This window comes from Nicotiana sylvestris, chromosome 2 (genome assembly GCF_000393655.2).
Source record: "Nicotiana sylvestris chromosome 2, ASM39365v2, whole genome shotgun sequence".
In the NCBI taxonomy this organism is placed as follows: domain Eukaryota; kingdom Viridiplantae; phylum Streptophyta; class Magnoliopsida; order Solanales; family Solanaceae; genus Nicotiana; species Nicotiana sylvestris.
The window spans coordinates 138,454,166-138,526,254 of NC_091058.1; the positions used below are offsets into that span (position 1 = coordinate 138,454,166).

General features: G+C 38.2%; 6 protein-coding genes across 6 annotated transcripts; 4 read left to right on the forward strand and 2 right to left on the reverse strand.

Moving 5' to 3' along the window:
- The first annotated feature begins 15,210 nt into the window (after positions 1 to 15,210).
- LOC138885672 (uncharacterized) lies at positions 15,211 to 15,678 on the forward strand. The gene has a single exon (XM_070166646.1). The coding sequence runs from the start codon at positions 15,211 to 15,213 to the stop codon at positions 15,676 to 15,678; it is 468 nt and encodes a 155-aa protein (XP_070022747.1).
- Positions 15,679 to 17,445: 1,767 nt separating this feature from the next.
- LOC104229448 (patatin-like protein 2) lies at positions 17,446 to 20,356 on the reverse strand. Its single transcript, XM_009782100.2, has 6 exons — positions 20,130 to 20,356; positions 19,738 to 19,919; positions 19,370 to 19,550; positions 19,118 to 19,279; positions 17,899 to 18,201; positions 17,446 to 17,799 (listed from the first exon to the last, which is right to left on the reverse strand). The coding sequence occupies exons 1-6, from the start codon at positions 20,307 to 20,309 to the stop codon at positions 17,566 to 17,568; spliced, it is 1,242 nt and encodes a 413-aa protein (XP_009780402.1). The 5' UTR covers positions 20,310 to 20,356; the 3' UTR covers positions 17,446 to 17,565.
- Positions 20,357 to 26,571: 6,215 nt separating this feature from the next.
- Positions 26,572 to 27,459, forward strand: LOC138885673 (uncharacterized). Its single transcript, XM_070166648.1, has one exon. The coding sequence runs from the start codon at positions 26,572 to 26,574 to the stop codon at positions 27,457 to 27,459; it is 888 nt and encodes a 295-aa protein (XP_070022749.1).
- Positions 27,460 to 30,902: 3,443 nt separating this feature from the next.
- LOC138885674 (secreted RxLR effector protein 161-like) lies at positions 30,903 to 31,568 on the forward strand. The gene has a single exon (XM_070166649.1). It carries the CDS (start codon positions 30,903 to 30,905, stop codon positions 31,566 to 31,568), a length of 666 nt encoding a protein of 221 aa, XP_070022750.1.
- Positions 31,569 to 42,914: 11,346 nt separating this feature from the next.
- LOC138885675 (protein pxr1-like) lies at positions 42,915 to 43,472 on the forward strand. Its single transcript, XM_070166651.1, has one exon. It carries the CDS (start codon positions 42,915 to 42,917, stop codon positions 43,470 to 43,472), a length of 558 nt encoding a protein of 185 aa, XP_070022752.1.
- A 14,645-nt stretch (positions 43,473 to 58,117) lies between these two features.
- Positions 58,118 to 61,142, reverse strand: LOC104229449 (patatin-like protein 2). The gene is made up of 6 exons (XM_009782101.2): positions 60,905 to 61,142; positions 60,248 to 60,429; positions 59,966 to 60,149; positions 59,517 to 59,678; positions 59,119 to 59,421; positions 58,118 to 58,583 (listed from the first exon to the last, which is right to left on the reverse strand). Exons 1-6 carry the CDS (start codon positions 61,079 to 61,081, stop codon positions 58,308 to 58,310), a joined length of 1,284 nt encoding a protein of 427 aa, XP_009780403.1. The 5' UTR covers positions 61,082 to 61,142; the 3' UTR covers positions 58,118 to 58,307.
- Positions 61,143 to 72,089: the final 10,947 nt, after the last annotated feature.

The following is a 72,089-nucleotide window of genomic DNA, read 5'->3' on the forward strand; positions in this document are numbered from 1 at the left end:
ATTGTGTTCTTTCTTTTACGTTTCCGCTAACAATTACTATTTGGTATGGCTTGATCGACTGTTGGTGTTCACATATGCCAACTGAGGGAAAAGAAGATCACGTATGCCAACTAAAGAAGTCTTTGGATGGTTTGAAGCAATCCCCTAGATAGTGGTACAAGAGGTTTGATGCATTCATGACTACACATGAATTCCCAAGGAGTGCATTTGATAGGGATAAATGCTTTGAAGAAACTGTTGAGTAAGGAATTTGACATGAAGAATTTAGGAGCTACAAAGAAAACCCTTGGTATGGAGATTTCAAGAGAAGACGGTGTTGTACATATTTCTCAGAAGAGGTATATTGAAAGGGTTCTCGAGAGATTAAATATGCATACGTGCAAGCCTATAAGTATACCATTAGCTCCTTATTTTAAACTTTCAGAGTTACAAATGCCTCATTTCGAGGATGAGGTGGAGCATATGTCAAATATTCCTTATGCTAGTGCAGTCGGTAGCATTATGTATGCTATGGTATGCACACGTTTGCGGAAACCTTTGTGGTACAGAAGAATTATAGAAGTATTCCTCGCGGAATGATCGACTGTATGTGGATCGTCGTTGGTATTCATACCACGCTATGGTATTCTCCTAGTTGATCGACTGTTGGTGTTCAAAATTTTCTTTGTGGAATAGAAGAATTATAGAAGTATTTCTCACGGGATGATCGTGTATGAGAGATGTGTTAGACATTCAGACGGTGGAGTTGGGATCGGATATGGTGATTCATGTGTTCTATGGATTTGTAGACTAGGAGCTCTCAGGAGCAGATTGTTGCATGGTTGTGGACTGTGAAGTGTGGCCAAAGCTATCCAGCTGATAGTATGTGTTATGATTCAGTCATTGTAGACTTTCGGAGGATTATTTATCTATTTATGGATGACTAGAGTTGATTTGGGGGTCAATTGGTTGACACCGAACTGCTATTGTTGAGAGATATGCTATTCGGTTATTATTAATCTTGTTCGTGTTCTGAAATGACCTATGAGTTACTCTTCTATGCTACGAGGAGTTGTGAATCATTGGTTATAAGCACATATGGTACGGTTCTATTTGGGTTTATAGCAGAAATTTGAGCAAGATGAGCATTCGGGTATTGTGTGATTAATCGTGCATTGGCTGTGTTCTTTTCGGATAGTGGCATTATGTTATTTTCCCTCTGTGGTTATTGTAATGTACTTTGGATAATTGATGTCAAATTTTGTGTGGTAATTGATTTTGAGCAAGGCGGCTCGAGAAATATAAAATGGACCGACATTGGGATAGGGTCACACATTACAGTGGAGTTATATTGAGGTATAACCCTTTGTGTTAGATTCATGTGTTTTGGTTTTTGCGGTGTGTGATAGGCTTTGTAGCAGTACTCGTTGAGCTTGCGGGATGGTTCCCTCGTTTGAGTCATTTTCATGTTTTGAGTATATTTGGACTATTACTTATTGGTGCACGGATTGCACGGGTTGTGGCTTCAAATTGTATTGATGTGTCAGGTCACTAGAGTGGTCGTGTTGGATGAGATATGGTCATTAGATATAGAATGAATACTATTGGAATTGATTACAATATGGTTGGAAGGATATTATTGCTGATCGGCTTAGAAATTTGCTACAGTTCCTATCAAAGGAGAGGGAATTCCACAACTTGTTGATCTGGTGAATGGTTATGAGTTTTTGTATGTTTCTTTCATCATTGGCAGTATATGAATGTGCTAAAACGAGGCTTTGTTTGATAAAAGGTTTATTACTGACATTAGGTTATTTTGAGCAGCTACTGTGATTAGAAATTATCGCTATAAGTATTTGAGTTTTGAGGTATATTATATGATTACGTCTTGAGTTACGGGTATGGCTTGATACAGCTTGTTCAAAATTATACAGTGTGTAGATGCGAGACTCTGATCTTATAGAAAGTTCTGAATGTTAGAAATTGGATTCTAAGGCTTATGGGCTAGGTTGGGTTAAGGAATTTCAATCATGCTATGTTATCAGACCTATATGGGATAAAGTGACGTCGGATCACCCTCGAATATGTGCATGGTAAGGTTATACAGCGATTTTTTGGCTTTTGGAACAACTCTGGGCATGTTCGAGGATGAACATATATTTAAATGGGGGAGGATGTAACGACCCGACCGGTTGTTTTGTGCATTTGCACTTCGCTCAGTAGTTTGGGGGAACGAGTAGCTCTGTATGATGTATTAGGACTTGTGTGTAAAATTTGGGTTCATTCCGAGTTGATTTGATATGTTTCGGCATAAGTTTTTGGAAGTTGAAAGTTCGGAAGTTCATTAAGTTTGATTTGAGGTGCATTTCGTCGTTTTGATATTGTTAACGACTCACAAATCTTCCCAGCACAAACTGGGTTAGGAAATTTTGTTTGTTTTGTTTGTTTTGGTTGTCAGGGACCCGCCTGTAGAACGGAGGTTGTTGTATGTCGAAGATAGAAGAAATCAGGTGTCCACCTGGAGAACAAGGACAAAGAAAAGAAGAAATCAGGCGTCCACCTGGAGAACAATGATAAAGAAAGGAAGTAATCAGGCGACCACCTGGAGAACAAGGACAAAGGAAGGAAGAAATCAGGCGTCCACCTGGAGAACAAGGATAAATAAAAGAAATAGAAATCAGGCGCCCACCTGGAGAATAAGGGAATACAATTGAAGTATTGAAGTCAAAGGCCCGCTCATATGACAAAGGAGCACCCTTAGAATCAATAAAGCAGAAGGCTACAACAGAAGTCCCCAACATTCAACCAAGTTAGAAATAGTAGAAGCTCGCCTCAAGAATGCGAGTCAACAGTCTGGGATGATCAACAAAAGCTGGTCACAAAAACAAAAACAAGAGGAGAAAAGAAAGAAAAGAACCCAAAATACGGAAGTGGAGAACAAATGTGGTCTGCTCAAGAACTAGCACCTACAACTAGCAAGTATCAAGGTTCAAATCCAAAGTCTGTATGAAGCACCATTCGAGACTCAAGATCAAGTTTCAGAAGACTTATAGATAGGAATCCTTGTAACTAGCAGCTGATAGGTTTAGTTAGTCTTTTGCAGTTTTCATTTTGATGTAATGACAGGACCACGGACCGGAACCTCAACGGAATGGCACCTCGATTGGCTCTTCACCTCGGTACACTTAACCATCTCTCATTTCTGAACTACACGTGGCCTGATTCCTGTATAACCAAGGATATGTAGGCAGCTCAGATACCAGGGCTCGGTCACATTCCCTTCCTTTCCTTAGTGTAGTCCCTCCAAGTAATGGTCGGGTCAAAAACATGTCTAGTCGTTCTTTGCCGGAAAACTCTTCGTGTTTCCAGTCAAAGAGGGGCAGCTGTAGACACCAGATTTTTGACCCTCCCCGAGAATTTTCACATTTTTAGCTTGAATATGTGAAATTAGATCTAATATAGACATTTTAACTATTTTTACCATATTTCGTTACAAAAAGAAAAATTACAAAAATATATATATAAACTTTTAGTTTATGTATTTCTCATAAACTTGAAAAATACAAAAATTGCACTTTATTTTTGTACTTTATATAATTTCGAAAATAACCAAAAAATATAGTTCTATTAATGTTTTGTAGTCATTTTAATTGTTGAAAAAAATAAAAAAATATTACTTTATATTTTATCTTTATATAAAAAATAAAAATTACAAAAAAATAGTTTTATTAATATTTTGTAGCTATTTTAATCTTGAAAAATATTAAAAAAGATATAGTTTTGTCTTAAATATTAGTCTTATTTTAGTAGCTATTTTGCTTACATAGGATTAGTCAAACAATGTCGTGTTCTTATTCTCGGGTCCGGGCAAAATAATAATATTTGGGTTTAAACTTACCCGCTTTTAGGCCTAATTTTCGGACCTAGCCCATAATAATCCAAGTCCACCACACGTGGGGAACACGGACGGAACACCGTACACAGGGAACCCCACCACGCGTGGGGGACACAAGTCTCGAACCCCACCACGCGTGGGGCTCATTTTCCTTGGCAAGGTATACTAAATACACGGACAAACACTGTTGGAAGGGGGACTTTTTTTTGGAAAATTTTGGGGGGAGGACACTGTTCCTTCATCTTCTTCCTTTTGTTTGGAAGAAAAAACCTAAAAACCTACTGTCCAAACACCTTCCCCATCATCCTCCCATCGTGGAACCTCCACTCCCTCACGTCGGACCCCAGCTCCTCGACCCTACGCCCAAACACCACGTCCAAACACCTACTCAAACCACCAGTCGCACCCCCGTCGCAACCAGCTCCCCCCAATGCCTGAACCTAACCAAACCCTACCCCAAAACCACCTGCCGAGCCAAAAATCCAGCAACCCTCGTCGTCACCCCCCTCGTCGGAACGTAGGCAGCTGTTACTGTGTTCTTCTACTCCGTCACTGCCCACACGACCACTCCTCCATTGAAGCCGACGACCACAGCTGTTGTTGCTGCGTCGTCAATGACCACGTCCGCCATTGCCGCCCGCTGCAAGCTCCAGCTCCACCCAAACTGAGCTGCTGCTGCATTCGTCCAAAACCACCTAACGCCCAAACACCACAGTTCCGACAACCACCCAACCCAGCTCCTTACATCGCGTCGTCACTATCCCTCGACCCCTTGTGCTTCATCTTTTCGCACCGATCTGCTGCGTCGAGAAAAGTCAGTAGCAGCGAACATGGCAGGTTGTTAGCACTTTCGGGCCGAGCTTTCAGTTTCCTGTGAGGTCGTTTTGTTCGTCGAGATCCGGTACGTCGAGGTTGGTCGTTGAGCTTTTAGTTTCAGTTTCAGTTTCTGTTTGTTCAGGTTAGTAAACCTCAAGTATTAGATAAGGAAATGTTACGTTAAATGTTCGGAGATGCAATATAGAAATTCGTATGATAATTCTCTGCTTATGTTTTCACCGTATGCATTTTGTTCATTTTGCGTTGTGTTATTCTTGTTTATTTGATGTCATTTAATTAAGTTGGGCTAGTTGTTCTATGACACAAGTTTGACGTTAATTTGTTCGTGGTCCTTTGCTTAGTTCGTTCGGAAAAAATTAGCATTAGTACTTGTTGTTACCACTTCCGAAACACCCATTCACTAGACTCATTTTATTAAATTTTGACAAGTTATGAGATTTTAGTTGTAAAGAAGCCGTAAGGTTTAGTATTGTTAAAGGCGTAAAAATGGCATCCTTTTAAAAATATAAAAATAAAAATAAATAATAATAAAAAATAAAATGAGACGAGCCTCGCCAAATAAAAGGGACAAATTGCGGGGCCCTCACAAAATATATGTATTAAATACTTAGATTCCAGGACGGGCCGTTTAGCAAATTTCACGGCCCCACCTAAAATAATAATGCGCTAGTTGCTTTAGGCGCGCCTTTAATAATGTTATCTCCCTAAACTCGGGTGCACATTTATGTGACCCAAATCCAAATCTCAACGGAGTCGAAATATGTCTCTAGTCACGGGCACATTGATTGTGACGTGGCCCGAGATGCATGTCCATGACGTTGCAAATTCCTTTTAAAAAATAAGAATGAGATGAGCCTCGCCGAATAAAAACACAAATTGCGGGGCCCTCAGTAAATACTTGTTTAAAATTACTTAGAATTCAGGAGGGTCGTTTAGCAAATTTTACGGCCTTCCCCAAAACAACCATACGTTAGTTGCTTTAGGCGCGTCTTAAATAATTTATTTTTCTTAATTCGGGTGCACATTTATGTGACCCAAATCCAAATCTCAACCGAGTCGAGATATATCAATAACCACGGGTGCATTGATGTAACGTGGTTCGAGATATGTTTTCACGACGTTGCAAGTCCTATAAAAATAACAGTGAATGATAAAAGCGGTTAAAAGATAAAATTGGCACATAAGTTCACATTTGTATAAAATCAGATAATCAAGCCGAATATAACAGTTGAGCGACCGTGCTAGAACCACGGAACTCGGGAATGCCTAACACCTTCTCCCGGGTTAACAGAATTCCTTATCTAGATTTCTGGTACGCAGACTGTAATATGGAGTCATTCTTTTCCTCGATTCGGGATTAAAATTGGTGACTTGGGACACCCTAAATCTCCCAAGTGGCGACTCTGAAATAAATAAACCAATCCCGTTTTGATTGTCCTTTAATTGGAAAGAACTCCCTTGTACCCTCGCGGGTGCGGAAAAAGGAGGTGTGATACTAGTTAATATATGGTTTTAAGTCAGTTAATCCATATACCGTTTAACTTTATTCTCTTTCTCTCTAAAAAACATTTCTCTCAAAACCGGCTATTTCTTTTCCCTTGACCTTGCACGTACAACTCACGCTCCACTAGATAGAGCTGCCTGGAGGCTTCCCACCGGCGCGTACGACAACACAATCGCCCCCAACAGGCGAATCGACCATCAGAGAGGATCCTAAACAAGGAAAACCAACATATGCAAACACCATCACTGCCCCATCTACATCCTCTTAGATCCCCCATCCAAATCCCAATCGACAAGATAAAGAAATATTTATAGCAAGACACACGACTCAAAATGGAATGCCGACAGTGATATTCAAAGCAAAAGACTACTATGGCATAATGGTGGATTCATGTAAGTACACAATTTTGGAAATATTTCTTCGACCCCGTCCCCAAATTGACCGAATTAGGTCAAGATTTAAGGAAATTGTTCCATTAAAAGGGACGGCCGGAATTGGGGTGTATGACAATCACAACATCTTCATCTACCTTTTCAATGAGGATGACTGGAAGTCTGTTTGGTTTAGAAGAGTAATTTAAATCGACAAAATGCAAATGTGGCTACAAAAGTGGTCACCGAACTTCAAACCAGAGGAGGATCTACCAGTCACTCTGGCTTGTGTTCTTCTGCCGGCTCTCCTCTTCCATATGCATGACTGGCATTATATAAAATAGCTATTGAGCTCTGTAGGTATGCCCCTTGCTCTATATGTTGCTACTATCGGTAGAACTAGGCCTAGTATGGCCAAAATTAGAGTGGAGGTGGACCTGTTGAAGCCATTGCCACAAAGTATTTTAGTGGGACAGGAATACGACGAATCTTCGTTAAAAGGGTATACTCAAAAATTAGAATATGAAGCGTCCGAAATATTGCAAACACTGTCGGATATTGGTCCACTACATAGTCAATTGCAGGGCGCTAGAAAAGAAAATGGCCAATCAAGTTAAGGAGGAGGGAAATGAAGATGAGACCACAAATGAGGACGATGCTCAATCTATGAACAAGACGACGAATAATAACAATGTTGATAAGGAAGACAAAATTTAAGTTGATTCTCAGACTATGGACACTGGTCAAATGCAGTAGGAGGATGAGGTTGACAACTCTAAGACCATTATTGATAAGGAGGAAAGAAGCACGAAAAAAAGAACTAAGAAGAAGAAAACCAAGAAGATGCCAAAGAAGAAAAGCAAAGTAAGGTTCAAACCTGCCCAAAATAGTAACAAAAAGAATGTTGTCTCTTCATCGACGAGCAAACAAAATGACTAATCCATTGTGGAGATTAGGGACAACTTACAGAACCAAGATGGCTATGCTGTGCAAAATGATGAAAAATAGTCCAATTCTGATGAAATATTGACGACAGAAGGGCAAGAGAAGGAGGAAGCGCCTAACATACATATGCAGGATGACAACAGGGAGCTGAAAATAAGAAGAACAGAGAGGAGGAAGAAAAAAAGGCAGAAGAGAAGGACTACCACAACTGCAGTGATTCCAACACTTCTACCGTTCCAACTAAAATAAGAAATTTACCTAGTATAAATTTGGTTGTTGACTTGAATTGTAAAGAGAGGAATTAAGAGACATCATAAAGAAGTGTCAACAAAATCAATAAGAACATCACAAGAGAAAGCGACACAAAAAATGAAGACTTATAGGGAGTCCTTGAAAGTCAAGATGATGGAAACCAATACATTGTTAAAAGAGGGAGAATCAAAACTAGAAAAAGTAACAAAAAAGTCAAAGAAATAGAACACACCCTTCACAAAGAAAGAAACAAAGAGAGGATAATGCCCCGGAAATTTCTTATGATTAGTGTAATTTTTTGGAACATAAGGGGAGTACGGTCCAAAAAAGCCATTCACAGTCTTAAGAGGTTAATTGACATCAACAACACTCACTTCGTGGCTATCTTTGAACCTTTTATTTCCAAAGAAAAGGTGAATGGTTACAGGAGATTCTTAGGTTTTCAACATTGCCATTCGAATGGTTGTCACAACCCAACCTTCCCTCCGTTTGGGTATCGTGATGGCACCTAGTCTTAGGGACTAGGAAAGCCTAACTCATACTGAAATACAACAATAATAAATGAAATTTAATAGTCTTGAAGCATAAATCTCTACAAAACTTATAATTTCCAAAACCCGATAGTACAAGTCATAAGCTCTACAGAGTTAGCTACCACTTCTAAATATAACTGTTCAGAAAAGAGTGAAAACAGTTGAATACAAGTAAGAAGGTGACTCCGAAGCCTGCGAACACAACATCAGGTTTACCTTGAATCTCCTCAGCAATGATCCGCACAACTACTAATGATCGATACATGGATCTGTACAACAAAAATATGCAGAAGAGTAGCATGAGCACACCACATCGGTGCCCAGTAAGTATCAAGACTAACCTTGGTGGAGTAGTAAGGAGGAATAGTTAAGACACCTACTGGTCCAATAAAATATACAAATATAGGAACAACGAAACATGATGTATATATAAAGACTACATGAAATGGCTAACAATACTACAATCACAATAAGGGAAGAAAACAACAAGTAACAACGGAAATACCAAAATAATAACATAGAAAAGTGAGCAAAAACACAAACCCAAATCGTAAATTCACAATATAGTAAAGGTAAGCAATAACTCAGATCCTACGATAGTGTTCACATCAGGTCTTATCCAAAAAATTTCATGAAGTACCGAATCTCGGACAAATTATAGCTCACGAGTCCCCGTACCTGAAATCTAACACCTGGCATCCTATGCGCCCATCACACCTCATGGTCATGCTGACAACTCACTTCCTAACTAGAGCCACTCTCACATATATAACAAGTAAACAAGGGTGTGCATCTATACTCAGCAAAATCAGGAGGACTTCACATCCAATAGGAGTGTTCAACAATGTGTATGTTTGTGCATGTACTTTAACATAGTTCCTACCAGCTAGTAAGCATAAGGAAAAGAACGGACAACACGTAAGATGTTTCCTCACAACTTCCATGAGATAAAGCTCATACAGGTAAGCGTACCATAACACAATATCAAACAACAAGAATGCCCCTAGGCCATCACAAATCATCACAATCAATCCCTGACATAGCCCACCTTGTGTCGCCACGTGTGCTAATAATAACATAATAAGTGCCCGCCTTGTTTCGCCACAAGTGCATCATAATGTTCCCGCCTTGTCTCGCCACATGCGCAACCAACATATAAGCATATATATATACATACCTCGCCTTGTCACGCCGCATGTGCAATATATCAATAGTATCAATAGCACGGCAGAAACCTCGTGCACCCCCATAACAACAACCGCACAACAGAAACCTCGTGCATCACAATATCAACAACCGCACGGCAGAAACCTCGTGCACCACCACAAAAAGTACAACAGCAACAATGACAATATATACAAGAACACGACAGGTAAATCAACTCAAGAACTTTCGATCACAAGGAGACGTTAAAACTAGCTCACAAGGAATAACCATAATAGAGAATACTAAGCGTAATGAGAACATCTCAGCAAGGGAGAAAATAATATGAAGCAACGATCCCACAATATGTAATTCAATAACAAGGAAGATAAAACGAATCAAATAATTCCAAATAAGGAAATGTCAACAAAATATAGGATATCTAAACTTCTTTTAAGGTTGGGCAATTTACGAAGAATATACAAAAATTTCAATTAAGGATGAGTAGCGAGAAGATAATCATAACCTCAATTAAGATGAAACAATTACAGAGGAGATAATAATGATTTCCAATAAATACGAGCAGTTATGAAAGATAGCATGACAATAGAAGAGGTAAAAATCTTCAGTTAAGCAAAATAAGAGTCAAATAGGCAATAAGAATGAATCATAAGCAATTAATTCCAATTAGAGCATGTAGAGGTGAAACTAGTAAGTGGAAACTCAAGCATATCAAGTACACATTCATACACAGTGAATATAAGGATCTAAGAACCCTAAAGGGCCAATTTTTCCACAAAAAGTTCGAGCACACACACGTCACCTCGCGTACATGAACTACAATCAACATAGTAGACTCAAATCCCAAGGGAAAGTCCCCCACACAAGGTAAGACAAGATATTTACCTCAAAGACGACAAACTGATACTCTAAAATGCACTTCTCGGGTGAAAAGTCCTCCGGACGACTCAAATCTAACAAATTTAACTTCAAAGCACAAATAAAACACATAAGAAACTATTCCGAATTATAAAGTTTCAATCTTTAACAAAATCCAAAAATTGGTCGTAAAGTCGACCCCCCGAACCCACACCTCGGAACCCACAAATTTTACAAAAATCGAATACACATTCCGATACGAGTTCAACCATACAAAATATATCAAATTCCGATACCATTTGGTCCCTCAAATCATGATTTTTTATTTTAGGAATTTTCTTCAAAAATCAACATTTTTTCCAACCCAAAATACAAATTAAATGATGAAAATGAAAATAAAATCATGGAATATGTTATATTCTAGATGAAGAACACTTACCCAATCGAGTTGTATGAAAAATCCTCAAAGAATCGCTCAAAACCAAGCTCCACAAGTCAAGATATGAATAAAATGGTCTAACCCTCGATTTGGGAATATATTCTGCCTGCCTAGGGGTTGTTCTTCGCGTTCGCGGCTCTTTTTTCGCTTTCACGATGAGTAAATTCCTCGTCGGTGATTTCCAAACTCATTCCAGACAGCATTTAGTATAATGGCCATAACTTGTTTCACACAACTCCAAATGATAAATGGTTTGATGTTATGAAAACTAGACACCAAGGGATATAGTTTCATAGGTTTTTCATTTCCTGAGTCATTATATATTGCGAGATATAAGCTTCCAAAGTCAACACTGTGCAATAGAAATTTTCGAACTCTCCCCGGACAGCCTGTAGTGTAACTACTATAACTTTTTGTACACAAATCTAAATGTCAATTAATTTATATTTCTGAAAACTAGACACAAAAGGATACAACTTTAATTTTTGGATCATCTCCAAATTCCTTATATATTGTGATATATGAACCGCTGAAGTTAAACCTGTGTAATCGAGATTTCCTTCTTCGCGAACGCGAAGAACAAACTTCCAGAAGCTAAATTCTTCTTTGCGAACGCGATGAACAACACCAGATATCAGATAATCAGCATCCAAAGTAGCCCAAAATTATCCAAAACACACCCGAGACTTCCGGGACCCCCTTTAAACACACAAACAAATCATATAACCTAATACAGACTCACTCGAGGTCTCAAATCATATCAAACAACGCCGAAACGACAAATCACACTATGAATCGAACTATGAACTTCCAAATCTTTCAACTTCAAAAACTTGTGACGAAACCTATCAAATCAACTCGGAATGACGCTAAATTTTGCAGACAAGTCCAAAATAACATAACAAAGATGCTCCAACTCTCAGAATCATATTCGGATCCCAATATCACAAAAGTCAACTATGGATTAAACTTCTACACTTTCCAAACTTCAACTTTTCTAACTTTCGTTGAAACGCCTCAAATTACCCTACAACCTCCAAATTCGAATTCGGACAAATGCTTAAGTCCAATATCATCATACGAAGCTATTGATATCACCCAAAACCTATTCCGGGGCTGTTTACTCAAAAGTCCAATTCCAGTCAAATTCTCACCGTTTAAACTTCCAAAACTAGATTCCTTCTTCCAATTTGACTCTGAATCATCCGTTAACTGAATTCAACCATGCACGCAAGTCGATACTTATATTATGAAGCTGTTCCAGACCTTACGCCATCGAATAGAGCTTAATTTCTCAAAACGACCGGCCGGATCATTACAATGGTAATGGACAAATTTGGTGTTTCTGGAACTCTTTCAACAACAAGAAGATTTTTTTGAAAGTGATCAACATATTACCATAAAGTTGGAGAAGGCTATTAGTAATACGAACATTCTTATTATGGCTGTTTGTGCTAAGTATAACTAAGATGATAGAAAACTACTCTGGTTATCATTGAAAGATGATAGTAATCTAGTGGATGCTCCTGGTGTATCAGGGGAGACTTTAATGTAATCTTTGGTCCAAACGAAAAATTAGGGAGCAAACCTCATAGAATGTACAAAAGCATTAATTTTCAGAATTGTATAGATAGTTGTGGCATTACAGATATTGGCTACTCTAGACCTAAGTTTACTTGATGCAATAACAGGAGACCTAGGAAGAGAATTTGGAAGATATTGGATAGAGTCTTCGTGAATGATCTATGGGATATCACTTTCAAAGATGTTCAATTAGACACATGTCTAGGACTGGTTCTGACCATAGACCTTTACTCATGAAAAATCTCTATGCGAACTACAACTACATTAAATATTTTAGATTCCTCAATTGTTGGTTAAATCTGCCTAGTGTTTATAATTTTGTTAATAAAGTTGGAATTCTAAGGTTTCAGGTAATCCCATGTGGATTTTGCAATCAAAGGTGAAGGCTCTCAGTATGAAATTAACACAATGGTCCAGGGAAGACATTGGCATATTAATGAGGCAGTTAACAACTGGGAAGTGAAACTTCAATATTTAGAGGATAAGGATATTGAAAACAATATAGAAGAGAGTAGAGAAGAAATGAACAGAGCCCATGCCGAAAACATTAGATAGTTAAGCGTCCAAGACTCTCTTCTCAAGCAGAAGTCTATAATAAAATGATTTGAAGATGGTGACAAGAATACCAAGTATTTCCACTACATTCTCAGGGAAAAAAGGAGGAAGCAACGGATAAATAGAATTAGAAATCATACCCTAGAAATCATAATGGTATGATTTCTCTAACAAAATCATCTCTAAAAAATTTTCAATAAGGCTTAATCCTTTGTTGCATAAATTAGTTTTCCCTAATCAAAGTAGCTTTGTGAAAGATAGACTAATTTATGAAAATATTCTTTTAGCTCAAGAGATTATTCATAATATCTCTGACAAGAATAAAGGAGGTAATGTTGTCATTAAGCTTGATATGGATAAGGCATATGATAGAATGTCATGGCACTTTCTCTACTCTGTGTTAAGCAAATTTGGCTTCTCCAATGATTGGATAGACATGGTTCAAAATCTGATTTAAAATGTGTGGTACTCCATCATTATTAATGGATCTAGACATGGTTTTTTCTCATCTTCTCAAGATCTTAAACAAGGAGACCCCCTATCCCCTTCTCTTTTTATTATAGTTGTTGAAGTTCTTTCCAGGTCTCTTAACAACTTGTACAATCACCCTAATTTTACTCCCTTTGCTATGTATAATAAGGTTCCAAAAGTTAACCATAAGCCTATGCAGATGATATTGTAATTTTCTGTAATGGTAACTCTAAGTCTATTAAGCTTCTTATGAAACAAATTGGTAATTATGAGGATAGCTTTGGTCAATTGGTTAATAGAGGCAAAAGCTTTTTTTTACTGCTCATAAGACTTCTGCAAACAGGACTAATAGAATTAAGAAGTGCTCTGATTTTACGGATAAGAATTTTCCTCTTAATTATCTTGGTTGTCTTCTTTACGTGGGTAGAAAAAGATCTGAATACTTTGACATCTTGCTTTGTAAAATTGTGAAAAGGCTTAATTAACGGTTGGTAGGGCAAACTATTGTCATATGGTGGTAAGACTGTTATGATCAAAAGTGTCCATCAATCTTTGCCTATTTACACTATACCTTCTATGCCCCCCAAGCCCCCAAAGCTACTTTTAAACTAATTGAAACATATTTTGCTAACTTTTTCTGGGGTAACTCAAGTGAGCACAAGAGGTACCATTGAATCTCCTAGAACAACCTCTCTGTCCCTAGGGATGAGGGGGCATTAGTGTTCGAAAAAAGGAAGATATCAGTGATATGCTGGATATGAAGAGATGCTGGAGGATTAGGTCCACATCATCTCTCTGGACAAAATATATTAGGCATAAATACTGTATTAGATCTCACTTAATTTGGGAACTCTCATGCATGGAAACATATTCTTAAAGTTAGAAGCAGTGCAGAGAAACACATAGTTTGGAAAATAAACTTAGGATCAAGTAGTTTTTGGTGGGACAATTGGACCTTAAAAGGTCATCTCACAGTTTTAGTTAATACAACTAGAAAGAACTACAAAACTCTGGTATGTGAATTCATCACTGGAGGAAGGTGGGATGTTAATAAGCTGGAAAATGTCCTTCCAGAGCACCTGGTTGACCATATACTTAGCATAAATATTGAAACCCAAGACAAAAAGGATAAGATTTATTGGGATCTTATAGATAATGTCATGTACTCCAACAAGACAGCTTGGAATCTGGTAAGGCAATCTAGACCTAAGCAACACCACATTGGTAAGATTTGGAATTCATGTGTACCTCTTAATATGTCTTTTCTGGTATGGAGGTTTTGGAAAGGGAAACTCCCTTTTGATGAAGTTAATTCTAGGTTTGGGAGACAAATTATTTCTAGGTGTAATTGCTGCAAGAACCCCTCTTATAAAAACATGCACCATGTATTTGTAGAAGGACAGACATCCAGTTATGTTTGGAAACTTTTTGGCTCTCAACTTGGTATTAGCTATCATCCCCACCCTATTAGAAATATGTTACATACCTGGTGGCATACAAAAGCTTTTAATGATGTAAATAAACTGGTTTTAACTATTACTCCTATTATTATATGTTGGGTACTGTGGAAGGAAACTTGTGCTTGCAGGTATGGAGATCAGAAGAAATTCAACCTGTACAAATTGCAACAACAAATTGGTTGGAATGTGGAAGGTGCCATCAACAAGTCCTATCCAAATTGCAACCTCAGGCAGCCTTGGAATAATTTATGTGACAATTTACTGAAGATGCAACCCAAATAAAGTTGCATTCTAGTCCAATTGCAAAAACCAGAATTGGGTTCTCTCAAATTAAACACTGATGGAAGCTTCAACATAAGGGATATGAGTGTTGGAGTGGGAGGAGCTCTTAGAAGGGACAATGGTGATATTATAACGGCTTTCTCCTTTCTGTACAGCTGTAACAACCACAACCCTGCGGAAGCTTATGCTGCGTTTTTTGGTATTACCTGGTGTATTCAAAATGGGCACACATCGTTCACTTTAGAGATGGATTCTCTATTGGTCATTGATATGTTAAAAGGGGAGAAAGAAACGAACTACATAATGGCTAATATCACTGAGGGGATAACACAAATGAGGAGCACAACAAACATTAACATCAACCATTGTTACAGAGAAGCAAACCAGTTAGCGGACCGCTTAGCAAAACTGGCGAACAAGGCTCAAAATGGAGCTTTTTTCTTCTCCAGCCAACAACTACCCAAGGCAGCGAAGGGACCATTTCTTTTGGATAAAAGTCAAGTTCCTAGTATAAGAATCAAGTATGATAAAGCTAATTTTTTTTTGTAAGCTAGGATGTTTTTGCTTTGGGTAGTGGCAGGTGAACTGTATTTATCATCACCTAGCTATATTTTTGAAGGGTAACCTTTACCCTCGTGTTGTAATATTGAAAACCATCTTTTGATTAATACAACACTCCTATCCAATGGGAAAGTTTATAAAAAAAAGTTCATTTTTAGTTGTTCAAAAAAAAGTTCATTTTTAGTTGTTCAAAAAAAAAAGTATATGGTTTTAAGTTTTTTTTTTTAACAAATTTGAAGTTTGTAAAGAAAAAAAATAAAAAATAATTGTAAGGAAAATAAAGAAGTGGGGAGTGAAAAGGGCAGATTAAAAGGAGACATGAACATAATGTGCCTTATGTGTAAGAAAATACTATATGATGTGTTGGCATGCCACATTTCATTTTATAAATCATGTCTTCCAAATTTTTCTCTGTGCTTATGCTCTCTTTTTCTAACTGCTTTGTATGCATCTACATTTTCTATTAAACAAAAAGGCATTGCGTAAATTTAATTGCACGTCGATTTTCATTCTTTCGCACGCTTTCAAAAATGTAAGTAAGTAAATATAAGGATTGAAATTGATCTATTTTGATATCCATGATCAAGTTATTAACTCCCGGAATCATGTTTTATTGTTTTAACTTTATATTTCTTTCTTTTTATCTAGAAGTGTTTGTTTTTGCAATTTTAATTTCTTAGATACATATTGTTAGATCCATTTTAACGATGAAAAGTAACATATTTTTTAATTGCAGAAACACTCCTGAACCAAAGGAAAAGAAGATTGCCAAACACTAGCGATAAAAGACTAGGAAGGAAGGAGTTGCGGAAATTGCCAAATACTAGCGATACAAGACAAGAAAGGAAGGAGCAGCAAAAAATAAGTGATGTGACAGCGGATTGATGGAAGATATTAGAGAAAGGACCAAAATCAGAGGAAGTTAAGATTGCTTTAAATCTGCATTAAAGATTTATCTATCCTTGGAAGATTGTCAACTCCTGAAATCAAGGGATCTATTTCTGGTTACCTGAATTAAAGGAAGATCTGCGTAGCGAAGGAAAACTTTAACAAGATCATGAGCCAAGACAAATCAACGGAAGCTCCACACTTATTCTTTACTATTCGTTCCAAGGATCAATTCTCTTGGTTATGTAATCTCTCCAGATTCACAACAATCAAGAATTAAAGAAGAATTCATGAAGCATATATATGTGTGTGTTGGTCTAGAAAAAGGACATACTTTGATCAAACGAACTTCGCGCTCCTTGTTCTACTCTAAACAAGCATTATAATCTGAATTTAGTTTACCGTGTAACTAGTAGAGAGAAGAAAGAGAGAAAAATATTGGTAAGGCATTGCATCATCAATACGACGAGTGTACTTAGTATCTAAAGTGAGTTGGTATTCGCAACAACATCAACATATATGTACGAAGGTTTATCAGGAGCTTTGAAGAGATAACACCCTTGCAACACAAGGGGGCTAGAGTAGGATTTACATTAAATCTGAACCAGTATAAAATATTCTGTGTCATTTAATTTTGCACTTTACTTTTAGTCTTTACGTTTTATCTCGGTTATTCAGGCAGTCCACTAATTGACAAACTAGTCTAGTACTTAGTTATAAAAAGAAAGATCGACAATTCATGCCTCTTCTACTTTCACATATTACTACTATTATCTTTTCTAAAATTTAAAAGTCTATAGATCAAGATATATGGGAGTGTTCTTTAAGAGAACAAATTCTCAGTTACTAGTTGATTTAGATGATAACAAAATCCAAGAAGTATTTTGCATCTCCAATAGCTAAAGAACTGAAGTTCAAAGTGAAACATAATATAAATGAAAATAAACTTAATAACTTTTCATGAAGTTTAGCTTTAGGTCACCAATTTTAATAAGCACCCTCTAATCGTCGGAGCTTCCTTTCCTCTGAAAGCAACTTAGCAAATCGAATAAGAGCTTGTTCATTGGTGCCTTCCCCATGAACTGCTTCAAAGCGGCCCGTCTCCAAGTTGACCCTTGACACTGGCTTCTTCAGTAGATCTTTACCAACCTGCACTAGCGTCTGCATATTTTTTATGGTCGAAATATCCGTTGATGCTGCCTCTCCGGTCAAAGTATCGTTCTGTACAAATTTATTATGTCATCATCATGAAAACCGCATATATATGTGTGTGTGTTAATTAGAGGAATGTTTATATAAAACTTCAAGTTGATATCAAACCTGAATTCTGAGGTAGTTCTTCTCGTTGTGAAGGGACTGAAACATGGTTGAAACATGTATATCTACAACATCTGTACTTGCATCACTGTAAATATCTAGCAATGGGGTGGCACCATTGTTGTACATCCAACCAAGTACGCCCCATCTTGAAGCCGAGCGGGCATTATACTTTTCTTTATTCGTGCCTGTACCCGTGCCTAGTGACAAAACCAACATTTTATTGTAGTCCACGGTTTTCATATCCTCATACTGCATTTTTCTCGTCTTGATTTCTCTTGAAACGTGAGTAATTGCCATCAGAGTCTGCCAATAGATTTAATGAAAAGTATTGTTCAAATATCTGAATTCATACAAAGACCATATCTATTCCCATACTTCAAAAAAGAATGACATTACATTTCAAAAAGAACGATAGGGTGACAATTTGAGCTCAAACCCATCTAACCCGCCCAACCTGTCTAGAGATTAATGAGTTGGGTACGTTACAAACATTTTAGCTCATGGGTCAATTTGGCTGAGCCCAAGTTAACCCATTATATTTTATAGCCCATTCTAACCCATTAAGCAGCCCAAATATAACCCATGAAACTCACCCAAAACAAAAGGTATCTCCCAACTTATATAGAAATTTATTTAGTTGCCCTAATTTTACTTTTTTTTTGTATTTTTAATTTTATATTCTTTTGTTTGTCTGCACCATCCACCCACCCTGCCTCCTCAAAAAAAATTACTTTTTTTTTGTATTTCAAAAAGAAAAATCTTTTTTTTTTTTAATTTTTAATTTTCTATTTTCTGTTTTTTTCGTTTTTTTTTTCTGCATCACCCATCCGTCCCACCTCCACCCCCAATTTTTTTTCGACTTACACATTTTAAGGTAAAAGGTTTTTTTATGCAAGATGAGCATCGTTCAAAACATGGGTCAAGTTGGACGGGTTGGGTTATGACCCATTGTTTAGCCCATCTTAGCCCAAGTACACTTTGGGCTGGGTTGAGCAATGACCCATTTATTGACCTAACTCATCTTGACCCGCCCAAATTCAGCCCAACCCGCCCATTTGTCACCCTAGCACCTTTTAAATTTGGAAACAATTTAACTTTAGCTTCTCATTTTACTTTTAGCGATAAGAATTATAACCACACGAATATTATGACATACACCCTAACAAAGGGAAGAAAAGATCTTTAGTTTTATATTATGTCATTTGAAATGGCTACTTACTGGATTATTTGCAGCTACACCTCCATCAATAAGATCAAATGTACGTACTTTCCCTTGGGCATCCTTGGTCTCAAAATAATATGGAGGGAAATAGGTGGGTGCTGCAGAGGTACCAAGACAGACGTCTGATAGTAGAGCATCCTTAGACACAGTTGTTCTTGCCTGCACCCAAATATGATATCAGCCATCATTGAAGATAGAGTTATAGTAAGACATAAATGAAGTTTGTTAGGTGTAGAGGATTGTACGTACATCAGAAGTTGTGAAGATAATGGGTTGAAGGTGCTTGATATCAAAAGTTGGGATAACTGTATGAGTTAACGTTTGCTTCATCGTAAGATTGCCTAATTTCGACCTAACCAGTGATCTCAGGTATCTGCCATCGTACTTTGGCCCCCCAAATATATTAAAGATCTTCTTCACATTGTTGCGGCTGCATCAAATATAAATGTTTTCCATCAGTAAAGTGTTCACTGAGACATATCAATCTACAATTAAGAACCTTAAGGCTGGTTGAAACCATCAATTTTAAATACTCGACTCGCCTATCAGTATTCAACACTTAAACTATGAAAATTAAGAAACACTAGCTAGATATATATTGTCAATATTGTTCTAACCTGCTCGCAGGAAAGATTTTAGGGCCGTGCTCAAAGAAGAAACTGGTAATGTCATTTGCTGCATATAAAGGGCGATTATCCTTGTTTGGAGCTGTGAGCATTGTGGTCACTAGTCCACCTGTACTTGTTCCGGCTACCACATCGAAATAGTCTGCAACTCTTGCGTTGGGTCCATCAAGTTCCTATTATATATAGCCAGAAAGGTTTTGAGCTAGGATGATAGCATGCGCGCAATATATGAGTAGTTAATTATGGTACTGGGCGAAATATAAATTTATGCGTGAAAACTCACTTGTTAGATATATATGAACCCATAATTAAAAAATATAGAGCTTTAATACTAAATCCGCCTTGAGTATACCTAATAAAGTGGTTGATCTATGAGTACTAACCTGAAGTTTAGATTCAAGGAAAGCAAGAACAGTGCCAGGAATAATGCCTCTGATGCCACCTCCATCTATGCTTAAAACTGTCACCCTCGTCTTTCCTTTTGTAGCTGCAGATGCTACAGGAGTTTGCAAGGCTAGAAAGGTCACTATCAGAGCTAGTGCAGCTACAAAAGTCTTAATCATATTGTATCAAATGCTACTTTAATTTAGACTTTAATGTTTCTGATAGTTGCAAAGAGTAGTGAGGCAAGAAATTAAAGCTACTAATGGCATATTTATAACTGGATTTAAGTTTTATGAACAAGAATATTTACACTTAGAGTTAAGTCACTTAATTCCATGTGTCAATTAATTTTTTAATAAAATTAATTGATAGTCTAAAAATAAAGAAACAAAGCTTCAACTCTTTTTCGGATTTTGAATGGTATAGAATTTAAATTCTTTTTTCTTTACGTTCGAGGTATTTCACATGTGATTTGATCCCCTTTTTCCGTCGTCGTTGACTCTACAAATTTAAATATGCTTGTACTCCGTCAAGGCTCCACATGACAAAAAAAAATAAAAAATTGTAGAGCCTGATCCCATTTTGTGGGGAATTTATAAGTGATTACGAGGAAGCTTGCATTTATTTATGTCAGTATTTAAATATTGGTCTCGATCACTTCTTTAGCAATTCCTATGATTAAAATTTTACGACTTCTAATCGTCAAGCAAATGATTTAAATTGACTTATACTTTAAGGAGATCAATAAAGAAAATAAATAATTTATTTCCCAATCACGTTTACAAGAATTATTAATGTACTAATACTATCTTTCCTCCGGAAAGAAGAGATCGTGCAGCACATTGAAAAACACGATTGCTGTTGTTTACTGAAACAAAGTACAACTTGGTGAAAAAAGTATTCTCAATCTTTCTTGAAAACTAGGTTATTTTTTAAAATACATTCATTTATTAGATGTGCAAAAAATAAAAATTTAACACCAAAGGATATAGTAGGATGAATGAGATATGATCACTGTACTTTTATCGGTGTTCAGGTTCAAACCTCTTAGAACCTAATTTTTTTTTTTTGGTACAGAGCATTTTCACCTTAAATGAGCTATATGTTTCATCGAATCCTAATTACTCGTGTCAGCAAATTTCGAAGACCAAATTAATGATTAAACCATGGCTCTTCAAGTGGGAAGACTTACCTATCTCAAAATTTACATCAAATTATACAAGTTTGTTATAGTTAAACAGTGATAAATTAATACGAGAAAACATAGTTATTCAATCATGATTTATTGATAAACATGCATGTAAAAGAGGTATGTTTAATATTCATAATTGGTTGGGTGCAAACATAGCGAGAGAAAATTTAATCTTACAAATAATATGATCCTTAAAGACCGGAAACATCAATAAACCGAGGAAATCTCCGGGAAATTGGATTTCGATAGCTCCAAGAGTCCAACTAAAAGAAGGAAGAAAGAGGGGCAATAAATTGGATTAGTGTTGAAACTCCGATCAAGTACAATAGAATCCCTGCTAGGATCGGAATTAAACTGGACATGTGTCGAGCTTGAAAATAAAAACCTTTAATGCCAGATGTATACGGTCAAAATCGGGCTTGCCCTTCTTGTGCAACTGATCGAGGGAGGAGCATAATAAGTCAAGGATCGGCTTCGATTTATATCAAACTGTGGTGCAGGGTTAGGTTGTCAAGCTCGAGACCACGAGACCGAGATCGACCAAAACCGAGACCGAATGAGATCGAGATCTATCAAGATCGGAACCAAATAAGATAGAGATCGAGGGAAGCTTATTGGGTCGAATAACGAAAAGACGAAATATCCGTAATCGGGAGAGGATTACGGCACAAATCTCGGCACATATCAAGAAGAGGCCGATTAATCAGTCAATCATGGGATCTTACTATATTTAGAATTGTACCAAGAATAAGATTCTCTTATTATATAAAAGGGGTCTAAACATTTGTAAATGGAGGAGATGAACATTTCAAAAAGCTATATATTCACTTTCTCTTAAGCTCTCAATATTTCTGTTACTTTTTTCTTGTATAAACTGAATCATCACTTAGTTCTAGGGAGATCAAATTCGAGGGCCAATGCTACTTGATTCATTTGGTTTGTTTTAATTTCTATTTACTGTCAATTTCAATATCAATTTATGTTATTATATTAATTTGTGCTAAGCAAATCATGTGTCCTTAAAACTATGGTATAAATTCAATTGTTATCCGTTTTTAGGGTAAATAGTTTGGCGCCCACCATGAGACTAAGGATATTAGTGATTTCCTGGTACAAATTTTCGTAACATACATTATTTTACACTTGTTCTTTGAAGTGTCTTTGATTACAGGATTAAGAAATGTCAAACTCTCAGTCAGCACATCAACACATCGATAATGATCTCAGCCACCACGACGAGAATGAGAACATTGCACCAGGAAATATTGTACCCCCAACTGGCCTCGATGGAGTTCCGGATGTAGATCTGATCGACGTCAGTTCGCATGTAGCCATCAATGAAAAATTGACCATCAATCTAGAAAGCAGCGTCCGTGGGGGTACCCGATCAACTACTCAGAATGCACATAACGGTGAAGATAGCAGGATCAGCCTGCGATTAATCTTCGAAATGTTGCAGGCCCAACAGGTAGAAATATAGCTCAGTTCCAAAATCAAAACCAAATGCAAAGCAGGGTCAAACTCTAGCCATCCCAAGAAGTTATTCAAAAGGTCGAATCGGCTTCGAGAGAATCGAACGAGAAGGAATCGGAAACCAATCTTGCTATTATAAAAATGCTCGAATAATTGATAAAGCGGATCGAGACAGGGGAAAAGAAGATCGAGAAAAATGATAAGAAGGTGGAAACCTATAACTTCAGGGTCGACCAAATCCCGGGGGCACCACCGATATTGAAATGACTAGATTCTAAAAATGTTTATACACAAACCTTTCCCCCCAAGTACGGCTCCGAAGCCAATCCCCAACAAGTTTCGTATGCCCGATATTCCTAAGTATAACGGGATGATTGATTCAAATGAACACGTCACCTCTTACACGTGCGCCGTCAAGGGGAAACAACTTGAAAGATGACGAAATTGAATCTGTATTGCTGAAGAAATTCGGGGAGACTCTATCGAAGGGTTCCATGATATGGTATCATAATTTACCGCCTAATTCTATTGACTCATTTGCTATGCTTGCAGATTCTTTTGTAAAGGCACATGCTGGAGCCATTAAGGTCGCAACAAAAAAGTCAGACCTTTTTAAGGTAAGGTAGAAGGACAACGAAATACTCAAGGAATTCGTATCTCGGTTCCAAACGGAGAGAATGGATTTGCCACCGGTCATTGATGATTGGGCTGTTCAAGCTTTAACTCAATGTCTCAACATTCAAAGTTCCATAGCTTCACAGCAGTTGAAGCAAAATTTGATCGAGTATCCAACTGTCACTTGGGACAATGTACATAATCGATATCAGTCGAAGATCAGGGTCGAGGATGATCAACTGGGGACTCTTTTTGGGTCCCTTTATCCTAACTGGCCCATGGATAGAATCAAAAGGGATATCGACCGAGAGCCAAGGTCAAATAGAGATCGATATCAACCGTACAATGGAGACCGCAGAGGTAGCGTGTCTGGACGAAACTTTGCACGGAATGAGAGGAAAAATAATCAAGGTCAAAGTTCACGGGGACTCATGAGCAAGGGTGGTTTCGACAGGGATGTCGGGCCTAAAGAAGCGCCATGATTGTCGGAATATAACTTCAATATAGATGCATCCACCATCGTATCAGCCATCGGACGTATCAAGGATACTAGATGGCCTCAACCTTTGTATACCCATCTGGCCCAAAGAAATTCTAACCAAATATGCAAAAATCATGGAACCCATGGCCATAAAATAGAAGATTGCAGACAACTAAGGGAAGAAATAGCCTGATTGTTCAACGAGGGGCATATTCGGGAATTCTTAAGCGATCGGGCCAAGAATCACTTCAAAAATAGAGATTCCAATAGACAGAACGAGCAGGAAGAACCACTACACGTGATTCATATGATCGTTGGATGGGTCAATACGCCTTAAGGACCAGTATTAAAATGCACCAAGGTGTCAATCACAGGGGAGAAGCAAATTCAGGATTACGTATCGGAAGGAACTTTTTCTTTCAATGATGAGGATGCAGAAGGCATCGAACAACCCCACAACAATGCACTGGTAATATTTGTACTTATGAATAAATCTTAAGTTAAATGTGTTTTGATTGATCCAGGTAGCTCGGCCAACATAATTCGATCAAGGGTCATAGAGCAGCTCCACCTTCAGGATCAGGTTGTACCCTCGACCCGAGTTCTAAACGGCTTTAATATGGCATGTGAAACAACCAAAGGCAAAATAACTTTGCTAGTAAATGTGGTTGGGACCATCCAAGAAATGAAGTTCCATGTGATCGAGGGCGATATGAGGTATAATGCCCTTATTTGGGAGATCGTAGATCTATAACATGAGGGCAGTGCCCTCGACCCTTCACCAGGTTCTAAAGTACCAACGCTAGAGGGAGTCAAAACAGTTTACGGAGAGCAACACGCCGCCAAGGAAATGTTTGACATCGACAAAGTGGTAACGATATCGGTGCTCTCATCAACAAAAGGGTCAAGTTCGAAGGGAAAACATGTTGTTAAATTGCAACCACAGACATCGATCTAGACCCAACTAGAAAAGCATGGGACTTGCGAGGATGATGACTATATGGTACCTCGATCCTTGATAATCCTCGATGATTTTAACGACACAAAATCAATGTTGAAGAGCTGGAACAAATCATATTAATCAAGAATCTGCCCGATCGAAAGGTATACTTGGGCACAGGGTTAACTCCCGAGCTCAAGAAAAAACTTATTCAATTTATTATAGCTAATATGCATTGTTTTTCTTGGCCCCATCTTGATATGACAGGGATCCCGCTGGAGATCACTACTCATAAACTAAGCTTGGACCCGAAGTTCTGCCCGCGAAATAAAAAAGAAGGCCTCAGTTCGAGGTCAAACACACTTTCATCAAAGACGAGGTAACCAAACTTCTCAAAATAGGATCCATCCTGGAAGTAAAATATCCTGAATGGTTAGCGAATATAGTAGTAGTCCCTAAAAAGGGAAACAAGCTTAGGATGTTTGTAGACAACAAAGACCTAAATAAATCATGCCCCAAGGATTTTTTTTTTCCTTTGCCTAACATTGATAGCATAATTGATGCCACGACCGGCCACGGGATCCTCAATTTTCTCAATGCCTATTCTGAGTACAACCAAATACTGATAGGTTTTCAATATCTTTGCCTTATGTTTTGATGATCTAACAAACTTACTATCAAAGACCAGATAGGGAACCTGAAACATTTGGGCTACACTGCAAGTTAACGAATTCTAGCTAAATGTGAACTGCTATAGCTTAAGGAGATAGAGAACCAAACAAGGAGCTGATACCCTTGTGGTTCCCTCATAGCAGTACGAAGTCAATTGGACACAACTGGAAGCGACGTGACTGCCTGCACTGTTTCCAGTGACCACTTATCTTTTGACCAACTAAAGTTCTTACATAATTCAAGTGATGTCATCAAGGTGTATCAACAAGGAGTTTATATCAAAACATCTCTTGAACACTTATGATACTCATTCAAGCCTTTTGCAAAACTGTGAAATTAATTCTTACGAGCCTGAAGAACAAAGTTAAATGCTACTACGGACTAGTTCCTAAAGTTAGTATTTTGTTGTCCTTAGTTGAGTTGTAACTTTGTGATTGTTCTTATTGTATCTCCTAAATTGCTTAGCCAGAAGTGTTGATTAGGAACCCTCTTGTAAAATCCGTAAACTCTCTGAGTTTATGTTGTGACTAGGTTTAGTCATAAGTTAAAGTCTTTGTAACTAGAGAGTGACAAAGTGGCTTGTGGTAAGAGTATCACAAGTTAGTTGAGTTGAATTCTTTGTAATGGAGTCATTATAAAGTGGCTTGTAATATGTGTTTACAAGTTAGTGAAGTTGAAAGCCTACAGGTGTAGGTCATGGTTTTTGTCCCCTTGAGTTGGGATTTTTCCACGTAAAAATCCCGTGTCTTATTTACTTACTATTTTATTAGCATTCTCAGTACAACCTCATAGAGTACCAGGTACTCTACTGTTTTGTGGACTCATATAAACTAACAATTGGTGCTGAAGAAGTGCTAAGCCGGGACTTGGTATCATTGAAAATGATAACATCTTACCATGCTTCGAGATCGTGCCCATCACTCTCCTACTTTCTCTTTGATAACGATGTTCTAATATTATATAATAGCCATAAACGAAATCTTAAGAAGCAGAAAATCTTTCTGGAAAGAAGTAAGAAGCTATCAGAGTAGGTTCCTCCGATCAGGCTAACACCTAGGAAGGATCCTTATGGCTGCTCCACCAAAATTTGAAGATGGTCAATCTATATACAGACCACCCAAGTTCAATGGACAATACTATGGGTGGTGGAAGACAAGAATTCATGATTTTATCATGGATGAGGATTCTGAGTTATGGGATGTCATATGTAATGGTCCTTATGTTCCAACAAAGGTACTGGAAGAACTTCCATTCTCAATGCCAAAAACCAGTAAAGAATACATCGATGCAGACAGGAAAGCAGTAGGGAAGAATTTTCGTACCAAGAAAATTCTGGTATGTAGAATAGGACCTGAAGAATATAATAGAATCTCCGCTTGTGACACTGCTAAGGAGATATGTGAAGCTTTGCAAATAGCTCATGAGGGAACCACCCAAGTAAAACAATCTAAAATCGATATGCTCACTACCGAGTATGAACTCTTCAGGATGAAGGACGATGAATCTATTCAAGATATGCACACAAGATTCACTTCTATCATAAATGAGTTACACTCACTTGGTAAAACAATTCCTAGGAACAATCTAGTAAGGAAAATCCTCAGTATTCTGCCTAGCCCTTGGGAAAGCAAGGTGAATGCTATTACTGAATCAAAGGAATTGCAGAAGCTGACCATAGAAAAGCTTGTTGGAAATCTGAAGACCTACGAGATGAAGAGGAAGATAGATAGTGAAAGAAGAGAACCAAAGAAAGAAAAGAACCTGGTACTCAAAGCTGATAGCAATGACTTAAGTGAGGAATACAGTGACATGACTTACTTAACCAAAAGATTTCAGAAGATGGTCAGAAGAAATGGAGAAATGCTAAAAAAGGGCAGCTCTAGCAAACCAAAAAACTATGATCTCTATCATACGTATGGAAAGCCTGGACACTTATCAAAGATTGTACTATCTTGAAGCAAGAATTCTCCAAGTACAACCCTGAGAAAGCAGCTAAGAGTAACCCGGTTCCTCTCAAGGACTTCAAAAGAAAGAGATCTGCAGACAATGTGGTGAAACATGCTCTTGCAGCATGGAGGATTCCTCTAGTGAGTTTGAAGACGAAATTAATGCTGGCGATAGTTCCATGATGGTAGTTGAAAGCGAGGAAAATGAATATGACTCAACGTTTTCTTTGATGGCCCAATCAGATGATGATAAAGACAATGACAACAAAGAGGTAACTTTTAGGGATGTTCAGAGAAATCTAAAATCCTACACTCCTAAAAAACTTATGTCTTTAGCTAATGTATTGATTGATGCTTATCATAACCTTGTAGAGGATAAGGATGATTTGATCTTAGAACTAAGGGAAACTGATAAAACCAGAGTGATCTGGTAGCGTGTGTAGTGGATCTAAAGGAGACCATTTGTGAGTTAAAGAGAGAAAAAGATGTCTTGACCAAAAGGATTGCCAACTTAGAGCATGGAAGAGATGACTTAGCGGTAGTAGTTGTTGACCATAAGGAAACTATTGAGAACTTCAGTGAAAAAAGGAGGCCCTAGCAAGAAGAGTGACTGAAATTGAGGAAGAAAGAGATGATCTCTTGGTAGAAATTGCAGACCTGAGGAAAATGATGAAGGGACTAAGAACTAAGTCTAAACCTGGAAATACTGGAAAATGAAAAGTGATAGCCAGTGAGAAACACCAAAAACAAGGATTTGTTTTGAAATTGATAAAAACAAGCACCTCCAAACTGAACAGGAAAGAGTAAAAAATGATCTTGAAAAGTCCCTAAAGTGGACCTGGTCCTCCGAAGCTATCACTACCATGAACACTAATATTGGTGGAAACAAGCAGGGAATAGGGTTCCTAATGGAGAAACCCCTTACAACCCACTTAGCAAATGTGTGAATGTACCCAAAAACTGGCTGAGTACCCATTATGGGAACAATGGACAATTCATGGAAAATTGTCAAACCAGGGTCCAGTTCTCTCAGAAAACAGAATGGTTGCTGAAAATGTAACTACTAAAAAGGGACCAGGTTCCACTCACAAAAAAACATATTACCTGCATGGACTAAGAGAGCTCTTATTCATCCTCTTGCCTACTACAAGGGACCCAAACTTGCTTGGGTTCCTAAAACTAACTCTTAATCTTCTTGCGCAGGGAACAGTGAAAGGAAGAGGTCAGTAATGGTTCATGGATAGTGGGTGTTCAAAGCACATGACTGGGAACACCATGGACTTTCTTTCACTAAAAACCCTGGAAGGAGGGAGTGTATCCCTTGGCAATGAGAAAAAGGGGTACATTCTTGGAGTTGGAAAAGTCGGGAAGTCACTCACTCATTCTATTGAAAATATGTACTATGTCATTGGTCTTAAGTACAGTCTCTTGAGTGTCTCTTAGATCTGTGATAAAGGAAACAAGGTGGAATTCTTGTCCAAGATATGTACAGTTATTGATCTGTTAACTGGTGAAGTGATACTTGTGGCCAAGAGTTACAAGAACATCTATATTGCTGATTTCGAGTCCTTACAAAGTGGTGATCTGAGTTGTCTAAAAGCTAGTGATGATGATGATGAACTCTGGCACAGAATATTGGGGCACGCAAGCTTCTTTCTTCTGAACAAACTAATTCAGAAGGACCTGGTCCATAGTCTACCCATGTCAAAGTTCAAGGTACAAAACGTTTGTGATGCATGTGCTAGAGGAAAACATGTGAAGTCCTTTTTTAAGTCTAAAAGGGATGTGAGCACCTCAAAGCCACTCGAGCTTCTTCATATGAACCTATGTGGTCTTATGAGAGTGCAAAACATTGGAGGAAAAAGATACATTTTTGTGATAGTGTATGACTACTCCATATTCACATAGACTTTGTTTCTTAGAACTAAAGATGAAACCTTTGAGGTGTTTGTGGCTTTTATGAAGAAAATCCAGGTGAAGATGGAGTCTAGAGTCGCATGCATTAGATCAGATCATGGAACAGAATTTGACAATGCCATATTTGATGATTTCTATAATGAAAATGGCATCACTCACAACTTCTCAGCTCCTAGAACACCCCCAGAAAAATGGAGTAGTGGAAAGGAAGAACAGAACTCTTGAAGAAATGGCAAGAACAATGTTAATCGATAGTGAACTTGCAAAGAACTTTTGGGCTGAAGCGGTCAACACTGCCTGCTACTTGGTGAACAGGTGCATGATCAGATCACTCCTGAACAAAACCCTATATGAGTTTCTGAATGGAAGGAAACCCAAGCAGACTCACCTAAGAACATTTGGGTGCAAATATTATGTTCTCAACAATGGAAAGGATCAGCTTGGTAAATTTGATACCAAGAGTGATGAAGGAATATTTCTGGGCTACTCGTTTCAAAGCAAAGCATATAAGATATACAATAAGCGGACTCAATGTATTGAGAAAAGTGTTCATATTATTTTTTATGAGTCTTATCCATCATGAGAGAAGAGTGCTGAAGAAGATCAAGATGGAGAATCCTTACAAGTCCATGGTCAAGTCATTGACATGACAAATGGAAAGGAAGATATGATAAGCCAAGCAAAAGAGCCGAGTGAAGACAATACTGCATCATCTTCAATGGAACCAGGTACTTCAATTACAACCACTAAAGCTGAAGAAAGAGTGCTTGACACAGTTCAGGGTACTCCACTAGAACCTGAGAGAAGAACACAGGAAAACCAGTCAAATGTACCCACATTCTCTACAAATTAACCTCAGACGTCTAACTGGAGACACAAAAGCTCTAATCCTCTTGACAACATAATTACACCTCTAGATTCCTGAGTACAAACCAAGTCAAAAGCAAGAAATTCACTTGCATTCTCACCATTTCTCTCCCAAATAGAACCCAAGAATATCAATGAAGCCTTGAAAGATGCAGATTGGATTACAGCCATGCAAGATGAGTTACATTAGTTTGTAAGGAAAAATGTCTGGCACATGGTACCTAGACCCTCAGATCGAACCAGTATAGGAACCAGGTGAGTATTCAGGAACAAGCTTGATGAAGATGTAAATACCACAAGGAACAAGGCCAGACTAGTGCTTCAAGGCTACAATTAGGAGAAATGGATTGATTATGATGAAACATTTGCTCCGGTCGCTCACATAGAAGCTGTTAGAATTCTAATCGCTTTTGCATCTCATATGGAATTCATCCTGTTCCAAATGGATGTCAAAAGTGCTTTTCTAAATGGACTTCTTAAGGAAGAAGTCTATGTGAAGCAACCTCCAGGGTTTGAATATCATGAACACCCTGATTATGTGTTTAAACTAGACAAAACATTGTATGGGTTGAAGCAGGCTCCTCGAGTTTGGTATGAAAGGCTGTCAAAGTTCCTCTTGGAAAATGGTTTTAAAAGAGGGAAAATTGACAACACCTTGTTCCTAAAGAAATGGGGCTCATTGCTCAGGTCTATGTTGATGATATCATTTTTAGGGCAACAGCTGAGTCTCTGTGTGAAGAATTTGCAAAACTCATGGGAAGTGAGTTTAAAATAAGCATGATGGGGGAACTGAGCTTCTTCTTGGGTCTTCAAGTAAAACAGTACTTAAAGGATAAATTCATTTGTCAACAAAAATACATCAGGGAGCTCTTGAAGAGGTTTGACATGGAAGCATCAAAGGTGATAGATAATACCATTGCAACGGCCACTCGACTGGACATGGATGAAACTGGATCTCTTATGAATGAATCCATGTATAGAGGCATCATTGGGTCTCTTCTTTATCTCACTGCCAGCAGACCTGATATTGTCTTCAGTGTGGGGCTATGTGCAAGGTTTCAATCAAATCCCAATGAATCTCATTTGAAGGCTGCCAAAAGAATTCTGAGATACCTTAAAGGAACACAGGACCTGGTTCTTTATTATCACTCAGGTGACAATTTTAATCTCATTGGATATGCTGATGCAGACTATGCAGGTTATCTTATGGATAGAAAAAGCACTTCTGGAATGGCTCACTTTCTAGGATCATGTCTCATCTCCTGGGGAACAAGGAAGCAAAATTCAGTGGCTCTTTCAACAGCTAAAGCAGAATATGTAGCTGTAGCATCCTGATGTGCTCAACTTTTATGGATTAAGCTACAACTGGAAGATTTTGGGGTACTTACTCAGAGTTTGCCCCTTCTATGTGACAACACCAGTGTACTTAACATGGCCAAGAATCCAGTACAACACAAAGACCAAGAATATTGATGTAAGGCATCACTTTCTGAGGGGCAATGTGGAGAAAGGGTTGATCTGTATGAAGTTCTGTAGCATAGGAGATCAAATTGCAGATATCTTCACCAATTTGAAAGAAATAGAGTGAAGCTGGGGATGCTAAAGCCCAATTGAGAACCTGATTCCTCATCATTTGGCTATGAAAATCACCTTTAGTTAAAACTAGCCCAATTGAAGTCTAACTCACTTCAATATCGTTGCAGGTAAAAACGCATGATGAGTATAGAAGCTGTAAATGCATTACATAGACGATAAAAGAGGATTGATACTTTCAAATAGTAGGTCAAGAACCTGGTCCTTGTACCAAAGGTGAGTAGTTCTGTGCATTATTTAATACACGTCTTAAAAAGGTACAAAACAGAACTGCCATGTCATTGACCTTTTCAGATCCTGCTGTCACGTATCTTCATTTCAAATCGTTCCATCTCCCTCTGAAATGTTGAACTTCTCCACGCACAACCGCTATTTCAGAATCGGTCCATATCTCTCTCTTCATAATTATCCATCCTTAATAAAACCCTCTTCTTTTCTCCACAAACCATAAATCTTCCATTAGAACTTCCTAGAGTACCTTCAGTTCATCTTTTCAATGGCTGATACAAACTCCGACATCCCTACCTCAGTCATCTTTGTTACTGAAAAACCAATGGACTCCTCCGTTCCCTCTGAGTCTTTTATAACCACTCTTACTCTCCTCGCTGAAATCACACCTCACCCCGTCTCTCTCCATTTTAGAAACCCCTAAAATTGTTGATCCGTCCTCTCTATTTTCTGAGGTTCCCTCTAATCAAAGAACAAGTGGAGAACAAGGTCAAAGCCATGAGGTTGTAGAGGGTTCTTCCATTGTTACTGTAGATTTCGTGGTGGCAGTGGTGCCGATTGAGGAAGAAAATGTTGTAACTATCTTTGTGGTATATGCTGACGGTGTCCTTTATGAGATAATTTCTCAGAGAAACAAGGTACATGGTATGGGGAAAGAAGGAGCCATAGTGACTGTTGAGGACACTGCACTAGTAGAAACTACTGGGCCCTCACATGAGGCACCTGATCCCTCTCCGAAGGACCCATGTCAGGGTTCTCATTCCTAGGACAGTTCTGCTCCTGCATTTTCTATTCCGCCTCTAGACATTCAAGCTCCTAAGATGAGGTCTAGCGATGAGGAGGATTTAGACAATCTGGATTTTGATGCGTTCATAATTAAGCGAAGGGTGGTATCCACTCCTGAGTCTTCCACCAAGTGACCTACTACCAGGTTGCAAGCTAAGGTGGCCTACGACTCTACCCTTCAAAAGAGTAGAAAAAGTAGTAAGAAGCAAAGGAGGAGGTTGGTGAAAGATAATGTGCCCGTATGTGATAAAGTGGTCCCTATGGTAGAAGTGGAAGAGGAAACACCAGAGGAACCTAGTTCATTGGTGAGACGGTCCCAGAAAAAGAAGCAGCTTGGTTCAGTAGAGAAAGTTTCAACCTCCAGTTCCAAGTTGAAGGATGTTGTGAGTGAGTCCTCGATGTCTGATGAGGATGTGTTAATCAAGTCTAAGGGAAAAAAGAAATCAAGTGGTGGGAAGTCCAGAAAATGCAAGTCTGAAACTGTTCAGGAACTTGGTTATGTGAAGAGACTGAGGAGTGAAAGCAGTTCCGTTTTAGAATGCCTAAGGCACCAAAAGGTTTTGTTGGGTCGTATGTTTGACCTAGCAATCTCGGAGATGGCTGGTATGCGACAAGTTCTTGAAATGTTGAGTTTCAATGATGGGGGCATCTATTCCAAATAGATGCACCTAAGGTGTATGAGGATGGGGTTCAAAGCTTCTTTGCTAGTCTCTTTCCCGTTGAGACCGACCACATTTGTGCGTTGGTGAATGGAGTAGATATCGTATTCGATGTAAAGTTGCTTGGGGAAATTCTTAAAGTCCCTACAGTTGGTGTGTCTAGTGTGAAGGATGTGTGTCAGTATAATTTCCGAAATGCCATAGTAAAGGACAATGCAAACCAAAAGGGGGACCAGATCCACAAGAAGGCATTACTCCCTGTTTATCAACTACTTTTCGAATTGGTAAACAAAGTTCTATTGCCATGCTGAGAGGAGATCCATGACTTCTAAGTCTGACCTGTTTTTGATGGAGCAACTGGATAGCTTTACTCCTGTAAGCCTGCCTGCTATTATGATTGAACACATGCAAAAAGTAGCAACCTTCAAGGATGGTAATCATGGCCTTCCTTATGGGTTTCTGCTTACCGGAGTGTTTAAGTTCTTCAAGGTGTTGCTGGGGCAAGGCAAGGTAGGAACTAAGAAGCAGACTTTCTCACAGACAATGTTGGTAGAATGCGAGTGCATAGAAACGAATGGGGGGGGGGGTAGGAAGTACATCAACCGTCTCACAACTCATTAATGCTCAAAATATTGCAACTGAGGAGATTCGCCTGTTGAAGGCTAGGAATACTATCATGGAAAGTCAGCAAGCCCAAGGGTTCCGACGTCAAATGATGAAGTAGCTCGTTTGACAAAAGAGAATGATGATCTCAGGGAACAAGTCGAGAACCTGAAAGTAGAACTGCTCAATGAGCAAAACTCCAATGCCCGAATAGACCTAGTTCTCCAAACACTTGTTGCAGCCTCCAAGCCCTTTACTCCTAGTGCCCCCTAAATACCCCTTTAGTGACCAGTTTCAGGAATGTTCTTTTCAGTTTTTTGGCAGATGTTTTATTTTCCTTTTTTTGATGTGGTTGGTATAAAACAGTACTACTCCCGCCTTTAACAGTCCAATTTTGCCTTTTCTTTTTAAGCAAAGGCATATATTTTTATCAATATAAAATCTATCCTCTTTTGTTATCTCATTGCTTGAATTTTATGATTCTCTTCTCTATCATGTTGTATGCACATATGTGGCATAAGTTAGCTCAGCTAGACTTCTTTATGATGTTTGACTGTCGGTGCCTTTTTAATGATGCCAAAAGGGGGAATAATTAAATAAGTGTAGAGATAAAATGATTCAAAAAGGAAGGCATAAACTCAAGGGAAACTTGTGAGCTCCTGTTACTTTATCTGGTTCTCCTTGCACTAAATACAACTTATCAATGTTTAAGTTTGTCATCATCAAAAAGGGAAAAATTGATAGGTTTTCAATGTCTTTGCCTTATGTTTTGATGATCTAACAAACTTACTGTCAAGGACAAGATAGGAAACCTGACACGCTTTGGCTACACTACAAGTTAACGGATTCCAGCTAAATGTCAAATGTTATAGCTTTAGGAGATAGAGAACCAAACAATGACTTGATACCCTTGTGGTTCCCTCATAGCAGTACGCAGTCAATTGGATACAGCTGGAAGCGATGTGACTGCCTGCACTATTTCTGCATGCACTGCACTGTTTCTAGTGACCATTTATCTTTTGACCAACTAAAGTGCTTACATCATTCAAGTGATGTCATCAAGGTGTATGAACAAGGAGTTTATATCAAAACATCACTTAAACACTTGTGATACTCATTCAAGCCTTTTGCAAAACTGTGAAATTAATTCTCACGAACTTGAAGAACAAAGTTAAATGTTACTACGGACCAGTTTCTAAAGTTAGTATTTTGTTGTCCTTAGTTGAGTTGTAACTTTGTGATTGTTCTTATTGTATCTCCTAAATTGCTTAGCCAAAAGCGTTGATTAGGAACCCCCTTGTAAAATCTGTAAACTCTCTGAGTTTATGTTGTGACTAGGTTTAGTCATAAGTTAAAGTTTTTGTAACTAGAGAGTAACAAAGTGGCTTGTGTTAAGAGTATCAGAAGTTAGTTGAGTTGAATTCTTTGTAATGGAGTTATTACAAAATTGCTTGTAATAGGTGTTTACAAGTTAGTGAAGTTGAAAACCACAGGGTTTTTGTCCCATTGAGTTGGGATTTTTCCACGTAAAAATCCCGTGTCTTATTTACTTACTGTTTTATTAGCATTCTCAGTACAAACTCATAGAGGACCAGGTACTCTACTGTTTGGTGGACTCATACAAACCAAAAAATACGAATGAACCCGGAAGACCAGGAAAAACTTTGTTCATCGTTAAGTATGGTAACTAGTGTTATAATGTAATGCCATTCGGACTAAAAAAATGCTAGTGCAACCTATCAATGCCTAGTAAACCGAATGTTCGACGAACAAATAGGGAAATCTATGGAAGTTTATATTGATGACATTCTAGTTAAGTCCCTGCGAGCAGAGGACCATTTGAAGCATTTGTAGGAAACTTTCAGTATACTGAAGAAATACAACATGAAGCTCAACCCGGAGAAATATGCATTCGGGGTCATGTCTGGCAAGTTTCTCAGATTCATGGTTTCGAATCAGGGAAGTGAGATCAACCCCGATAAGATCAAAGCAATTGAGGATATTGCGGTAGTGGATAATATGAAGGTCGTACAAAGGCTAACCGGGCGCATTGCAGCCCTGGGTCGATTCATCTCGAAATCGTTTGATTGAAGTCATCAATTCTTCTTATTGCTGAAAAAGAGAACAACTTCACATGGACCCTATAATGTCAACGAGCTTTGGAGGAACTTAAGCGATACTTGTTGAGCCCGTCACTGCTTCACACGTCGAAGGTAGACGATCAACTTTACTTATATCTGGTAGTATCGGAGATAGCGGTAAGTGGGGTCCTAGTCCGAGAAGAACATGATACACAATTTACTATCTATTATGTTAGTCGGACCCTAGGTGAATCCGTAACTAGATATCCTCATCTAGAAAAGTTAGCACTCGCTTTGATAAGTGCCTCTAGGTAAATTAAACCATACTTTCAATATCATCCCATATGTGTTGTAACAACTTATCCTCTTTGAAATATTTTACATAAACCCGAGCTTTCGGGGAGATTGGCCAAATGGGCCATAGAACTCAACGGGTACGATATTGAATATCGACCCCGAACAGCCATTAAGACTCAATCTTGGCTTACTTCGTTGCTGACTTCACGGCAACCCTAGTGCCCGAGGTTGAAAGAGAATTATTAGTCAACTGGGGTACATCTTCGATTATCTGGACCCTCTTTACAAACGGTGCTTCGAACGTGAAGGGGTCCGAACTCGGCATCTTGCTAAAACCACCCATAAGTAACGTGGTTAGACAATCTATTAGAACTGTAAAATTGACTAACAATAAGGCTAAATATGAGGCTATGATTGCAGGTCTCAAACTAGCCAAAGTCTTGGGAGCATAGGTGATCGAAGCCAAATGCGACTCCCTCCTCATTATGAATAAGGTTAATGGAACCTTTGAAGTTTGAGAGGAGCGAATGGAAAGATACTTGGATAAGCTACAAGTAACTCTACACCAGTTCAAAGAATGGACTTTGCAACATGTGCCTCAAAATCAAAATAGCGAAGTTGATGCCCTCTCAAATCTTGGCTCGTCGGTTGAAGACAACGAACTCAATTCGGGGGCTATCGTACAACTCATGAGGTCAGTGGTAGAAGAAGGCCATGCCGAGATAAACTCCACAAGTTGACCTGGGATTAGAGAAACAAACACATAGAGTATTTGAAAAACGAAAAACTTCCTTCAGATCCAAAGGAATCGAGGGCCCTGCATACAAAGGCAGCCCGATTTAGCTTGTTCGAAGATGAAACCTTACTCAGAAGGATGTTCGACGGTCTACTGGCGATATGTCTACGACCGGAAGATACCGAGTATGTTTTGAGGGAAGTCCACGAAGGCACATGTGGGAACCACTCAGGCGGAGAATCACTGGTTCGAAAGGTAATTAGAGCCAGCTATTACTGGATTGATATGGAAAAAGATGCGAAAGAGGTTGTTCAAAAATGTGATAAATGTCAAAGACATACTCCGATGATTCATCAACCCGGGGGGTTTTTGTATTCGATTTTATCCCATGGTTTCGTTCATGAAGTGGGGGATGGACATCGTTGGCCCTCTACCATCGTCACCAGGTGAGGCTCAATTTGTTTTATTTATGAATAACTATTTATCTAAGTGGGTTGAAGTACAGACCTATCAGAAGGTCAAGGAGAAAGCAGTCATCACCTTATTTGGGACCGCATCATATGTCGACTCAGAATAGCTTAAAAAATTACATGTGACAACGGTAAACAGTTTATCGACAACAAGGTGACCAAATTTCTCGAAGCCCTCAATATTAAAAAGATTTTATCAACACCTTATCACCCTAGTGGGAATGGGCAAGCCGAATCAACCAACAAAACCATAATACAAAACCTCAAGAAAAGGTTGACCGATGCTAAAGGAAAATGGAGAGAATTCCTGCCCGAAGTCCTTTGGGTATATCGCACAACTTCGAAGTCTAGTATCGGGGCTACCCTATTATCTTTGGTTTATAATGTCGAAGCTTTAATACCGGTCGAAGTTGGAGAGCCAAGCATCATATTCGATATGCGATGAAGGAATCAAATGACGATGCCATGAATACGAGCCTAGAGCTATTAGATGAACAATGTGATTGCTGCCTTTGTTCAATTGGTTGTCCAGAAACAACAAATCGAGAGGTATTAAAGTTGAAGGGCCAACCTTTGATACTTTAATGTTGGGGACTTGGTACTAAGGAAGGTCACGTTAAACACCTGAAATCTAAATGAAGGAAAATTGGGTCCGAACTGGGAAGGGCCGTACCATATTCTCAAAATCACAGGAAAAGGATCCTATAATCTTGGAACGATAGACTTCCTCAGCTACCGAATAATTGGAACGTAACTCATCTCCAACTATATTACTGCTAAGGTACATCCCCATTTCAATTATTTCTATTTTTGACTAACACTTGCAGGTTATCGACGAGGAGCGATACGAAGCCTTTAGGTCTAAAAGCACGTGTTGCACTCATTTTACCTTGAACCATTTTTGTCCCAAATAGGTTTTTCGGCAATATTTTTAATGAGGCAACAGTGGATCGTGCTACCTTAGAGTTGAAGTCCAATCACAAATCGGTATCAAAAACTGTGTTTATGGTACCAGAGATTTCTCTACAATCAACCTCAAATACTAGGGGGTATTCCCCTCGGATATTGAATTATTCTAGTAAGGAAATTATTTCGAAATGAAAGGGTCTCAATAGATAGGATTTATTGTAAGGGCCAAAAAATCAAAATGAACCGTGCCCACATAGATTACTCGAGCCCTGACATAAAACATGTACACATGTGTGATTGTTTTTTTACAAGAATAAATAGAAGTACTTTCCTTGCAACTATTTATTGTCTTGGAAAAATTTCCACTTTACAACCCCATACTTTCGATCTATTATGGAAACGAGCCAAATGACTGATTGCAACCGGAGTTCAGATAATCACCCCAACACTCGGGGACTGCCATCCATAAAATAAACTCGAACAGATCGAACTATTGACCATCGAGGGCATAAGACCTCGTAGGCAACCCTCAAATTTTAAAGGCTACGGACATACCACTCGGGGACTGTTATCTTAGGCAAGCCTGGATAACTCGGGAAAGCGAGCTCACTGGGTTGCACTCGAACTAAAAGGAGACGACCCATTTAACATGATTCGGAGACGTCAGAATCCATAACAAATATAGTCCTTCAAAAAAGAAAAAATCCTTTCACAGACGGTTCTAAAGGCTACCCTTGGCATAACCTTAAACTTAAGATATTTTCAAAAAACAAAACTTCGGTAAACACTGAAACCAGATAACGCCTTAACCCAGAAGGGCAATAAAGGCAAGGTTTGTTCGAACCCTCGAACACAACCTTATTATTTTGTGCTACGGCATTCCAACCTTTGTGAATACAAGTAATAAAGCAAAGAAAAATTTTAGAGCTAAAAAGGGTGGAATATATATATACACACACACACACACACACACACGATCGTTTCACAAAAGTCAGATCGGCGAAAAAACAAAAGAAAGTAAAATACAAAGGCCTAAGGGCTACTTTTACTTCGAGTTCGAGAGATCATTCTTACTCGACTAGAAAGCCTAAGGGCTATCTTATTTCGAGTTCAGGCAAGACCTCACTCAACTATTAAAGCCTAAGGGTTACTTTTATTTTTGAGTTCGAGAAACCACTCTCACTCGGCTATCAAACTTAAGGATTACCTTAATTCAAGTTCAAATAAATGATCTCACTTTGCACAAAACCGCCTCAGTTCGAATTCAAGCTTTCAATCGAAGTTTACCGATCAGGAATGGTCGAGGATAGTACTTAACATTGGTCCTTACCATCTCAAATCTTCGAATGAGATCCCATTATTTCATGCTAAGGCACTTTGACCTTTGTATAAACTAAAAAAAAGGCAACAAATTCAGAAGCCATGGATGGGAAGAAAGTTTTTAACATATATCTCAAAAGCCTTTTTACAAGGGCCATATGGCTCGATTAAGAGTTCTTTACAAGGGCTGATTGGCTTCAAAATAAAAACGAAAAATTACAAAGCCTAAGCAGCATGGTCCTTATAAGAATAGGCATCTTCTCTCTTAGAGTCTTCTCCATCTCCAGATTTGCTCAAATTCTCGTAGTCTTCCTCGGGAAAAGCCAGCTTTCGAGCCTTTGTTTCCTCTGCCCTAGCAATCTCGATTTCAGTAGATATATCAAAGTTTTGATCAAGGTCCCCCTCGAGAGCCTACTTTCAAGCTTGCCATATCGCATGATCCACCATGCTCTTGGCCTGAGCTAGGGTGGATTCAACATCGAACTTGTATTCGGTCGCATTAGCCTAGGCCGTATTATTGGCCGCGGCCGCCTCAGATCTGGACACCTCGAGCTCTTTGGTCAAGTTGGCTAAATTGAACTGAAGCTCCTCAATTTTCTTTGCTTGAACCCAGGCGTTCTCCCTTGCAGCCCGAAGCTGAGACTCAACCGACTCCAGCTCTGCTTGAACAACCTCCTTTTTTGAAGCTAAGATGTCCATACACCCCTTGAACTTTTAAGCCTCGGACTGGACTTCATATATTTGCCTTTGAAGGTCCTTGATCTATTGGAACCTTTGTCGACTCAAGCAGGCCCCAAGAGTGTGGTATGAATGATTGTCCAAATTCCTACTAGAGCATGGTCATAAAAGAAGTAAAATTGATAGTACCTTATTCTTAAGGGAAAAAGGTAAGGATCTCCTTGTTGTACAAATATATGTTGATGACATAATCTTTGGGGCCACTACTGATAAGCTAAGTAAGGACTTTGCAAAATTAATGGGGATTGAGTTTGAAATGAGCATAATGGGTGAGCTTAACTTCTTCTTAGGCTTACAGATCAAACAAAGTCCAAATGGAACCATGATCCATCAGCAGAAGTTTGCAAAGGAGCTAATCAAAAGTTTAAAATGGAAGAATCTAAAGATATAGACACACCCATTGCAACTGCCACTAAATTAGATATTGATGAACCTGGTTCATAAGTTGATCAAAAGTAGTATAGGGGTATGATTAGTTCACTCTTGTATCTTACTGCTAGCAGACTTGACATTGTTTTCAATGTAGGGCTTTGTGCTCGCTTTCGGAAAATCCTAAAGAGTCTCACCTGACTGTTGTCAAAAGGATACTAAGATACTTGAAGGCACCACTAATCTATATTTGGTATCCCAAAGGTAGCAATTTCAATTTAGTAGGATATGTTGATGCTGATTATACAGGTTTTCTAGTGGATAGGAAGAGCACCTCAGGTATGACACACTTCCTTGGTTCATATCTTGTGTGATGGGCTAATAAAAAGCTAAATTCCGTGGCCTTGTCAACTGCTAAAACTGAATATGTTGCTGCTGCTTCTTGTTGTGCTCAATTGCTATGGATCAAACAACAGTTGGTAGATTTTGGTATAGAAGTAGGTTGCATTCCTATATTCTGTGATAACACTAGTGTTATAAGTATGACAAAGAACCCTGTTCATCATAAAAGGACTAATCACATAGATGTTAGGCACCATTTCTTAAGAGACAACTATGAGAAAGGTCTGATCTCTATGGAATTCTGTGCTACTGATAAGCAAATTGCTGATATCTTCACTAAAGCACTGAGTAGAGAAAACTTTGAGAGGAACAGGTTGGAATTAGGGATGATTAAGATCACGTAATAGGTCCAACTCAAAAATAAAATTGAAAAAATAATTTTTTTTGGCTAGGAATTCTAACTTTGTGTAAATATCTAGATTAATTCTTACTCAATCTCATACTTTAATTAGTATACTCCTGTGACATGTGTATATATGACTCACTGATCTCTTACAATGTTTTTAATATTATGGAATTTGAGGCATGTTCAAGAGAATTCTAAATGAAGAACCTGGTTCATCAATATGAGTTCATATGAAAGCTCAGGTATGGTTTCAATACTTTGCACAATTAGAAAGATTAACAATTCAATCATGAGCATAAGTCCTATACTTTCCAAATTCCTAGAAAATACTATCCATTGAAGCATTGAACCAGTTTCGTCCATTTAGAACTCTAAAACCGTGATTTTTGCCTAATATCTAGGGAAGCCAAATAATTATTAAAAGTCTGGAATTACAGTTTGATTAGACTTCTATTTAACCCCTAAAAAGCTGTTGTTACTGAATTGATGTCTAATTATCTTTAAATACACACCACATCTCTAATCTTCTTCATTATTCGAAAACCGTCAAAAATTCTTTTCTTCAATTCTTATTGCTCTCTTCTCCAAAATTCCCAAATTAACTCAAGAAATGAACAAAAATGCCTAACCCACAAGATCATCCTGGTTCTCCTCCACCATCATCATCCTCAAATTCATCCTCATCTACTCCTCCTAGTGAATCCCCAAAACCTAGGTTTCGAAGGCAGAAAATGTTGGCTCGAAAAACTGTAGCATCTGGGGCTCTGAGAAAGGTTTTAAATGAAAGATTGGAAGCTAGCCAAGTGAAAGATAGCCAAGCTCCAAATTCTGATTCCAGTTCTGAGTCTGAATCTTTTCAATCTGCGATTGAGGGGGAAAGACATGGGTCTTCTGACTCTGAGAAGACTCAAGAATTCCCTACTGAGGTAAGTTCATCTGTTGTTGAAAACTTTGAAACTAGGTTTGTTCTAGGTGGACCCATTAGGGATGTTAAGTTGGCTGAGAGGAGTAGAAGTGGAGGTAAAAAGAAGTCTGAAAAAGAAAAAGAGAGAGAGAGGGTGCATGTGGTGAAGAAAGGGGAAATGGAAAGGGAGCAGTTCTTGCTATATATGGGGTTGCACAAGAGAGGTTAGAAGAGAGTGGCATGAAGTCAGGGGGAAGTGGGTCTGGGGAGGCTGCTGAGGGGTTGGTTCATTTGAGCAAAAGGAGAGATGAACCCATTTCATCTACTGAAGAGACCCTAGCTGATCTACTGAGAAATATTGGGACAAGTTATAACCCAAAGAAACGCAAAGCTACCACACCAAAAGCCCCAAATGTTCCCAAGTCATCCAAGAAAAGAAAAACTTCATCCCCAAAATCTACTGCCTCTTCAATGCCTAAGGGAAGAGCCACAAGAAGCAGGGTAAAACAAAGTGAATATGACTTACAAAAGGCTCTAGAAGAAAGCAAGAAAAGGAAAATGGGGAAGGGAAAGGGAAAGGTTGCAGAATCCTCTAAGGTTGTAGAGGAAGAGGAGATGGAATTGGTCTATCTAGAAAGGGGTACAACAGTGGAGGTTCCTACACCCAAACATAAAAAGTCCAAGACTTCTTCCAAGAAGTCTTCTTCTGTACCTGTGTCTGCTGCATCCTCACTAGCCAAGAGGACAAGGTCTGCAGTAAAAGCTATACAAGCAAAAGTTTCAGATGATAAAGAGTAGAGTGGAGAAGAAAAAGAAGAGGAATCTGAGAAGGAAAATGACAAGTTTGCCATCTTTGACAGGAAATTTTTTTAAAAAGTAGATTGTTGAAGGGCCTGGTGGAACCAGGGATGATGAAGTTGGTTGGCCCTTTAACTACTCAAGGTTGGAAGGACATGGTCCTTCAGATGGATGGGAGACTTAGAAAGAAATGAACTAATTGAGTTCACCAAGAGGTTCTGTGATTCAGAGGATTTGAATGAAGTCAGGGCTGTGCAGAAAAGTGAGATGAGGGCTGAGCACAAGGTTGTGTTTGAATTTGTCAACAAGTGCCTACTGCCCAGACAAGAGAGAAGACATACTGCAAATTACATGGACCTAGTTCTTATGGAGTTTCATGAAAGAGGAAAGCAGATCAACTGGCCTGCTCTCATTGTAAAATTGCTAGACAGGGTCATCAATGGCTCCAAGGCTCATGCAACTCCATATGGCTTTATACTGACCACTGTTCTGGACAGGCTGAATGTGCCTTTGAAGTTATGGGAAATGGCATCAAGCAAGGAACATTTTGGCATTAAGACTTTTCTGGCTTGTGATTATCCATTCAATGCCATCCCAGTTGAACCTGGCTCATCTTTGAAGACACCCATCAACAACAAGGTTAGGACTTTGGTTCAGGAATATGGAACTAAGGATGCTGAAATTGCTAGGCTCAAGGCTCGTGTGGCTGAATTGGAAACTAAGAGGGATGGCCTTAGAACTGAGCTAGCAAAATAAAAGGAGAAGAGTGATGGAATCCTTCAGAATATGCTGAACCTTCTCCAAACTCAACCCTCTAGTTCCTCCAAGCCTTAGGTCTCCTAGTACTTGTCTTCTGAACCTGTCTAGTAACCCCAGTGACCCAGATTAGGGATTTTTCTATTTTTGCTCATGTTTTGAAGTTTTTCTTTCTTTTTGTGGACTGTTAATGGTAACATATCATGATCAATGACAACAACTGTTTTCTCTTGTTCTATGATGATTCTGACCTTAATAGTTTAAATATGTTTATTGATTATTGGTAATTGCACCATGTTTTCACTTGTAGTTGCCCAGTGGCCATGAGTACTTTTTAAAATCTAAGATTCACATTAAGTATGCAACTTTTTGATGATGCCAAAAGGGGGAAGATATTGTGATTTACCCATTATTTCTGAATAAGTGATATTTATAACCTAATTAACCTGGTCCTTGATGAGAAGTAAATTTTCTAAGTCTAGTGTTGATGGTTAAGTTGAGTTCTTACAAGTCTTTTAATCAGTAAAAAGCATAGAGTTTGTCATCATCAAAAATGAGGAATTTGTTGGCCAAAGAACAGGTGAAGTTTTGAAGAATGACATATGAACTCAGTCATGGACCAGGTCCATCATGTGAAGCACAATCATGATCAACCTATACATGTGAGATGCACGTGAAGGAGATAAGTCCCAATGATCAAGTAGTAATATCTCCTGATCTGATCGAAAAGGTTGCATATTGGATAAGGGGAGAAAGTATCATTATATGAAGATAACACAATCAGAATAAAGAGAGTGTTAGAGTTTGATATCGTCAAGGACTCAACTACGATAGAAGGTCAAAAATTGAATCACAATCAAACTCTGATTACTAACCTATTAAATGATAGTGATTGATCTCTTTTACAGTGATTTACACATGCGTAGAAGTTAAACTAAATTGAAAGCAAAAAGTAATGCGGTTTTTGCAAGCAGTTTATGTGAGATTTGAAGTGCACTCCTGAAGCTACTTGAACGAGATAGAAGAACCAGTTCTATTGTGTTTTTTTTATTCTAGTTCAATTGTAGTAGGTGGTTTAAAGTTGTACCTTTCTAGCTTACTTAGAAGCAATTATATTAGGTACTTTGACAGTTCAAGTTATAGGCTAACTTGAAGTTGTCGTAACAGTTAGAGGTTGGTTGATACAACAGGATTAGAGGTAATCCTTAGGTTTACAAAGAGTTTTGTAAATGTTGTTTTGGCTCAGTGATTTAGTGAAGTGTTGGGAAAAATCCTACTGAGTAATAGGTCGTAGTTTTTTCACCTTTTGAGCCGGGTGTTTTCCACATAAAAATCTCTGTATTCTTTATTTTATGTACTTTTAATTCCGCAAACAGTAGTAGTTAGAACACCTAGAAGAACCTGGTTCTTCTAGATCGAAAATTGGGTACTACACAAATCACCCCCTGTTGTGTGGTATTGACGCTTAAAACATCAGTATCTCAACATCGATTCGCATCGACCCGATGTCGAGAGTTTATTGTCTACCTTAAAATCGGTAGTAGTGGGACACTTTGTCGGAATGAAGTCCTGTTGGGAAGGTTCTGTCATGGTTCTGTGTCACATTTCACATTTTCGTACGTTACAATTTTGTTTTCAGTTAACCGACGTAGACGCGGGGATGAGATCATATTGACATTAACGTACTTTCACTATTTATAACAAGCGATAAATAAGTGTTATGAAGGATAAAAGGGCACACGGATTAACGATAACGAGTTTCGTTGAAAGTGGTCAATTTGGAATAAAATAAGGGTCGAGCGATAATACCCGATAATTATGAACTAGTACCATGCAAGGTACCATATGACTATGGTAGTATAATATATAAAAGTATATATGAAGTATTTAAAAAAAAAGAATTTTAAATAATTTGTTATAATTTTTAAATTATGCGAGTAATTGATTAATTACCGGGTAATAAAACATTACCCAGTTAACTAATAAGCGGACAAAACCCAACTAATTATGCCCAAAAAACGTGGTACAAGGCTACTAATTGAGGGGGATGACTCCTAAATCTACTATCCTAAGTGTCTAAAGTAACTTAAATAATTCTTGACCAAGATAAGTCTTAGCAAGACTTATAAAAATCTTATCCAAAAGACAATAAGTCTTTAGCTTCAATTCACATTTTTGACATAAAATTAAATCTTAAGAACGTTGAAAACCAAACCAAATCATTCAAGTCTTTGGCTTGAAGCCAAGAATCTTGAAACAGAAACATTTACGTCCAAATTTTGCCAAGCTTTCAAGTGAGATTTCAAAAATCAACCAAGAATATTTAAGTTCTAAGCAAGAACAGAAGCAGTTTGTCAAAAATTTCAACAAAAATCCATAGCCAAATTTCGTGTGTAAACTTCGTAGAAGCAGATTCGTTCAAATAATTACAGGGACAGGTATGTTAAGACACTCCTTTTTTTCTTTTGGCATGGTCCAAATTATACTGAAGAAACGAGCAAACACACAATTTTCATAAATTACTCTATTCATAAAATTATTAGTGGTGTCTATATTTTTTATTCCCCATGAAAATTATATTATTTTCTGTTCATGGGTCTCGAAATATTACGCATTTGAAAAAGTTTATACAGAAGGAATATTGAAATTATTACGTATTTTTCATGCATTTCACTCATTTAAACATGTGCATTGACCTATGACTAGATGGAGTTATATACACGTATATATGTAAACATATGTATATGGGATATGGGAAAAGGTTACGACGTTATATACGCATCACCACCTGATCAACTGGTATATGTTGATGATATTGCCTACAGTGGCCGAAATGATATGATGGGATGCCCTCAGTGGCTTGATGATATTATGTACACCCATACCTATGCATGGCACAACATTTACACGCACGTGCATGACGTTATAAACGTTTTAGAATTTACAAAGTTATTCAGATTTAAAGATGTGTTTCAGTATTCCATGTTTCATCTTTGTCTTTTACGTACTAATTTTCATTCCCTACATACTCAGTACATTTTTCGTACTGATGCCTATTTCACGGGGCTTGCATTTCATGCCCACAGGTGCAGTTAGGCAAGCTAACGGTCCCCTTTCTTAGGATCCTTGATCAGCGAGAGTTGTCGTGCTCCATTTGATCCGGAGCTGCTTTTGATTTTGGTACGATACGTTTGTATATATATATGGGTATGATGTGGCTCAGTCCCATCTTTGTACAATTATGTTCTATTAGAGGTCTGTGGATAGTAAGTCTAGTTGGGTTGTATGTGGCCCTGTCGGCTTTTAGTTTTGAATGTATAATTGTCTATAGCAGCCTTGCCGGCTTGCCCACTGTATTCTGCATGTATACGTACATATGCTTTTATGGCAGGTTTTTTCCATGTATGTAAGTTTCGTAATGCAGCTTAGGGGTTCATATCTTAGATGCATGCTTAGGGGTGTTTGACAGATACGACTTAGGCACCCTTCGCGGCCCATCGGTTTGGGTCGTAACAAAAGTGGTATCAGAGCAGTTCTGTCCTAGGGTTGTCTATAGACCGTGCCAAGTAGAGTCTTGTTTATGGGTGTGTCGTGCACCACACTTATAAACAGGAGGTTGCAGGACATATAGTATGTTATCCTCTCTTTTTATCTCAGATCGTGCGATACAAGAATTCATGTTCCTAACGATATGATATAGCGATGCCTCCAAAGTGTACGACTGTCTAGAAGGGAAAGTCCATGGTTGGTGAGACTACTAGTCGAGCGCCACAAGTTACCAGGGCTCGGGGAGAGTCTCATGGTGAGGTTCTATCTCATACTTCACATACCCCGCCTTTTTCCAGAAGAGCTCCGAGGGGAAATAGCTTCAGCGCTCGCCCCTGTACATTCAACACCTCAGCTGGATGCACCTAGTTAGGAGATGAGAGATGCTATTCAGCTAATAACCCGATTAGTAGCCGCGCAGGCTCGACATCAGGAAATAGGTATTGATCATGCAGATTGGTCCATGAGTGCAAGGGTTCGTGACTTTATTAATTTAGACCCTCTAGTATTCATTGGAGCAGATCCAAATGAGGACCCCCAGGTATTGAATGATAGAGTGCAAGGACGTTATGGGTAATGAAGTCCACTACGACTGAGTCAGTTGAGCTAGCTTTCTATAGACTCTAAGATGTTGCAGTTAATTGGAATGAGTCTTAGGCGAGCTAGAGTTGATAGGTTCTTGACCCTTCGGTAGGGTAATATGAGTGTTCGGGAGTACAATATTCAGTTTGATTTGTTGGCTAGGTATGCTCCTACTATTGTATCTAAGATGGAGGATCGGGTTCACCGGTTCGTGATGGGATTAGAGCTTCACTTTCTTAATGATTGTATGTCGGTCTCACTTCAGCCAGACACGGATATTTCTCGTATTCAGGAATACACTCAGCGTGTAGAGGAGCATAAACAAAAATAGAGGGTCAATCGTGAGCATGATAGGGCCCAGAATAAAAGATCGAGGTTTTCGGGTCCTTCTGCTGAGTTTCGAGGTGGTCAGAGGCAGTAGTACTCGAGGTATCCACCCCAACCCTCGGCTATCACGCCCCCTCAATTCGACGGTAAGAGATTTGATAGTTCTACATGTTCAGGGTCTGGTCAAAATTTCAGGGCCTCAGGTTCTCAGTATAGGAGTGAGTCAAATCAGATAAGGCCGCCCCTTCCATGATGTGCTCAATGTGGTAAGCAGCATACCGGGCAGTGCCGTATGGAATTAGGTGTTTGTTATACTTGTGGTCTGGCCACATTATGAGGGATTGTCCGTTGAGAGGTGATGCAAGCATAGTTCAGCCAGCGGGATCTGTAGCTAGTTTGTCATCATCAGTACGCCCCCTGGACAAGGTCCCCAAGCACCAATGAGTCGTGGTAGAGGTAGAGGTGGAGCATCTAGCTCGAGCAGCCCTCAGAACCGCATTTATGTGTTGGCAGGACGATAGGACCAAGACTCATCGCCTGATGTTGTTACAGGTATATTATCAGTCTCCTCCTATGATGTATGTGCACTGATTGACCCAGGTTCCACCTTATCATACATTACTCAGTTGGTTGCTAGTAAGTTTAAAATAAAACCTGAATTGGTTAAACCTTTTGAGGTGTCTACACCTGTTGGGACTCGGTGATAGCTAAGCAGGTATATAGGGGTTGTATAATAATAGTACATAATCGACCTACCATAGCAGACTTAATCGAGTTAGATATGGTAGAATTTGATATTATAATGGGTATGGATTGGTTGGATTCTTGTCATACCAAAGTTGATTGTAGATCAAAGATAGTCCGATTTCAATTTCCAGGGAGCCTGTTTTGGAGTGGAAAGGTAACACGGCATCGCCGAGAGGTAGATTTATTTCCTATCTCAAGGCAAGGAAGATGATCAGAAAGGGATATATTTATCCCTTAGCTCGAGTTCAGGATGTGGAAGTGGAGTCACCAACCATTCAGTCCATCCCTGTGGTGAATGAGTTTCCCGATGTTTTCCCCGATGAGCTTCCGGGTCTCCCACCAGAGTGAGAAATTGAGTTTTCTATTGACCTACTACCAGATACTCACCCAATATCTATTCCTCCCTATAGAATGGCCCCCGCAGAGCTGAAAGAGTTGAAAGAACAACTAAAGGACTTGCTTGAAAAAGGTTTTATCAGACCTAGTACGCCACCGTAGATCTATGGGTAGCCTGTCGTATTTGCAGCCCAAAAAGAGGGGAATAGCCTATGAGGTTCATCAGCTAGCTAGTCTTGGAGTTCGGTTACTGAACTCAGGTGACGTTGGAATTACTCTTCAGGATACGACAACATCCTTTTTAGTAACTAAAGTAAAGGAACGCTAGTACGAGGATCCTGTGTTAGTTCATTATAGGGATACCACCCTTCAAAAGGAGAAGACACCGTCTGAAATTACAAAAGATGGGGTCCTCAGATATCGAGGACGATTATGTGTACCTAATGTTGCAGGGCTGCGTCGGCAGGTTATGGGAGAAACTCACTATTCTTGTTATTCTATTCATCTAGGAACAACAAAGATGTATCATGATATCAGGGATGTGTATTGGTGGAAAGGAATGAAAAAGGATATAGCAAAAGCCTAGTGTCCTAACTGTCAACAGGTTAAGATTGAGCATCAAAACCTAGTGGATTATTGCAGGCTATGGAGATTCCAACTTGGAAATGGGAAATGATCAATATGGACTTTATTATAGGCTTACCTCATACTCAGTGTAAGTTCGATTCGATATGGGTGATTGTTGATAGGCTTACAAAGTCAGCCCATTTTCTGGCCGTTAGAACTACATATTCCTCAAAGGATTATGCTAGGCTTTATATTAAGGAGATAGTATGACTGCATGGTGTCCCTGTATCTATTATCTCGGATAGAGGAGCTCAATTTACAGCTAACTTCTGGAGGTCCTTCCAAAAAGGATTGGGGACTCAAGTAAGTCATAGTACGGACAGGCTGAGCGTACTATTCAAACACTGGAGGATATGTTACGAGCTTGTGTAATAGACTTCAAAAGTAGCTGGGATGATCATCTGCCACTTATTGAGTTCGCATATAATAATAGCTACCATTCCAGTATTCAGATGGCTCCATACGAAGCTCTTTACGGACGGAAGTGTAGGTCGCCTATAGGGTGGTTTGATGTTGGAGAATCTGGATTACACGGGCCAGACCTGGTTCATCAAGCACTAGAAAAAGTAAAGCTTATTCGAGATCGACTATTGACAGCTCAGAGTCATCAAAAGTCATATTCTAACGTGCGACGACGAAAATTAGAGTTCGGGGTTGTTGACTGGGTATTCTTAAAGGTGTCGCCTATAAAGGGTGTGATGAGGTTTGGCAAGAAAAGAAAACTTATTAGGCCTTATAAGATCATTCAGAGATTGGGTCGAGTAGCTTATAAGTTAGAATTGCCCTCGAAATTGGAGTCTCTCCATCCGGTTTTTCACGTATCTATGTTACGAAAGTGCATGGGCGATCCTACCCGAGTGGTGCCCACAAATGCTGTACAGATTACATAGGATTTGTCATATGAGGAAATTTTGGTTGCCATCTTAGACCGACAAACCCGCAATCTGTGGAATAAGGAGGTAGCCTCCGTGAAAGTACTTTGGAGGAACAACAATGTGGAAGAAATGACTTGGGAGGCTGAAGAAAACATGAAGTCTATATATCCCTACCTATTTCCTCCTCCAGAGAAAGGTCTGACTAAGACATCATAATCATAAGGCACGTGTATAAATTCTTGTGTAGTTATTGTCGTTAGTCATGAGAGGCCATTATCGTTATTCATAATTATGGTCTTGTCTGTCATTGGATTATTAAGTTTCTACGGGGAGAGTTGGTAGTGGTGTTGTTATAGAGGCGACCTTGCCAAAGTTATATAGATCGCGGGGAGTTGAACATTCGATGACGAATGTTTCTAAGGGGGGAAGGATGTTACATCTCGCGTTTTCGTACGTTACAATTTTGTTTTTAGTTAACCGACGTAGACGCGGGGATGATATCATCTTGATGTTAACGTACTTCAACTATTTATAACAAGCGATAAATAAGTGTTATGAAGGATAAAAGGGTACACGGATTAACGAAAACGAGTTTCGTTGAAAGTGGCCAATTTGGAATAAAATACGGGTCGAGCGATAATACTCGATAATTATGAACTAGTACCATGCAATGTACCATATGACCACGATAGTATAATATATAAAGTATATATGAAGTATTTTAAAAAAATAAATAGAATTTTAAATAATTTGTGATAATTTTAAATTATGCGGGTAATTGATTAATTACCTGATAACAAAATATTACCCAATTAACTAATAAACGGACAAAATCTAACTAATTATGCCCAAAAAACGTGGCACAAGGCCACTAATTGAGGGGGGTGACTCCTTAAGTCTACTATCCTAGGTGTCTAAAGTGACTTAAATAAGTCTTGACCAAGATAAGTCTTAGCAAGACTTATAAAAATCTAATCCAAAAGACAATAAGTCTTTAGCTTCAATTCACATTTTTGACTTAAAATTAAATCTTAAGAACGTTGAAAACCAAACCAAATCATTCAAGTCTTTGGCTTGAAGTCAAGAGTCTTGAAACAGAAACATTTTCGTCCAAATTTTGCCAAGATTTCAAGTGAGATTTCAAAAATCAACCAAGAACATTTAAGTTCTAAAGCAAGAACAGAAGTAGTTTGTCTAAAATTTCAACAAAAATCCAAAGCCAAATTTCGTGTGTAAATTTCGTAGAAGCAGATTTGTTCAAATAATTTCAGGGACAGGTATGTTAAGGCCCTCCCTTCTTTCTTTTGGCATGGTCCAAATTATACTGAAGAAACGAGCAAACATACAATTTTCATAAATTACTCTATTCATAAAATTATTAGAGGTGTCTATATTTTTTATTCCCCATGAAAATTATATTATTTTCTGTTCATGGGTCTCAGAATATTACGCAGGTGAAAAAGTTTATCCGAAAGGAATATTGAGATTATTACATATTTTTCATGCATTTCACTCATTTATACATGTGCATTGACCCATGACTAGATGGTGTTATATACGCGTATATATGTAAACATATGTATATGGGATATGGGAAAAGGTTACGACGTTATATACACATCACCACCTGATCAACTGGTATATGTTGATGATATTGCCCATAGTGACCGAGATAATATGATAGGATGGCCTCAGTGGCTTGATGATATTATGTACACCCATACCTATGCATGGCACGACATTTACACGCACGTGCATGACGTTATAAACGTTTCAGAATTTATAAAGTTATTCAGATTTAAAGATGTATTTCAGTATTCCATGTTTCATCTATGTCTTTTACTTACTAATTTGCATGTCTTACATACACAGTACATTTTTCGCATTGACGCCCTATTTCACGGGGCATGCGCTTCATGCCCGCATGTGCAGGTAGGCAAGCTGACGGTCCCCCTTCTTAGGATCCCTGATTAGCGAGAGTTAGCGTGCACCATTTGATCCGGAACTGCTTTTGATTTTGGTACGATATGTTTGTGTGTGTGTGTGTGTATGACGTGGATCAGTCCCATCTTTGTACAATTATGTTCTGTTAGAGGCCTGTGGATAGTAGGTCTAGTTGGGTTGTATATGGCCTTGTCGGCTTTCAGTTTTGAATGTATAGTTGTCTATAGCAGCCTTGCTGCCTTGTCCACTGTATTCTGTATGTATACGTACATATGCCTTGATGGCAGGTTTCCTTCACGTATGTTAGTTTTGTAATGCAGCAGATGTTATACAGGTTCATATCTTAGATGCATGCTTAGGGGTGTTTAACAGATAGGACTTAGGCACCCGTTGCGACCCATCAGTTTGGGTCGTGACACTCTGTTGCCAGCGAGCCTTGATGAATAAGCGGTTTGCTTTTGGGGAACGATTTTTGAAGTCTTAGCCATTTTTGTAAATGGAGAAAAATAAAATAGGGGAGGAACGTTTGGTATTTTGATGATGAAACAAGTAAAGTAACTCAGAGATCTGAAAATACAGAGCTTTGAGGAAGGCAAAGGATTTTGAAGATTAGAGTGAAGAAGATTTGTAAGTAAAATTTGAAAAATGAAAAAAGATATATTTATAGGTTTAAGATGACGGTTGAAATCCGGTAGTGGCCGACCGCCGACTGGCTCGCATTAAATGCCTGGGAAACTATACCGATGAGACGTTTTGATTACCTCTGTTGCTTGCATCATGGTGCTTATGTCATGATGTATCGAGGTGAATATCGAGGACTCAAGTCGTTTCTTGTCGTTACTCTCCAAAAAACAAGGGGATTATCTGTATACAGTCAAAATCGGGTTTGCCCTTCTTGTGCAGCTTATCGAGGGAGGAGCATGATAAGTCAAGGATCAACTTCGATTTATATCAAACTGTGGTGCAGGGTTAGGTTGTCAAGCTCGAGATACGAGATCGACCAAAACCAAGACTGAGTGAGATCGAGATCAATCAAGATCGGGACCGAATAAGATAGAGATCGAGGACAGCTTACTGGGTCGAATAACGGAAAGATAAAATATCCGTAATCGGGCGAGGATCACGACACAAATCTCGGCACATATCAAGAAGAGGCTGATTAATCAGTCAATCATGGGATTTCTTACTGTATTTAGAATTGTACCAAGAATAGGGCTCCCCAACTATATAAAGGGGGTCTGACCATTTGTAAAGGGAGGAGATGAACGTTTCAAAAAGCTATATATATTCACTTTCTCTTAAGCTCTCAATATTTCTGTTTCTTTGTTCTTGTATATACTAAATCCTCACTTGGTTCTAGGGTGATCAAATTCGAGGGCCAAGGCTGGGTACTTTTTTTTCCTTAAGGAAAAAATGAAATGCATTGAATCATTTGGTTTGCTTAATTTTTATTTTCTGTCAATTTCAATATTAATTTACGTTTTCTTTCAGTTTGTGCTAAGCAAATCATGTGTTCTTAAAACCACAATATAAATTCAGTAATTATCCGTTTTTAGAGTAAACACCATTATTTAAGATAATAATTTAGCAGAAAGGAGCAATCCCATAATATCAGGGATAATTACATATTATGATTATCAAAATAACATGGTAGACAAAATAATCTCACACGATACACATATTGTATTCTATTTTTCGTTAACGAGACACTAGATTTTCATATATGAATTCTTAACAACTAAATTCCAAAGAGAAAAAAAGACCGAACTAAAAGAGATCTCACTTTCGACAATTGACCTTAACTTTTATATCGTGATTGGAATTGGACTTAAATATCTCCGGATGGGACATAATACTTGGAGAGGCAACTTTATTAGAGGAGAAAATGCATAATTCTTTTCGTATTTTGAACCTTAACACTTGTTTGTGCGTGTGTCAAGTTATTAAACGTTCACAGTATTAAGGAATGGGCATCATTTTAAAAAAAAAAACTAATTGCCAATGATGTCATATCACCATCGTTTCTCCTTCGAAATCATGATCGAGATTCTATTTTTTTTTTTTTTGTGTGTGTGTAATTGGTTCCCTAAATTTCTTCATGTGCTGAAGGAGATGCTTCAGCTGCTTAAGGAGCAATCGGTTGAGGCTTGTCACAACCAACAATTAAAGAAACACGGAGAATAGGAATTCCCACCTTCGAAACAGTAATGACACCTAATATTTCACTTGCTAGGCAAACCAACATTAGAGGATTCTTAAGTCAACATCAGCCAATTTCAACAACAAGAACAATTAAGCTGAACAAAAGCAAAAATTGATTTGCGGAATAACATAAAACCTATATTATCTGATACATTTAGGATCTGGAGTCACAACTCACGAGCAACTACGATTTACTACAAATATAGTCTGAAAGAAAATACATTGTTCCAAAAGAAAAGAAACATAAAATAGTAAGACTAGGAAGAGACTCCAGGGTCTGCGGTCGCCAGCAGATCTACCTTGGGTCTCCTGACGAGCAAGTCCAGCAGCTAACCTCGCGATCAGCTAGGGCCGGTACCAAAATCTGCACAATAAGTGGAGAGCGTAGTATCAGAATAACTGACCCCATGCACTAGTAAGTGTCGAGCCTAACCTCGACGAAGTAATGACGAGGCTATGACAAGGCACTTACATAATGAACCTGTGCAAATAACATTATATGTACAAATAAAAGCAAATAAAAACTAGACAAGTAATATCGGGAGGGGGACATGCTGAGGGGAATACAAGATAAGAGAATCACAGCAGCAATGATAACTAGAACAACCATTATGCCTTGAAACAATGGAAATAATTAAACACAGTAAAGAAAAGTGCACGGCATCACCCTTCGTGCTTCTACTCTCAACCTCACCATATAAATCAACAGAAACGACACGACACCACCCTTCGTGCATTAACTCTTATAAAATTGAACGACATCACCCTTCATTCATTACACTCATAATATGGCACGACATCACCCTTCGTGCATTAACACTCACAATATGGCACGACATTACCCTTCGTACATTAACACTCTCCCTTACTATAAAGCAATGACCAATAACAACAGAGAGATAGAATAATAAGAACAAGCCTTACTTCAACATTCGGTTCCACAATACCAACCTCAACCTTGAAATCAATACTCAATTATCACCAAAAATCTATAAACATGATAAGAACGATCAATTGAACCATACTAGTCTCAACATGAATAACATGATCAAAGAAAACAATAATTACGAGGAACCAAGTCCCACCTGCATGCATTACCCCGACAACAACGCATAAGTACTCGTCACCTCACAAATACATTGGACCCAACATCTAAACATGTAGCAAATATACAAACAAATCTTATTCCCTCAAGTCAAGGTTAACAACGACACTTACCTCGCTCCAAAGACCAAACTCAAAGCTCAACCACCGCTTTGCCTTTCAAACAAGCCCCCGAACCAATAGAATATAGCAATTTACCAACCAAACGATTCAAATTAATCCTTAGGAACTACCCACGATTGTAAAGAATTCAATTTAGGTCATTATTAAAAAAGTCAACACCCGGGCCCGCTTGGTCCAAACCTAAAATTCGGAGACAAATCCGATTACTCATTCACCACCGAGCCCGTTTATGTAATTTATTTTGGAATCCGACCTTAATTTGAGGTCCAAATCCGCAATTTATAAAAATTCCTAATTCTACCCAAAATTCCCAATTTGCACCATGAAAACTCTAGCTTTTAGGTTGAAATCTTAGGAAAAGTAGTGAAAGATTGAAAGAATCTAATTTAGAATCACTTACCAATAATTTGGGGAAGAAAAGTTCTTTGAAAAATCGCGTCTAGAGTTCTTGAGTTTGAAAATTTGAAGAATGAACCAAAAATCCTGTCTAAATCATATTTGATCAGTTGCAGGTGTCGCATTTGCAACATGGGGTTCGCAAATGCGAACCCCATAAATTCGAAGAATCAATGGCAAATTCGAAGATCCTCACACCCCTGCTTTCTTCGCAAATGCGAAAAAATAGTTCGCAAATGCGAACCTGACCTTACGCAATTGCGACCATATGATCGCATTTGTGATCACTACCTTCCCCCAACTAACTTCGCAAATGCGAAGAATGTTTCGCAAATGCGAACTCTATGTGGCCCAGCTACTCTTGCAAATGCGAGGAGCAGCTCGCAAATGCGAAACCCTCAGAGGTCACAAATGCGATGCCTGATCTTGCAAATGCGAGATCAGAGACCTGCACCAGAACTAGAAATACTAGAAATGTTCTAAGTTCCATTTTCACTATGTAGCTATCTGAAACTCACCCGAACCCTTGGGGATCTAAACCAAAAGTGCACACAAGCCTAAAAATATCATATGAACTTGTTCACGCGATCAAATCGCTAAAATAACACCTAGAACTACGAATTGAGCACCAAATCAATTGAAATTTTCAAGAAAACTTTGAAATTTCTATTTTCACAACTGGATGTCCTAATCACGTCAAACCAACTCTGTTTCTTAATAAATTTTACAAACAAGTCATAAATATGATATTGGACCTATACCGGGTTCCGAAACTAAAATACGGACCTGATATTCAAAAGTCAACCATTGGTCAAACAATTCTTCATTGAGCCTTTAACTTTCAAATTTTTACAAACTCCGATAACTCGGGCTACGGACTTTCGAATTCGATTCCAGGCATACACCCAAAACCCAAATCACGATACGGAACCACCGGAACCGTCAATATACGAATCCGGGTCCGGTTGCTTAAAATATTGACCAAATTCAACTCAACTTGTTTCCAAAGCAGAATTTCATATTTTTCACAGTTTTTAACATAAAATCTTTTCGGAAATATGTCCTGACTGGGCACGCACATAGAGGAGGGTTAAAATGAGGTTTTTAAGGCTTTAAAGCGCAAAATTAAGTTCTAACACATAAGATGACGTATCGGGTCATTACAATTTCATTCTTCTTATTTGGAGATTAATGATTCCAATTTTACATAAAATTGCCTACAACTTATGAGAAATTCAAAGAAAAAAGAAATACTTGTAAGACTTTTTCCTTATTGGTGTTTGACAGATTCTTGGAGTATTTTCCTAGTCGAGGTGAACTCCTCCACTAGCTGTCGAAGTTTTCTTTGCTCTGAAAGCAACTTAGCAAAGCGAATAAAAGCTTCTTCATTGGTGCCCTCCCCAGAAACTTCTTCATAGCGACCTGTGTCTAAGTTAACTCTTGACACAGGCTTCTTTAATAGATCATTACCAATTTGCACTAATGTTTTCATGTTCTCTGTGGTTGAAACATCCATGGATGCAGCCTCCCCGGTCAAACTATCATCCTGTACAAATATATAAAAGTCAACATGAAAACAATGTAATTTTAGTTGCTATAACTCTATAAGAGGCCATTACATATTATTTTATTTTTTTGGATTAATTTCTCGTATGGCCAATGATCCAATATAACATTGGAGTCACAAAACTATATCTTTAATGACATTAAAGTAACCAATTACTCGTTATAATAGTAAAGTCCTAAAGCTATTGTTTGCTACATTAAATAAATAAACTTTACTCGTTTTAACAGTAACTTCACAAAACTTTACCTACTATAACACTAAAATCACCTTGATGGATAGGTTTAATCATTATAGCAGGTAAATTAAGTTAATATAATGTTATACGTACTTAATAAAATTAAGTTATTTGAATATTATAAAACATAATTTTGTAAGTTAATGTTAGTGACCATACACGAAATTAACTCTTGGATACCCTCAAATAAAAAAATACTACGTACAAAGTCAAAATGATGGGAGAAATATGTATATCAAGTTGAATGGTCAAATCCTAGAAAAATCTAGTTCTCGGTACCTGAATTCGAAGATAGTTCTTTTCGTTTTGAAGGGACTGAAACATGGTGGAAAGGTGTATATCCACAATATCAGCACTTGCATCACCAAAAACGTCTAGCAATGGACTGGCACCATTGTTGTACAACCAACCAAGTACACCCCACGAGGAAGCCACGGCTGCGCTATACTTCTTTTCCTCCTTGCCTATGCCAGTGCCCAATGACAGAACCAACATTTTCTTGCAGTCCATTGGTTCCATGCCCTCATATTGGGATTTCCCTAACATGATTTCTTTCGAAATGTGACTAATTGCCACTAGAGTCTGCGAGTAAATTTATAGACAAGTTTGATCAAATATGGGAATTTTGACAAAGAAAATTTATAAGTACTCTGGTTCTTTGTCTAATGGCTACTCACTGGATTGTTTGCAGCTACACCTCCATCAATAAGATCAAATGTGCGTATTTTCCCTTCGGCATCCTTGGTCTCAAAATAATATGGAGGAAAATAGGTCGGTGCTGCAGAGGTACTAAGGCAGATGTCTGATAGTAGAGCATCCCTAGAGACGTGAGCTTTGGCCTGTACAACGTATATAAATGTGAATGAGTTTAAGTTTTGCATATATAATGGCAATGTGTAAATTAATTTTCTACACTATCATATTAAGTTGACATATAACTGCATAATTATTTTTAGCAAATATGATACGCTAACTTAGAAAATAGAGCAATAATCTGCTATGATCGATTAAATTGTACTAATAGCAATATTTGCATCAGCATATATAATTTATTCTAATATGAACAAGGCTAAACCGGCTATCATGTAGGAAATATAGTGAAATTTATTTAGGTAAAGATGAGTACATCAGATGTTGTGAAGACGATGGGTTGAAGTCGCTTGATATCAAAAGCTGGGATGATTGTTTGAGTCAATGTTTGCTTCATAGTAAGATTGCCTAATATTGACTTAACCAATGTTCTCAGATAGTTTCCGTCATACTTTGGGCCCCCAAATAAATTTGTGATTCTCTTCACAAAGCCGCTGCGGCTGCATTTACGTATGAACATTTGTCATTGATACTATGTCCAGCAAACTAATATAATTGAAAAATAACACACTGGAATGTTATATATCAACTGTCTAACCTGCTCTCAGGAAAAATTTTAGGGCCGTGATCCATATAGAAATTGGTAATATTTTTCGCTGCATATAAGGGGCGATTATCCTTGTTTGGAGCTGTGAGCATGGTGCTTATTAGTCCACCTGTACTCGTTCCAGCTACAACATCAAAATAGTCTGCAATTCTTGCATTCGGTCCATCAATGTCCTAAAATAGCAAGACAAGTTGAGGATCATTACATGCTACAAATTTCCGAAGTTAGAATGGAGAAGTCAAAGGAGTACTAGTAGCGGATGTAACAATGGATCGGCATATTCAATAAAACCCAGTGTTATGAGGTTAAATCCTATATATATACAGTGGCATGTACAAAATTTTACGCAAGCAATATTAGGTGATTGTCACAATTTGGCTTGTAAGTGGATTTGACTGCAATGTTATGATGGTTTTAAGGTTTTACTTTCTGTTCCAAGTTAAATTAAGTTTTGTATTAGTTTTAGTCGTTCATAATTGTTTTTAAAAAAAATATACACCACTATAAAGGATGCCTCCACCCTACCAATATACAAGTATAGATAAAATTAAATATACAAATATATTTAGAACTTTAATATTTAAATTTTGAGTCGGCCACTGAATAGAAGTGGTAACTAGGCATGTAGATAAAGTGGTTAATGGATACCTGAAGCTTGGATTCAAGGAAAGCAAGAAGGGTGCCGGGAATAATGCCTCTGATGCCACCTCCGTCTATGCTCAAAACTGTTACTATCTTTCCTTTTGTAGCAGCAGAAACCATAACAGGTTGTAGGACATGAAGAGTCACTAACAAAGTTAGTGCAGCTACAAAAGTTCTACCCATACTTGTCAAGTTCTATACTAGAGGAATAATTCACACACTGTCTCTTGGATTCACCAGTTTTGGTAAATCCTTTTTATTTATACACTCAAATTTCATCGTACACTTTTGATCATGACATCATCACAGTGGCTGCTAACACATTTTAATGGGTTGTTGACTAAGACTTTTTAAAACGTACAGGGCAAATGGCCAAATAATTGAACTTATCCAATTGCCATTCTTGTTTACTATTTCTAACTTTTTTTCTATATATATATAGTACTGTAGTCATACCTTTGAACCGTCTTGATGAAATCTTGGTGATCTAGTGGGGCTTATTTCAATACAATAATTAATAGAATAAACCGTGTGGTTTCTGAAATGTTTAATATTCTGGGGAATTCCTTAAAATTCACTTACAACCCTACTTATTTACTTTTTATTTGTGAGGTCAAATGAGGCAATGAATATCTAAGCACCCAATCAAGTACACAAGGGTATTGGATGTTCCAATATCATAGCTAGAAAATAACAAAAAGATTTTATTGTAACAGAGAAATCTGCAATTAGGTATTATATAAACAAATCACAAGTTGGTAAACAAATCTGCAATTGACCGAACGTCTGCACCAGGTTCGGTCTCTTAAGTACAACACCTTTTGGTCTTTAACTCTTATCCACTGGTTCGATGTATTTGAATAGTACTGTACCAGATAACGCTGTAGTCAATAAGAGAAAGAAGCAATTGCAAATCGTTTAGAAGAGTATATCAATCGTTTGGACCAAATTGTATGATAACATACCGTATTAGAATTTGGACCATTTGCAACTTGGGAATAAGAGTACATATCCAATGCCAACTAGTGAGACTCTACTTGCTAGATTCAATACTTAAAATATGCTAGTAACTTGCAAAGAAGAACATACTACATCATGCTAAAAACAATGACTAAGTGCAGAATAAGAGAGTCGAAGCTTATAAGAATATTAATGAGTCAATTTGAACATTGATTTTTAGAATTTCAAAAATTTATACGTGAAAATTACATAAAAGAACTCTAAATAACATTTTTTTTATAACTAAGATTATTTATAAAATATTTGAAATAATCGAAAAAAACCTATCTGATTTCTCAAATAATGATAGTAACATGTGAAATACAGTTGACAGAATCCATTACAAGTATTATTTTTGTTATATGACAATTTCACATGAAATCGTTAAAAAATACAGACCAATTCTATAAACAAAATACAATTTTTTTTTTGATAAATTGGACATTTATTTAATACTAAGAAGTGATAGGGATTACAAAAGATATGATCCTAGGGATCTCTACTAGTGGTTAGTAATCATGCATGGCATGCTGATTACTAACTTTTGCTAGATGACTACAAGTAGAAACGAAAATAGTTTTAACATAAACATTTCTTCCCTTGTCCGCCAACATCCTAACCAAGACATAGGGCGGAGGAAAATACAAAACACCTAATTTATTGAAAATAGTAAGGGTCTTTGCATGTTTTACGAAGAGATAAGCTACTTCATTGCCTTGTCTGAAATTATGTTGTATCAGTACCGTACCTATTGCAGATAGATGCAACCTGCATGATTTAATAATAGAGTCGTAAGTTAAACATCCCGCATTGATATAATTAATTACCTGAGTGACATCCATTTCAATCTCCAAGGAATATAATTTTCTTTCCTTTGCAATATGGAGCCCTTGGTAGAGAGCCTGGAGTTTAGAGTGGATTGGAGTCAATGAAGCTATTTTCATTGTGAATCCTAAAATCCAATCTCTATTTGGATTTCTAAAAATACCTCCTAGACCACTACTTGTATCACTTCTTTTAAAGGCCCCATCAATGTTTAATTGTACCAACCTGGACGAGGAGGAGCCTAGTGAAACTTTATTTCCATTTTCCTATTCTAGTTAGATTCACGTTCCATTAGTAGCTTATATTCGATGGCCTGGTTCATGATTCCTTTTAAGGATGTAGTGTTGGAGTTATTGTTTATGTTATTGTTATTTTTATTTAACCATAAGTTCCAAATGATGAAGGAGAATAAGTTAAACCATGAAAGGAGTTTACTGGTTAAGGGAAGGTGTTTTCATGTAGGTATAGTAACCAATTGTCCCTATTTGGTCTGTAGTTGGTTGTGCTAATGCCTAGTTGACCCCAAAGGTTTTGTGCGATAGGGCAGTGAAGATATGAACAATTATTTTCGGCTCTCTGCGCCATATTGTGCATTGTTCATTTATATTCATACCTATATGAGCTAGGTAGTTTTTACAAGGTAACCTATTATAGAAGCATAGCCACAGGAAAATTTTTATTTTGTTAGGACATTACAGACTCTATATCCAATTAAAATCCGCTGTTGTGGGCAATTCCTTTTCAATAAGATCATGACAAGATCTTATAGTAATGAAAACATCATCATTGTTGTCCCATAATAGGGTGTCTTTATTACTGTCCGAGGGTAATAAGATGGAGGTAATCTTTTGGCGTATTTCATTAGGGATATTGAAAGAGATTTCAATTATTGTTAGTTCTAATTTTACTAATCGTGAGGGTAGACTCTTGTTTGATTAAGGGGCCTATCACATAACTTCTAAGGGTGTTTGATTTAGGGATCCACTTATTTTCCCAAATGCTAAGAGAAGAAGAGTTGTGGATAGACCATGCCATGCCATGTTGACAAATTGTCCAGCCTTAATAATGCTTTTCCAAACAAAGGAGGCATTATGGCTAGGTCTAGTAGTATATTTATAGATTAAGATATTAGCCCATAGATTCAAAGGGTTATTGGCTAATCTCCATGTTAGACTGGCTAGGAGGGCTTCATTTTTGGATCTAGCTTTCTTCAAACCCAACCCACCTTGTTCCTTTTTCCTTGTCACCACATCCCAGCTAATTAGGTGTAATTTTATTTTTGTATTATTAGTACCCCACAAGAAATTTCTTTGTATTTGGTCGATCGTTTTAATAATTTTGGAGGGTAATAGGGTAAATTGCATATACTATGTTGGTTGGCTAGAAAGTATTGAAGAAATTAGGGTGGCTCTACCAGCTAATTTTAAGCTGATAATTTTTCAACCTGAAAGTTTTGATCTCATATTACCAATAATATGTTGGTAGTCTTTGTGGTTAGGGTTATCATTAATTATTGGGAATCTTAAATGTTTACCAAAAAATTTATAACTTTTGATGCCTAGGTAAGAGGAGATATCAGTAGTGGTGGTGGTATTGCAGTTTTTAGAGAAAATAATTCTAGATTTTCTATAATTAATAGATTGACCAGAAGTTTCACAAAAATAGTTGAGAGCCATTAGAATAGTGGAGCATGTTTTGGTATTCGCTTTCCCCACTAGGACAAGGTCATTTGCAAAGAATAAGTGCGATAAGGGAGGACAATTATAACCAAGGTTAATGGCATCCCATTTCCTAGTGTCAAATTGGTGGTTAATGTATGTTAACAACATTTCCACACATAAAATGAATATATATGAGGACATGGGATCCCCTTGTCTAATTCCCCTACTTGGATTAAAGAATTCTGTTTTAGTTCCATTTACTAGAACTGCCGTAGAGAAAGTAGTTATGCAAGACATGATTAACTAGGAGAGTTTCGTGGGGAATTTAAAATAGAGGAGAGTTCTGTAGATGAAGGACCACTCTAATTTATCAAAGGCTTTCTATAAATCGATCTTGATTAGCATACTACCAGTCTTTCCTTTCTTGAACTGATGGGATAAGTTCCTGGATAAGAATGGCATTATCACTAGCTCTTCTATTTTTGATAAAACTAGATTGAGTAGGATTGATAAGTTTATCGAGAAATTTTTTTACTCTATTGGTTATTATCTTTGTTATTATTTTATAGATTTAACGCATAAGATAATAGGATGAAAATTATTGAGATTATTGGCATTGGAAAATTTAGGGATTAAGCATAAAAAAGTAGAATTAAATTTAGGAGGAAATGTACTTTCTTTAAAAACTGTGTTCCTCACAGGCTTTCCCATAATTTTTCAATATTTTTAGTAAAAAAAAGGATGCAAACCATCCGGTCCTGGGAATTTAAAAGGTTTAAAGGAGTGAATTGCCAAATTAATTTCATTATCTAGCAAGGGTTTATCTAATTCTAACAAATTAAAGTTTTCAAAACTAGTGGAGCTTTATTTTATGCTAGACCAATTGGTTGCCTCATAATTTATAGTAAAAATAGAAATAAAGTGGGAAACTGTATGATCTAATATGTCTTTTTGGTTATCAATCCAGGTACCGTCATTGTCTTTACAAAAACTAATGGGGTTCTGTCTTTTCATATTAGAGGCCGAGATATGATAATATCTTGTATTAGCATCGCCTTTGTTAAGCCAATTTTTTCGAGATTTAAGCTTCCAGCAGTTCTCTTCCAGTTTTAAAATATTGTTATAATCTTTGATAAGTGATTCCTCTAGGTTTTGTAGGAAAAACTATGGCTATAGTGGGAATTGTCGAGCCAGTAGCCTTTTTTTATCTATAAAAATGCTTTCAAAAGTAGTTTTTCCCCATGCTTTAATATTAGTAGTGAATGATTTTGTAGCTTCAATTAATTCCTTATTTTCCCAGTTGGTAGTAATGTTAATAAAATCGGGGTGAGTGCACCAAATATTTTCTAGTCTAAAGAGTTTATGATGGTGATTAAAACTATTATTAAGCTTAACTAAAATAGGGTTATGATCTGAGTATGTTTTTGGGAGTTGGGTTATTGTGGCATTAAGGAAGATATTTAGCCATTCCTCGTTGGCTGAATATGGTCTAATCTTTCTGTAATTACTCCATTATTTTTTCTATGGTTGGACCACGTAAACTTAAACCCTTTAAACCCTAAGTCAATAAGTATACAATTATTAATGTATTTCCATATTTTGGATGACCTAGATGATTTCATAGGTTTTCCTCTTAATTTTTCGTTACTACTTATAATGTCATTAAAGTCGTCTCCTATCATCCAAGGTCCAATGTCATTTTTTGATAATGAACTAAGATTTTCCCACATAAGATCTCTATTATGATACTTTGTGCTAGCATAAATTGTTGTAAAAAGCCATTGAGTTTTGATTGGACGTACCTCAATCAATGCATGAATTTTCTAACATCTTCAAGTGAAGTGTTGGACGGTGACAATGTTATGGTTGTAGAGGATGACCATGCCACCGACTTGTCTTTCTGCTGGAACCCCTATTATCTTAGAGAAGTTGAACTCATTGATAAGTGGTGCATGCACCATCATCCTAGTTTCTAGTAGTGCAACCATACATGGCCTATGGGTATCAATTAGTTCCCTAAAATTCCTACGAAAGTCATCATTATTTGCTCCCCTAGCATTCTAGAAAATGATTTTAGTTGCTCTATTTATTCCTAAGGTTTGTTGTTGGTTGGCATTGGTTTCCATCTCCATAGTGTTTTGGTTCCTCCTTGATGGTACAAGTATCACTGCCTGCTTCCCCACAGTTGGATCCTATGGTGGTCGAATGTGCATTGAGCATTTGTACATTTTGTTGGGGAAACTGAAGATGTACTTCTTGCTCCACATATCTGGGAAGAGCAATATTTTTACTTCATTTAGGCTTGTAAACTCCACACTCGGGTCCATACCTTGTTGTAGGAGTGCTTCTTCTTCCCCTACTTGGTGTTGTATTGGGTTTATATTTGGTTCTTGTGCATTGGCTTGGTGATTGGGATCCAAGTTGATTGGATTTTAGTTTAGTGGATTGACTTGCTCTTGGTTTGCATGGTGGTTCCATAGCATGAAGATGGGATTTAGATTTAGATTCTCCTCCAGTGGGAAGAAATGAAGGTTCATTGGTAGGTTTATGTATTGGTTTGGAGTTTGTGGTAGATTCTATTGTTCTTCCATTGCATGAATTAGTGTGTGATGCATGTTGGGTGCTAGAGGATGGGGGATATTGTTGATCCAAACCTGGTTTGTGTAATTGTTCATGGCAAGCTGCATTCCTTTCGAGATTAGTTGGGCTAGATAGCGTGTATTTTGAATTATTATCACCATCTCCTGCCCGTTGATTTGGATATTGAAGGTGATGGTATGACCCAGTAGGCTCGCTTCTAGCTAAGAGTTTGGTTGATATTTTTGAGGATGAGAAGGGGAAGTGAAGAAGAGAGGTTTGCCACGCCCCGAGCCTGGGGCGAGATCGGCACTCGGTATCTTATCTATCCTTGCATACCAACTTGTGACTAAGGAATTCTGGACATATAATGTCATAATTTGTCCAGGGGCCACATTGCAAGACAATTTGCAAAGAAAAATATAAAACAAAATAGAGACTGGCGCTAACTAACTGTCAACATAAAGCTGGTCCGGCATGGCAGAAAGGGATGTCAGTATGAAGTAATGTACCGAGTATGTAAAGCAACATATAGAAATTTGAAACTGAACTTATAATGTGAACATATGCTTACCTCCTAATACTGACTCAACTCTCAATATAGTAAGTAAAATAGCTGACTGACCCTATAAGACTTGGTATATACATATAAGTGCTCTGCCGAAGTAGGCTCGCTCACAGGTGCTCGACCATACTAGGCTTTGTATCTCGACCAACTAGGCTCGCTCATAGGCGCTCCGCTACTGTAGGCTTGGTATATACTTACTATTTGATCAGAGGTTGCCCAATAGGGGCCTGCCCATCGATTATAGTTTGATGGTAATGAAAATACTTTAATATTGTATATATAAAATCTCTGCTCTCTTGACTGGAAGAAAGAAATACTCATTTGAATATGAAGTCTTAATAAGGAGAATATTGTAACTTACAACACTAGAAAAATATATGTAAATTTCGGGACATGAATTTTTTTTATGCCTCGTTATCAAACTTGTGTAATTATAAGATCATGCCAAAATAAAGGAAAAGCTTATACTTAAGATACCCGAAGTAGGGAAGAATCCGTATAATGTTCTTGAAAAAGGTTTCACCGTACTCCTTTAGAACCACAAAATCTTTCATTGCTAAATCTTGTTGGAATCGTTCAGTTGCAATAGGAATTGCTAACGTTTCTCTCTTGTGATTGTAATGTCCATGTATTGAAATATTTGGAATGGGTTTCGCAAGAATTTCTAATGTTTCCCTCTTCTGATAATGCCTTAGTATTGAAATATTAGAAATGAGTTTTTGCAAGAATTGTAGTATGGTTTGTTTTGGAAGTCTTAAAGTGTTTGAGGTGTATTGCAATTAATGTATCAAGATGCCACCTAATCTAATGTGACCATAAGTCACATACTTGCTAGTGGCTTGCTGCCTCGTGGGGGTGGGGTGGGGTGGGGTTTTTTCTAATCTTTATCCACTTATTAGGTAATTAGGTAATGTCTCATTACTCGGTAATTAATCAATTACCCGTATAATTAAGAATTGTCTCAAATTACCAAAATTTTTACTTATTTTAAATACACTTTATACATCTTACTATCACGGTCATATGGTACATTGTATGGTACTTGTCCATAAATATCGGGTATTATCACTCGGCTCATATTTTATCCTAAATCGACAACCTTCAACGAAACTCATTTTCTTTAATTTGTGTACCCTTTCCTTCATGGCTGTAATGACCCGGCCGGTAATTTCATGAGTTACCGCTCTATTTCCTCCATTTCTAATTCTTATTGCCTTGTTCAGCTGTATTTTGAGTTATCGGGTTGGTTGGTTTGGGTTCAGAGAGGTTTTGGTAAGGTTTGATACACTTAGTCTCTTTTGAGTAAGCTTAAGTTGGAAAAGTCAACCGGATGTTGATGTATGTTTTAAAGGGCTCGGATGTAAATTCTGATGATTCAAATAGCTTCGGAAGGTGATTTGGGACTTAGGAACATAATCAGAATGTGTTTTGGAGGTCCGAAGTAGATTTAGGCTTGAATTGGCAAAATTGGAATTTTGGCGTTTTTCGATTGATAGGTGAGATTTTGATATTGGGCTTAGAATGGAATTCCAGGAGTTGCAGTAGGTCCGCCGTGTCATTTGGGATATGTGTGCAAAATTTCAGGTCATTCGGACGTGGTTTGATAGACTTTTTGATCGAAGGCGAAATTTGGAAGATATTGGAATTCTTAGGCTTGAATCCGATGTGAATTTGGTGTTTTGGTGTTGTTTTGAGCATTCTGAAGGTTGGAACAAGTTTTAATAATGTTATGGGATATGTTGGCATGTTTGGTTGCGGTCCCTAGGGCCTCGGGTGAGTTGCGGGTGGTTAAACGAACCATTTCATGTTGTGAAAAATTGCAGAAAAACTAATGAGTGCATTGCAGACCACAAAGGGTTAGGATGGGAGGCTGTGAAGTTGGCCTTCGCGTTCGCGAATGAGGTTCCGCGATCGCGAAGGGTTTAGTTCGTTGGTCATCGCGTTCGCGAGGGTGATGCCGCGTCCGTGAAGGGTTGAGCTGCTGAAGCATCGCGTTCGTGAGGGGGTCATCGCATTCGCGTAAGAGGAATTTCTTGTCAACCTAAGTTTGTGCTTCGCGAATGCGAGGGGTTGACCGCGTTCGCGAAGAAGGATTTGAATGCCTAGACAGAATATTTTAAAAGCTCATTTCCGCGATTTTGAGCATAAGTTCCTCTATTTTTGGGCAATTTTGAAGCTTTTTGAAGAGGATTGAAGAGGGAATCAAGGGGAACACTTGGAGGTAAGATTTATGGACTTTATACTCAATCCTAATGTGTTTTTTACCTAATTAATCATGAAATTTAAGCCTAATATTGAAGAACTAGGGCATGTAATTGGAAACCTAGAATTAGGGATTTGAGAGATCATTTGTGGTTGGATTTTGGTGATTTTTGATATGAATGAACTCAGGGAGTGATAAGGAGTCTATTGGTGAATTTTTATCAGAATTTGAGACATGGGCCCGGGGGGTCGGGTTTGGCCAATTTCGGGATTTGTGTTGTAATTTAATTTCTTTCGAGTGGGCTTTGTTCCCTTAGCATATTTTGATGGTTTTGCACTGATTTTGGTTAGATTTGGAGCATCTGGAGGCCGATTCGAGAGGTAAAGGCATCATGGGCTAGAGTTTGGACCGGATTGAGGTGAGTAATGATTGTAAATGTTGTCCTGAGGGTATGAAACCCCAGATTTTACATCGTTGTACTATATTGAGATGACGCACATGCTAGATGACGAGCGTGGGGTCGTGCACCATTGGGGATTGTTACTTAGTCCATCCCGAATGACAATTTTTACTGCGTATTTGATTGAATGTTTGCTATCATCATGTTTTGGGCTGAATGCCATATTTGGGCCCCGTGCCAACTATTTTGAACCCTTAGGGTATTTTTACTGCTATTTCCTCACTATTTTGATTTTATATATGTACTCAGTCATGCTATATTCTACTATTTTCATAACTCAGCCATGTTTACTCGGTTTTAACATTTTAAATAATATTTTGGGCTGAGCATCCTATTTTACTGTGCCCGAGTGGCTTTTAGAGATTTTTGACTGAGTAAGGCCGAGGGCAGGTATTGTGAGGATTATTATGGAATCGGGCTACACGCGGCAGCAGTGTTGTACTGATTATAATTATAAGGTCGAGGGCATGAGTTGTACGCCACAAGGTGTCTTGATATGAGGCCGAGATCCTACTTGATTATGCCACGAAGTGGCTTAATATTGCACTTGGGCCATAAGGGGCCCCTCCCGGAGTCTGTACACCCCTGGTGAGCGCGGGTACCCATTGTGATAAGAGATATAGCCCTAGGGGCTGGTGTTGTTCCATGTTATTGCCCGAGGGGCTGATTCTGTTGACATTGTGTCCGAGGGGCGTATTTTATGTGTTTATCTTTTCTAGCTTCTTTCCATTTACTTGTTTAACTGTTGAAAAGGTATTTTGAATAAGCTTATTCTGAACCAAGGTGTTTTTATAAGATTTCACTATTTTATTGCGTTTATTTGGTTTTACTCTACTTCTTTATAGCATGTTGTTGTGTTTTTACGTGATTTCTTATCGCTAAATCTTCATTTATTGTTATTACTCACTAAGTTGGAGTAATCACTTTACTCCATGCACCCTGTGTGCAGATTCAGGAGCTTCAAGTATCGCCAATGAGGGTTGATTGCTCATCAGGATATTCGGAGTCCACTAGGTAGCTGCTCGGCGTTCGCAGCCCAGTGTTTCTCCCTCCTATTTTATTTCCCTTGTCCTAGTTATATAATAGATTTGTATAAACTCTTTCATACTCTTAGACTATGTTAGATGCTCATGACTGGTAACACCCCGATGTCAGGCTGTGTTTGATTTTCCGCAGTTGATATATTTCACTCTATTATGGGATTTATCATTATTAATGACTTAATTATGAATTATTATTTGTTAACTTTATTGGGGGTTTGTATCGGCTATCCTCGTCTTCACGAGAGGCTCCATCATGATCGGGTCTGGGTTTAGGGTCATGACAAGTTGGTATCAGAGCCTAGGTTACATAGGTCTCACGAGTCATGAGCAGGTTTAATAGAGTCTCACGGATCGGTACGGAGACGTCTGTATTTATCCTCGCGAGGCTGTAGAACCTTTAGGAAAAACTTCATATTCTTGAAGTTCTTGTCATGCGAATCTATTGATCCGAGTACTAAACTTTTGTTATTCTATTCTCTCACAGATGGTGAGGACACGCGCTACCGGTCAAGATGGACGACCACCAGTACCACCAGTTGTGGCCACTAGAGGCCGAGGATGTAGTCGTGGTTGCGGTAGGGGTCTGGGTGTGGCCCGCACATCAACTAGGGCAGCACCTGTAGATCCACAAGCCGCCCCAGTTCAGGATTTGGTCCCAGTTGTGGACGCTCTAGCAGCACCAGCTCAGGCACAAGTTGTGCCCATTGTGATTCCGGGTCTTCAGGAGGCCTTGGCTCAGATTCTATCAGTATGCACTAGCCTAGCTCAGGCGGTCTCAGTTACTACAACCGCAGCTACTTCTTAGGCCGGGGGAGGCACTTAAACTCCCACCGCTCGCACACCAGATCTGGTCGT

Coding starts and splice junctions, on each gene's coding strand:
- LOC138885674 (XM_070166649.1), top strand. CDS start 30,903: ATGGGGCTCATTGCTCAGGTCTATGTTGATGATATCATTTTTAGGGCA.
- LOC138885672 (XM_070166646.1), top strand. CDS start 15,211: ATGAGTGTTGGAGTGGGAGGAGCTCTTAGAAGGGACAATGGTGATATT.
- LOC104229448 (XM_009782100.2), bottom strand. CDS start 20,309: ATGATTAAGACTTTTGTAGCTGCACTAGCTCTGATAGTGACCTTTCTA. Junction 19,920..20,129: donor TCCTTGAATCTAAACTTCAG/GTTAGTACTCAT, acceptor TATATATAATAG/GAACTTGATGGACCCAACGC. Junction 19,551..19,737: donor AAAATCTTTCCTGCGAGCAG/GTTAGAACAATA, acceptor TATTTGATGCAG/CCGCAACAATGTGAAGAAGA.
- LOC138885675 (XM_070166651.1), top strand. CDS start 42,915: ATGAAGTCAGGGGGAAGTGGGTCTGGGGAGGCTGCTGAGGGGTTGGTT.
- LOC138885673 (XM_070166648.1), top strand. CDS start 26,572: ATGGCTGCTCCACCAAAATTTGAAGATGGTCAATCTATATACAGACCA.
- LOC104229449 (XM_009782101.2), bottom strand. CDS start 61,081: ATGGGTAGAACTTTTGTAGCTGCACTAACTTTGTTAGTGACTCTTCAT. Junction 60,430..60,904: donor TCCTTGAATCCAAGCTTCAG/GTATCCATTAAC, acceptor TTGCTATTTTAG/GACATTGATGGACCGAATGC. Junction 59,422..59,516: donor GTGTAGCTGCAAACAATCCA/GTGAGTAGCCAT, acceptor ATTTACTCGCAG/ACTCTAGTGGCAATTAGTCA.